The sequence below is a fragment of the Lolium perenne genome, chromosome 3 (assembly GCF_019359855.2).
Source record: "Lolium perenne isolate Kyuss_39 chromosome 3, Kyuss_2.0, whole genome shotgun sequence".
NCBI classification, from domain to species: domain Eukaryota; kingdom Viridiplantae; phylum Streptophyta; class Magnoliopsida; order Poales; family Poaceae; genus Lolium; species Lolium perenne.
Genome location: NC_067246.2, coordinates 246,772,276 through 246,832,129, shown reverse-complemented (window position 1 = coordinate 246,832,129; position 59,854 = coordinate 246,772,276). Strand labels below are relative to the sequence as shown.

Sequence of the window (59,854 nt, the reverse complement as noted above, 5' to 3'; positions counted from 1 at the left end):
GCTGCTTGAGACCCGTCTTCAAGGTACGAAATCCGGATCTTCACTTGTGCTGACAGTTGTTCAGGGTGCATAACATGTTCAATTCTGCCTTCAGAAGAAACTGCCAAGCATTCCTCGCTTGATGAACTATCCGCCAAGGTCAAGGTGCTTGAGGCGGAGAACGAGTCCCTCCAAAACTTCATGAAAGAATCTTCAAGCAAAGAGACTGAGGCGAGGAAGGAGCTCTCCGAGAAGCATGCTCGTGAGAAGGCGGAACTGATCGACAAGCTGGAGAAAAGCCAAGGTCGCGCGCTCTCCCTAATTGCCAAGAACAAAGCCCTGGAAGCGGAGGCGGAAACCATTGACAAACTTATCTTCCGTAAGCATGTTTCCGCGTCGTTGCTCCGACCACCTTTGCATATTTTCTCTGACGGAACTGATCCTCTTTCTTCCGCAGCGAGCCTTGGCTTTGAATGGACAAAGGATTCAAATCTGACGAGGACGGAGGCGTACGAAGAAGCACGGAAATCAATTGATGCGCTGTTTGGGGCTTGTCGCGGAATCGCCACAGCTCTGCGGCTAAAGAAGGCCAAAACCAGTGTCATCGACACGATGACCAAACTTATGCGATAGGTGCCGGAGTTCATGAAGGACTGGCAAAAATCTTCAGCGCGCGGAGCCGCCTCCTTAGTCCTGGCCACCTGCAAGGCTTTCTTCCCCACACTCAACCTGGCGCAAGCTGCACGCGGAGCCCCCGAGAGTTCCGACATGAGCGCCCTCCTCGCGGAAACTGAAGGCTATGAAGAGCTGTTTGTCAGGCGAGTGGATCACTCGTTCTGGTACAAGCAGCACAATCTGCCAGAAGGTTTTTCCGATGCGGAGGAGGAAGCGGGCGAGCCAGAGTATTATGGGGAAGGATCCGGGTCCAGCAGCGAGCACTCCGGAGAAAACTCTGGAGACGACGCTGAAGCCGGATCTGGTGGCAGTGACGACGGCTCCAGCTACCAGCAATCTGAAGAGGAGGACTCCGAGTAGAGTTCCTGTTTGAAACATTGAAAAAAAAAGTTGCATCATTTTGGCCCCAGCGAGGGTTTGTAATAAGACTAAATTCTTAAGTAGCTAGGAACGAAACGATAATGCATGGGGCGGAAACACTTATCCTGCTATCCGTTAAATATTATGTGCATGTTTCGTTTTATGTCAGAAAGCAAGTGCTGATTTCGTTATTTTCCGGCTTGCTCGCTTGACCTTCCACGAGCCGGAAAACCTTAGCCGGAAACGCTCGCCAGCGGCGACGAAGCCCAATGGCAGTCCGTCCATAACCGCGGAAACAAGCCCCCAGGCATAGGTGCCGGAGATCGCTACTAGGAATCCACGAGTTCGCAACAGATAACAACTTAATCAGAAAACTTAAGCTTACGTCCTAAAGGACGATTTTGAAAATCACAACTTTCATACACGCCTAGGCGGAAAAATCCAGCTCTGCGGTTTTAGTCGGAAAAAACATACACGATCTAAAATGAACAAGTAAAGGAGGTAAAGGACTCAAGGAGTGAACCAAAAGCTTTATTTCATTGATCATGTATAAGCTATTCTGAGTTTAGAACTCGGAAAATGTATGCTAAGTGTAGAAAGGACGTAGCTGTGCGATATTCCAAGGGCGATCTGTTTCATCGTAGATGTCATCCGGATCCTCACGCTTGCGTTTCCGGTGCAGTTAAGGTGTCTGTCCCTTAACTCGCGGAAATCAACAAGGTAGTACGACCCGTTATGAAGCACTTTGCTAACGACGAAGGGTCCTTCCCATGGAGATTGCAGCTTATGGTCTTTCACTGTCGAAGGCGGAGGACCAGGTCTCCTGCCATAAAGGAGCGTTTCCGGACTCGACGACCGTGATAACGTCGGAGTTTTTGCCGATAGATGGCGGATCTGCAGTGCGCTAAGTTCCGAGCTTCCTCGATCAGGTCCACGAGATAGCTGTCTGGCCTCGTCATTGTTTCTTCATTGTAGGCGGAAACTCGCGGTGAATCGTGGATGATGTCGGAGGAAGCACGGCCGGATCCGTATACCGGGAAAAAAGGGGTAAACCACTGTTGATCTGTTAGGGGTAGTTCGTAAACTCCACGTAACAGCCTCCAACTCATCAGCCCAAGCTCCAGCTGCTCGCCGCAGCGGTCCTTCGAGGCGTGGTTTAATTCCCGATAATATTAGGCCGTTAGCCCTTTCAACTCGACCATTGGACCGTGGATGAGCCACGATGCGAGGTCCGATCGTATCCCCATTGTTTCACAATAATCCCTCAATTCTCCTTGAGCGAAGTTCGTGCCATTATCTGTGATTATGCCGTGCGGGATGCCGAATCTCATCACGAGGCTGCAGACGAATTTTAGTGCCGTAGCACCGTCGGCTTTTCTCACCGGCTTAGCCTCGATCCATTTGCCGAACTTGTCAACAGCGACCAGGAGGTACTCAAAACCGCCAGAGATGATTTTTTAACTTACCAACCATATCAAGCCCCAGACCGCAAATGGCCAGGTGATAGGTATGGTCTTCAGCTCTTGGGCTGGAGCGTTTGGTTGAGTAGCGTAGTACCGACAACCTCGGCAGGTCTTGACTATTTTATCGGCGTCTTCTTTAGCTGTAAGCCAATAGAAACCTAACCGAAAAGCTTTTGCAACGAGTGATCCGGGAGCGGCGTGATGCCCGCAGCCCCTGCGTGGATCTCTCTCGAGGATTTCAATGCCATCTTGATTGGAGACGCATTTAAGAAATACCCCGCGCACTTCGTTTGTAGAGCTGTCTATCAACTATTGTGTAGGTTTTTGCTCGGCCGACGATTCGTCGTGCGAGGACCTCGTCCTCTCGGCAACTTCTCGATCGATGAGGTAGTCCAGGAAAGGCTGGGTCCAAGCCGGAATGATAGCCATCACTTCCCTAGCCGGAGACACCGCCACCTCTCGGGTTTTCCGGGTTAGCGCCCTTAATCGAGGGTATCCGGAGATGCTCCAGAAAATGCCAGGCGGAATTGGTTTCTGCCGGATCCGAGCTTGGATAGCATGTCTGCTGTGTTGTCATCTCTCCGACGTACTTGACTTCGTATCCGAGGAAGCTCTTGGCAATCTCGTCAACTTCGTCTCTGTAGGCCGCCATGACGGAATTTCGGCGTTCCAGTTCCGGCTACTTGCCGTGCCACCAGTCGGAATCTCCACGCATATGATGTGCTTGATCCCCATTTCCTTAGCGATGCGCAGACCGTGTAGTAGAGCCTCATATTCCGCCATGTTGTTGGTAGCTTCGAAGTGGATCTGCAGAACATACGCAATTCCTCTCCGGTAGGGGATTTCGTGGTGACTCCGGCTCCACGAGCCTTGATGCCGCTTGGATCCGTCGAAGTGCATGACCCATGTTTCGGTTCCGGCTCCGGACTTGCATCCGGAGCTTCGTCCAATCTGCAACGAAATCCGCGTAACCTGGGATTTTACCGCAGTCCTTGGCTTGTAAGCGATGTCGAAGGCGGATAATTCGATGCCCCATTTAGCCGTGCGTCTGTTGCGTCAGCGTTGTTGAGAATTGTTGACAGCGGAGCCTTGCTCACGATCACATCGGATGCTCTTGGAAATAATGCCTCAGCTTCCGGCTGCCTAGGAACACGCCATAAGCTAGCTTCGAAAGTGAGGATATCTCTGTTTGATTCCGTCGGCACCTCGCTGATGTAGTAGACAGGTCTCTGGACGTCATATTCATGACCTTCTTCCTTTCGCTCCACCACGATGACGAGGCCGACGACTTTGTTGGTAGCTGCCGAGATAAAGGAGCATTGGCTCGACTCTACCGGAGCTGCCAAAATAGGCGGGGAGGTGAGTATTTCCTTCAACCCTCGAAGAGCTGCATCAGCTGCGTCGTCCCAGACAAATTTGTCTGTTTTCTTCAGCAGCTTGTACAGAGGTAGTGCCTTCTCGCCAAGACGGCTAACAAACCTACTGATTGCTGCAACACAACCAGTTAGTCGTTGCACATCTTTGAGACAAGTTGGTCTTTTGATGCACAGGATTGCCTTGATCTTTTCCGGGTTAACCTCGATGCCTTTGAGAGACTATGAAGCCAAGGAGTTTTCCTGGCACGCCAAAGACGCACTTCAGCGGATTCAACATCATCTTGTACCTGCGGAGGTTGTCGAAGGTTTCGTGAGGTCGCTGATCAAGTCGGATCCTTTCCGGGTCATGACCGCGATGTCGTCGACGTAAGCGTGCACGTTCCGCCAATTTGGTCCTTCGTGCACCGCCGCATCGTACGCCGGTAGGTAGCACCCGCATTTTCAAACCAAAGGGCATAGTAACATAGCAAGAAGTACCGAACGGGGTAATGAATGAAGTCGCCTTTTGGTCGGATTCCTTCATCCGGATCTGATGATACCCGGAATACGCATCAAGAAAACACAAGTTCCGCCCCGCCGTCGAATCAATGACTTGGTCAATGCGCGGCAAGGGGAACGGATCCTTCGGGCAATGTTTGTTCAAGCCAGAGTAATCGATGCACATTCTTAGTATTTCAGTGTTCTTTTTGGGTACAAGGACGGGATTCGCGACCCAATCGGTGTGGATAACTTCTATTACAAAACCTGCTTCTAGTAACTTTGCTAGTTCCATTCCTATGGCGCGGCGCTTCTTGTCTCCAAAGCGTCGCATAGCTTGCTTCACTGGTTTGGCCCCCGGATTTCTGTTGAGGTAGTGCTCGGCGAGTTCCCTAGGTACTCCGGACATGTCAGAAGGTTGCCATGCGAAGATATCCATGTTAGCGCGGAGGAACTCGACGAGCGCGCTTTCCTATTTGGGGTCCATGTTGGCTCCGACTGAAACCTGCTTGGAAGAGTCACCTGGAATGAGGTCATGCTTATTGGTTTCTATCGCGGGCTTGAAGGAGGTTTTCTGCTCGGAGATTTGCTTCTTGGTGGTCTGCATCTCAGTCGGATCCACCGCGGCTCTGTAGCCTTTCAGCTCTTCTCCGGATATCACAGATTCTGCGAAGGCGGCTTCGCCTAACTCGCACTCATGAGCCTTTTTGTAGTCTCCGGATACGGTAATCATACCTTTAGGACCCGGAATCTTGAGCTTGTTGTAGATGTAGCACGCTCTTGCGTGGAACTTGTGGTAGGTGGGCCTGCCGAAGATGACGTGGTAGGAGCTCTTGAAGGGCACAACTTCAAACGTGATCTTCTCTTCGCGGAAATTATGAACATCGCCAAAAGCCACGGGAAGTGTGATGCTGCCGAGGGAGTTCGCCTTCTTACCCGGAACCACGCCATGAAACTCAGTGGTGCTGTGTTTGAGCTGTTCCTTGGTGAGGTTCATCCGCTCTAGAGTCTCCAGGTACATGATGTTCAGGCTAGCTCCGCCATCCATGAGGCACTTGGAGAAGTCATACCCGTCTATGCGGGGACTTACAACCAAGGCGTAGCACTCCTTTGGCACAATTGCGGGATGGTCCTTTCGATCAAATGTGCACGGGATTTCCGACCACCTGACGTACTGCGGCACAGCCGGAACTATGGCGTTCAGGATCCGGGTAGCTGACTTGGAGGCGCGTACTGTTGGGGTTCCGAGGAAAGTGTGGTAAGCCCCCACGCTCTTTTTGTCGAATGGGTTGGATTTTCCTGCGGATCCTGCCTTGGGATCCGGCGAGTTATCATCCTCATCCATCGCCTCGGAACTGTCATCCTCTTTGTCCTTGTTCTTGCCCTTGCCACCTTTTCCGCGAGGGCGGTGCTTCCGGGCGCGCTTGTATCCGGCCTCCGGGTCGTTCTTTAGATCATTGACCCACTTGCAGTTGCGGTTGGTATGAGTGGACTTCCCTGTAACCGGATCCAGATGGGCCAGGCAGGGCATGTCTCTGTACTCCTCATCGGTTAGCGGTGCGCGGGATCCGGCAGCGGTGACCTCGGAGGTATCTTTGACCGACTGCCGGCTCCGCCTCCGCGTCCGCGTCCTCTTCCGCCTCCTGGACCTCCGCGTTGAAACGCCATGGCGACCATCTCGGATCCGCCACTCTTCTGGTCATCAGGGTTCTTGCGCTTATGGCTGCTGCTGCCGCCATTGTCACGGTTCTTCTTTTGTTGGTGCAGGGGGATTGCTGTAGCTGCGAGATCACCGCCTGCGTCGTCATCGGCGGCAGTGTGGTCGCTAGCGATGGTGATCATGTCATCCAACGTCAGGTGATTTGCATTGACCATGCAGGTTAGCTTGTGTCGCAGCAATCCTCCTCGCTGCAAGCCCCCAATGAAGGCGTGCATTGCTGTGCGGTTATCAACGTTCTCGCACTCGTTTCTGCATGCCAACCAACGGGTGAGGAAATTTCTCGATGTTTCGCCCTTCTTCTGGATGCAAGCCTGTAGGTCGCTTGTTGTGGCAGGTCTCTTGTAGGTGCCCCTGAAGTGTTTCTCAAAAGCGTTCTTCAGGTCGAACCAGCAAAAGATGGAATTCTTCTCGAGGTCGCTGAGCCAGATCCGGGCTGGACCTACAAGGTACAACTGGAGCATGCGGCAGGCGATGTTAGGGGTTCCTCCGGCGAAGGTTACAGCATTGTAGTAATCCTCAATCCAGGTATCCGGCCTTTCGGTGCCATCATAATGCTTCAGATTTCCGGGTAGCTTGAGGTTCATCCTTGGCTTTGGTTCCTCTCGAATCATCCTGCCAAAGCACTTCGGACCAATGTAGTCGGTTCTGTACTCGTTAAGGCGGTCCCGCGCGTCGCGCGACCGTGGCGAGGAGACTTTGAGCGAGAGCGAGATCTCCGGCCATTGCCTCCGCCTCCACCTCCGCCGCCACCGCTAGGTGGTGGGGAGGGAGACCTGCGAGGTGGGCGGTCTGACTTCTTGCTTCCGCCATCTGAATCTCCTCGGCCTTCCTGGTGCTGACTCCGGCTCCTGTGGCTGCCTTCGCCTTGGCGCTGGCTGCCCTGGTCGTTCCGGCGAGGCTCCGGGTCACGGCTCCGACGAGGCTCCGGGTCCCGGCTCCGACGAGGTTCTGGATCGCGGTTCCGGCGAGGCTCTGGACCGCGGTCTTCATTCCGACTCCTCCTGGGCTCGGGCTCATGAACATTGTTCTGATTCCGGCGAGGTTCCGGCGAGCGCTCCCTGTTTCTGTTTCTTGGCAGCACGTTGTCGCGGATAACAAGCGCACCATGCCCTACGGGCCTGGTGTTTCCGGCTGGACTACGGCGGCGAGGGGGTCGCGGGTAACCGTTGGGTGGAGGTGAGGGGTTGCGGTATTTGTCTCTTCCGGAGTACATCGCGTCCTTTCCCTTCCTTGGATCCGACGGAGGCGTCTGTGACGGAACGGGGATCGGATTTGGGTACTCCCTGGCCCTTCTTCTGCGCTGCGAGGATCCGGTGTGCGATTCATCGTCCTTCTGCGCGGTAGATACACAGTTATCCGGATTGGATTCCAACCTGCGCGAAGTATCTGCCTTGGTCTGTTGCTGCATTGCTGAAGCGACAAGTGTGCGGAGATAGTTGATGTCAACTTCTTCGTCCTTCTTCTTCAGCAATTCCGCTGCTTTCTGCATGTTGTCCTTTGGAGTTTCCAGCGGCTGGTGATTTGCGGGCGTGTTGAAGGGTATCCTGCGAGGCGGAATTGCTTCTCTAACAATCCGATCGGCCTCCGCCTGCGCATAGGTCATCTTTACCTCCCACTCAGCCCTCATGTTCTTAACCTGCTCGAGTGTGGCAGCAATCTCGCGGTCCTGTCTCTCGAAGTTTTCCGTCCAGGCTGCATGATCTGCCCTTCCTATCCTTAACGCAGCTTCGGTATCGGCGAGCCTCTTGGCTGTGGCCAGCATTTCCTTTCTGGCGGTCTCTAGGGCCTCCAGATCTGCGGCGTCGCCCGGGGTTATAGGTGTGTTAAGAACTGCTCGCGCGGCCACCTCCTCTGCTGACAAGATTTCCTCCGAGGGAGAATCCCTTTGGGGTCGCACCCGAGACATTGGAGATCCTTGATGGGATGGTTGGGGGTCAGATTGGCTGACTTGGTCTCCGGATCCAGTTTGCCCCAGCGCTGCTACCGTTGCGAGAACCTGCTTGGGTTGGGCGGAGTCGACTTCAGGCTGATCGCCATATCCGTACTCCCTTATCTTGCGAACGAAGTCATCAGATTCCGTGGACGGGGTGTCGCCGGAAATTGGGCTCAGATTGCCCAAAATCGACTCTTCAACCGGAGCTTCGCTTTCTCCGACAAGCTGAGCCTGATCCGGATCCGCGTTGTGCTCCGGTGCCTCTACCTGCTCAGGACCAGCTCCGACTGCTTGAGGGGCGGTTCCGGCGGTGTGGGCCAAGAAGTGTACGAAGTGGCACCTCTGCTTTTCTAACACCTGGGAAACCGGGCGGATCCGCATTGGTCTTCCACCTTTGTTTCCTGCTCGGGCGGATTGGGTGGGCTTTGAAATTTCCAGATCCAAGGCGGAATCTTCTTTGGGAAGCTCCCGCATCTCGTATCGGATCTTCGCGACGAGCGTCCGGCTCTGCGGCGGTCGCGTCTGCGTTACTTACCAGTGGGTTTCCGTCGGAATCGACGGTTTCCCCGATGAAGATGTGAATGCCGCCAATTGGGACGATGGAGAGCTTGACGGGGTTTGTCCTAGCCGGAATCCAGCACTCATCCGGAGGGACGATCGGCAGATTCCCGGCGTAAAGGACGCGCCCCACAGCGATGGTGTCGTCGTAGCTTCCCATGGCGGAACCCTCCCGGTTCCGGCCTCCAGACGCCACAGGCCCCACGGTGGGCGCCAACTGTCGTTGCCTAATCGACGGTACCTCGGAGGAGGGATCCTCACGAGGGGGAGAAGTAGGGGCCATAGGGCGGAGTGCACACGGGACGGTGGTACGCGAGTTACCCAGCTTCGGAACACCTGCACGATGACAGGGCCTACTGCTGCTTGTCTGGAATTATCTGGGCGCTTTCGCGTTGTTACAATGAGTTGTGGTTGTGCCTCTAGGGCTCCCGGGATCCGGCTTATAAAGGCGCACGGATCTAGGGTTTACATGGAGAGTCCTAGCCGGATTACAGATAGCCTAGCTACGGTACAATATCTTGCCGTGCACGTCACGGATCCGCCTTCCATACACGTCGTACTGGATCCGGGTTCCTCATGGGCCTCCCTGGATCCGGGTCACTCCTAGGTCGGTGCGGATCCGGCCTGCTGATCCTGGGCTGGACTTCTTCCTTCATGATCAACAGCAACTGGGCCGCCCGATGGGCCACATGCCTCATCACCGTCTGTGGGCCACCCGGGCTTGCCGGATCTAGGCACTGTCGATGGTACACCCATGAAGTATACCCACAACAGGCTGGGGCGGGCGCGGGTGCCACACATAAGTGGATGTGTGGCGCCCTTCCGAGCGGCGCCACAGTTTCACCGTGTGGCGAGCCTGCCACGTCGGATCGGCGCACAGCTCAGCGTCGAGGACGCCACGTCGGCTGGGAGAGTGGCGCCGCAGGCACGGGCGCCACACAGTGAGGTGTGTCGCCGATGTGAGGGGCGCCACACAAAAGGGTTAGATGGGTGAAATAGTTTGGCCGGAGGGTCAGTATGTGCTATAGTTGTAGCAAAGGGTTATTTTTGTGTAAATCGCCTCAATCTCCATGATAAGATGCATGTTCCCAAAATCTCCATAATAATGTTCTTCGAACCTAAGGTTTAAGTACAGATTTTGTATATTAACTTTTAATAACAAATCGATATGTGATGCCTCTCGCTCCTGGTTGGCCGTTCTTGTTCGTGCTGACCCCGTTTTGTTGGTCATGGTGAGACGGTGGGATGCTTGCAAGGCCGTGGTGGCACGTGGTGGTGGGCGGCGAGTGTGGTGGAGCACGATGAAACTTTTGCGGCAGGGTTGCGAGGGTCGGGAGAAATCCTTGTCGGTTTTGCGGACATCGATGCAGTGACGTACGCATGCGCCACTCTTACCTCTTTAAGGGCGTTGGGTGAACCCATGTTTCCTTGTCCTTGCGTGTACGGGGGAAACGTAGGACCAGTTCGGGTAGCAGCGTCATCATCGTCATCGTCGCATCCTTTTGATTTGCTTGGTACGCGGGGCTTCAGAGTGCTAGGAGCGTGGTGGAAATTATCCGACGGGCGCAGCGGTTGCAAGGCATTCCCGTTTTCTTCGATCCGACATTTTCGACATTAGTTTCTTTTTTCTTTCTTTTATGTTTTCTTTTGGACATGCTTGTGTTGTTTGCTCCAGCAATGGTTCCAATGTTGTATCGGTTGTGTCCTATATTAGTATAGCGGGGCAATAGCCTGCTTTGAGGAGGATAACAAATCGATGAGTCTTTCAAGTTATATTTATTTGAGTCCGTACATAGAAATGTATTTCTCGCAAATGGATCTCATTCTATTTGGAATATATTTATTAGTCATGTGTTCAATTTTCTGCTGCTGGTATGTAGCATGTTATTGTCGTGCAATGTTAATCCCTACAGAAAAAATGCATTGTCATTCCCGCACGATGCCTGTATTTTTTTCTGCTGTCTTCTAGCATCAACAAAATACCGGTATGACATCAAATTTTGTTTTAACAAAGCCACAATTATCAGCCGAGTCGGTCATGGACTCATGGTCATACCTAACAAGTCACCTGGAGTCCTAGACTAGACAGATCATCAACTCATAATCGTCCAAAAGAGAAAAACCCCACACTCTTTAGGGACCTACCGCCGCCGGCGCAGAAACACCTCGTATCTTACGAAATCGCCGGACATGGCGACCACCGTCGGCACCGATCTCTCACGCGACCGCATCAGCAACCTCGCGGACAGTACCCTCGTGACCATCCTCTCCAGGCTCTGTATGGACGAAGCGGCGAGGTGTTCGATCCTCTCCTCTCGCTGGCGCCACCTCTTCCCGTGCACCCTGCTGAACTTCAGAGCCTTCACTAGAAGCGGCCGGAACGTCGTCAAGGCCGTCACCTCCATCCTCGCCGCCTACCCCGACAAGCCAGTACTCTCCTTGAGGACGGGCATGCTCTTCTTCCGCCCCCAGGACCAGACTGCCGTCGACGTCTGGCTCCGGGATCTGTCGAACCGCGGCATCGAAGAACTCTCCCTCTGGTTCGGATTCGACGAGAAGCGGCGGCCGATCCCGGAATCCCTCTTCGCCTGCAACTCCCTGAGGCGCCTCCACGTAATCAACGGCACCTTCCCTGACACCACCGAGGCCGCCGCCGCGTCCCTCGCCCGCCTCACAAAGATCGAGCTGTCCGACGTCAGAATCTCCCAGAACTCGATCAACTCCCTGCTCTCGCAGTGCACGGTGCTGGAGCACCTGACCATCAAATTCACCGGTAGGTTGGACAGCCTCCGTCTCCGGTCTCGGAGCCTCAAGGTCCTGAACAGCACCGGCGACTTCGAGAAGCTCGTCATCGATGACGCTCCCAACCTGGAGCGGGTGGTCGACAAGCTCATGAACCAAAGAAAGGTGCATATCGAGGTCGTGTACGCGCCAAAGCTGGAGTTCTTAGGCTACGTCGGCATGTCCAACGAGATTGGCATCGGAGACACCATCTCCAAGGTAATTCGAGCAGTCAGAAATTGGTCATTGCAATTGCTTGCTCTGCAAATACGTATTACTATTTACTAATCATTCGAATCAATGCATATCCAGGGGGAAATAATGCGTGTTGAGACTCTTATGCCAAGGATAAAGACACTTGCCGTCGAGATGAGCTACATGAAGGAGGGGTACACCACCTGGTTTATGCAGCTGCTCAGGCTGTTTCCTCACATGGAGACGCTCTACATCACGGTAAGTTATTCTGTCGGGTCAATTGAACTGTTTATATCTATCTCTATCTGGGCCACATGAATCCGTCTGCCCAAATTCGCATCAAATGTATCATGATTAAAATTCTTGTAGCAGAGAGACAGTTCGTACATGGTCGAATTCACTGCGCCTGGATCGTGGGAGATGCGTCGACCCATCCCTTGCATCATGAACCACCTAGAGAAGGTGGTGTTCGAAGTTTTCCGGGGGCATAAGTGGGAGATGGAGATGGCCAAGTTCTTTCACCGGAGGAGCGATTTCCTCAAGACCATGGAGTTCCACTGCATGGATGATAAGAGCAAAGAAGATTACGGTGGGCCTCCGAGTGAACAATGGGTCAGGAAGCAGAAGAAGCTCCTGTGCCTCGACGGCCGGGCCGCGGGAGACGCTCTTTTCCAGTTCTTCAAGAGACCGCTGGCGGAAGACCATCATGAACATTGCGACGATGAACGGTACCAAAGGTACTACTATCGTGACATGTATGATGTTTAATGGGATATGGTGTTTTTCTCCTGGGTGCATATGCTTCTTATATTTAAAATGTATTTTAAACATATTAAATAATGTTAAAATATTTTAAAGAAAATATTGAGCATACATCTATACATCTTACATGTTCACAAAGTCGTTTTATGGAAAACCGAATTATTATGTGTCTTGTGCAAAAAAGACAAAATTTAGTGCTAAAATAAGGCATTTTGATAGGCATTTGTTTGTCTTTTTTACACAGGCCATGAAAAAATATCAATTTGTAAGTGAGCATGTAGAATATGGAGATATATGAGAACAATTTTGTTCCCGGATTTTCTGAAATTTTGAAATTTGCTTTTTGAATAAAGGGAGCATCTACACCTGGGATTTAAAAGTGCATTTCCGGAGTCTTCTGTTACTACTATGTGGCAAGAGTTGGGGCGTTTAAGTTAACTTTGTAGATTTTTTTAAAAGGAATTACTAAGTTTCAGCTAGCTAGATGTAGCTTATGTCTCAGTCACGTGCTACATCGTTGGATTTTGTTTCTGCTTGAAGATTCGTGTTTACTGTTGTTTAGACACTTTATTTATGCCCGCATTGATAGATTCGTGTTTGCTATTGCTTGCACTTTATCTAGGCCTGCATTGATAGACACTGATGTAATTCGATTGAGACATAACTTAAATCTCAGTCGACTGAGCGTTAGAGACACCGATTAAAGCCCTCAACCGGCTAGGATATAGAGATGTTGATTACACAAACTTGAACAAGTTTAAAAGAAAAGGGCAAAGCTCTAGAGGAACTACAACGAAGACGTTCTGGAAATATGGAGAGTCCTCACATAATATTTTTAGATGATTCTAGAGAGGTAGTCTTCCACCGTCAAGAACCGATGAAGACGTTCAAACTCGAAAACACAATAGAAGATGCATGTGGATTCCGTTTTCGATGAACTTGGGCTTGTTGTAAAGCTAGCAACAAGCTCAAGAACCTCACACAGAGAAACACCAAGAAGTAATAGGGATATACAAAGTATGCAAAGAGTTGAGCTCCCTAAGACGATGTGATCAAGTTACCCAACCGAAATCCCCTCTTGATAGTGCGGCTATCTATCCTATAATCCGGTCTCCCAACAACCACCTTGAGACCGGTAAAAGAAAAACCTAGCAAGACCATACCTTTGCCTTACGCATTCCGCTTGATCTTGATGATAACTCTTCAAGCTCCACTCATGCTGGAATGTCTTACTTGATCATTGTTGCTTTGTGAAGACTCACAAATGCTCCCCATACACATGATGGGAAAGCTCCGTTGATGCACATCTTCACATGTCCATTATCACTAAATGGATAGCAAGCTTCAAGCATGTGATCCTCTTGAGATTCTCAACTTGAACTTGCCCAAGTCAACCTTGGTGACGATCACCACTTGCTATCATCCTCTCATGGGCTATATGAGATCTCACTTTTGATGCATGCCCATGGAAAGATATCTAAACCATATAGACAACACAAGGACACATGTATGATGGGTTAGTTCATGAAAAATAATTGACAAGGCTTACCATACCACATGACTTCATGTGTCACATTCTTCATGCTTCATGTGTTGACAAAATTTGAATCTATTCTTCACTCTTTGTATTGGTCAACCTTGTATCTTCTCATGCTCTATGATACTATCTTGAGGTGTATAAAGAAACTCTTCAGTTGTTTGCATGCTCTAAATCTTAGTCAACCATAGCTCAACTCATGAGCCTATCATGACACCGACTTAGATTCATATCTTGAGTTCTTCACTTTGAATCAAGCACTCAAGATCTTGTGCATTCATTGCTTAACACATAAGCTAGAGCATGGATAATATTGAGTTCCACATAAGAACTCCATCTTCATTTTTTTTCTTGATCATATCACATATATGTCTTCAAATCGATGATGATCTACAAGTAGTACCTATGGAATATTCCTTCATATAAACTCAATAAAAACATTAGTCCATAGGGGTTGTCATTAATTACCAAAACCACGCATAGGGGCAATATACCCTTACAGCCCCACCGTGGGCGGGCTTGGTGTAGCTTGACCGCGAAACTTCATCGCCTATCTCCGCTGATGTTGCCAGCGATCATGAGAAGTTGGACTTGGCCGCAAACGGTCCCGAAAAAAATCGGTGCCGAAATACGGTGCGATCCCTCCTTCCCAACGAGGAAGAGAAAGCTCCCGAACATCATCTTCGTTGAGTTCTCCAAATAGGCATATGCATGCAAACGATCAGGATCGCGAGGAACAAAATCGATGAGATCGGGTTGCGCTCGTTTACCTCCTTCCATGATGTTGCTTGTTGCCGACGACGATGTTGAACGTGACATCGAGATCAAGACCTTATCGCTTCCAATCCCCACGGTCGGTGCCAATTGACAAGGGATTAACTTGTCAATGCCTACGGATTGTAGACTTAGGGTTTCGTTAAAAGTAGAGGGCAAGTAGATCTCGAAGGTTTCAGCCGAAAATGTGCTCGACTAAAGATTATGGTGGTTCTGTTGACAATAGATTCGATCCCTTCTTTCTCCCTCGGCTCTTATTTATATAGGAGGTGGAGCCGAGGCTTTCCGTGTCGTACATGATAAAAATTACAAGAGGCTTATGGGCCTTTCCTATATTGCTATCATATTCCTATTACATCTCTACTTTCCTTATACAAAGTTCTATGGGCTTCCGAGCTTCTCGATCTTCGGGTCCATGGGCCTCTCGTCCTTTACAGATAACCCGGGTACCTTATACGGCATGCCCGCTAGGCATACCTATGTCTGTAGGCTTCAGAAAATAGAAGAAAAAGAAAAATAGTGGGACATAGAGAAATAAGGAGAAGATAAAATATTTGGTAAACCTTAATGGCTCAACCATTTGAGAAGGTAAACCATCTCAAGATCATAAAACATGTGCATTGCAAAAATAGAGAAGAGAGGTAGGTTTATAGCAACCATATAAGAATTTTGGCATGACCTATTTGAAATATATGTCAAGTGGTGGAAGGTTGGCATGTTAGCTTTTCCTTGGAACATCACAAGAGGAAAAGGATGAACCAAGAGAGAGGAAGAAGAAGAAGGCCAAGCAAGCAAACAAAAACAAAACCAAAAGCAAATGCAATTTGTATAAACCAAAAGGTGGTGATATGCATGAGTGCAACATGATGAGATGATAACAATGCAAGAAAAACAAAAATGGGCTAAGGTTTACTCTTGGGATGTTATAGCTCTCCAGATCGGGGAGAAGGGGTTGATCTACTTCCTCTGCTTCGCCATCATGGTGATGGTCATGGCGGAAAGTGTCAATCTATTCTCCTTTGCAGGTCTGCGGAGCGGTGGTGCTGGAAGATTGTGGTTGCTACCACTGGCTTTCTCTAGCGAGTTCATCAACGGGGGACCCAAGCCGGCTACTCTGCCTCGCCCCCTAATTTCATGGTCGATAGGCGGCCCTCGACCACGAGCTCAACCTGCTCTGGAGGCTCTCTTCAACCTCGCGTTGGAACTCGCCATCACATCTTCTCCAAGTGGTTTGTCCTCGGAGGTGTTGCGATGGCCAGCGCGATTGATTCTTCGTCGGTATAGAGAGCACATCGAGCTACCTCCTTTCCGATCTCGGTGCTCTGCGCCTAGAGGTCACCGCCTGGCGTCTTGTGGTGGAGATGGTGCCCGAGCACTGGACTGCGTTTCTCTTTTTGTTGCTAGGGTCCTTTCTGCATATTTTGTGGCATGTACTCCAAATTTTAGGTTTTTCAGGATAGTAGAAGCAAAAGGGTAACGATGTAAATTTTGTACCCATCGCTAGTAATGAATCTTACAGGCATTTTGAGGCCATCTTTGTTCAAAAAAAAGATCATCATACTAAAGAGAAAGGGAATTCAAGACGGACAGAGTTTTGTAAACATACTATTTGTATTTATACCCCCTGTCATCAAAATCCCAAAACTCTGGCCGGCGCAGAAACACCTCGTATCTTACGAAATCGCCGGACATGGCGACCACCGCCGGCACCGATCTCTCAGGCGACCGCATCAGCAACCTCGCGGACAGTATCCTCGTGACCATCCTCTCCAGGCTCTGTATGGACGAAGCGGCGAGGTGTTCGATCCTCTCCTCTCGCTGGCGCCACCTGTTCCCGTCCACCCTGCTCAACTTCAGAGCCTTCACTCGGAGCGGCCGGAACGTCGTCAAGGCCGTCACCTCCATCCTCGCCGCCTACCCCGACGAGCCCGTACTCTCCTTGAGGACGGGCATGCTCTTCTTCCGCCCCCAGGACAAGGCCGCCGTCGACGTCTGGCTCCAGGATCTGTCGAACCGCGGCATCGAAGAACTCTCCCTCTGGTTCGGCTTCGACGAGAAGCTGCGGCCGATCCCGGAATCCCTCTTCGCCTGCTCCTCCCTGAGACGCCTCCACGTGATCAACGGCACCTTCCCTGACACCACCGAGGCCGCCGCCGCGTCCCTCGCCAGCCTCACAAAGATCGAGCTGTCCGACGTCAGAATCTCCCAGAAGTCGATCAACTCCCTGCTCTCGCAGTGCACGGTGCTGGAGCACCTGACCATCAAATTCACCGGCAAGTTGCGCAAGCTCCGTCTCCGGTCTCGGAGCCTCAAGGTCCTGAACAGCACCGGCGACTTCGAGACGCTCGCCATCGATGACGCTCCAAACCTGGAGCGGGTCGTCGACAAGCTCATGAACCAAAGAGAGGTGGATATCGAGGTCGTGCACGCGCCCAAGCTGGAGTTCTTAGGCTGCCTCGGCATGTCCAACGAGATTGACGTCGGAGACACCATCTTCGCGGTAATTCGAGCAATCAGAAACTGTGACCATTGCAATTGCCTATACTCTGCAAATACGTATTACTAACCATTCGAATCAATGCACATTCAGGGAAAAGTAATGCGTGTTGAGACTCTTATGCCAAGCATAAAGACACTTGCCGTCGAGATGAGCTACATGAACAAGGGGTACACCATGTGGCTTATGCAGCTGCTCAAGCTGTTTCCTCACTTGGAGACGCTCTACATCAAGGTAACTTAATTATTCTGTCTGGCATATCTATATCTGGGACACATGAATCCGTCTGGCCAAATTCGCATCAAGTGTATCATGATTAAAATTCTTGTCACAGAGAGACAATTCGTATGTGGTCGAACACACCGCGAATGGGTCGTGGGAGATGCGGCGACCCATCCCTTGCATGATGAACCACCTAGAGAAGGTGGTGTTCGAAGTTTTCCGAGGACATAAGTGGGAGATGGAGATGGCCAAGTTCCTTCATGAGAGGTGTGATTTCCTTAAAACCATGGAGTTCCACTGCATGGACGATGCCAGCAGAAAAAATTACGGAGGGCCTCCAAGTGAAGAATGGGTCAGGAAGCGGAAGGAGCTCTTGTGCCTCGACAACCGAGCCGCCGGAGACACTCGTTTGCAGTTCTTCAATAGGCAGCTCGCGGAAAACCATCATGAACATTGCGACGATGAGCAGTACCAAAGGGACTACTATCGTGACATGTATGATGTTTAATGAATCCTGTGTTACTACTATGGGGCAAGAGTTGGGGCGTTTAAGTTTAAGTTAAGAGTGTGACTATTTTTTAATCAAATGATGTTATCAAAATTCAGTTGCAACTCATGTTGCAACTCATAACTAGCGCTTCCTCCTCATATAAACCCCACACACTCACCTCCATATTACAGTCTAGAAATGAGTGCCTCCAAGAATCTGCAACTCCGTACAAAGCATGTGTACTCATTCTTGTCATATTTCGGTGTTCCAAAACATCAACTGCTAGAGTATCTCTAGTCGCGTCCCCCAAACCGTCCCTCAAACATATCCGGATCGAGATTTTGGGAACGTGTTTTATTCGTGCCGCGTTTGGGAGACGTCGCTCCCCAGCCGCGTCCCCCAAACGCCGCCCCCAAAACTTTAAAATACCTTTTTTATTTTCTATATAGAATAAATGTGTAGGTTAAATAACGTTGCTAGCTTAGCTCACTTGGTTAGGGAAGTGGATGTACAACCCAACCATCCAGGTTCAAGTCCTCAGGGATGCGAATTTGGGTTGCGAATTTGGGTTCTTATTATTTAAAAACAAAAATCACTGTAGGGGCTTCTCTTACCGTATTCGTTTCAAAAAAAAATTCAAAACGGTGCAACATACACAAATTACATATAAAAACTTCGAAAAATATAAACAAATTTACACATAAAAATTTAAACTACTTCTTCTTTGATGGCCCCGCCTCGTCGTCCTCACGGTGGCGCTTCCTACTCGTCACCTCTTCCGAAGAGATGATGTCCTCCTCGTCATCGACGGAGCTCGCTGGCTGCGCCTTCCGCTTCGCTTTCGCCTCCGCCTTCGCCCGGGCAGCCGCCGCCTCCTCGGCCTCGGCCTCCTCCTCCTCGGCCTCCCATTCCTCGCCGCTGTCCAGCGGCGTGGAATCATCGCCGCTGCTGGGTGTCCGGACTCTGTCCCACCAATGGCGCCATCCTGGAGACTTGCCCTCCCTGTCGGTGTGTGATGGAAGCCCGGAGAGGTCGCTCATCATGAGAAGCTTGGATAAATGGCAGCCGGTTGAAGATCCGAAAGCGCCTACGTACGGGTCTTATTGAGCGCGGATGAACGGTGGCACAGATATCCAAGAGACCGGCAGTTGCTCTTCCGCAGAGTTCGCGATCCATTCCGAAGGTTCGCGCGTCGATCAATGCGGTTGCCAATACGACGGTTCCACTTCCCGACAACTGCATCGTCCCTAGGTAGGCGGCGGTTGAGCGTCCGTCCGTGAGTCGCTGATGCGTCGGTCCCGCCACGCCTCGCCTCGCATTTTGGTGTGGCCGGCGTGCCCCGAGCGTTCCCTTGTGTAGCGGGGACGGGCTCGGGCGCCGGACACCGTATCGGGCCACGCCAGACAAAAAGAGGATTTGGAGGACGCGGCTGGGAACGTTTTTTTGTCCGACGCGCCCCAAATCCCTTTGGGGGACGGTTTGGGGGACGCGACTAGAGATGCCCTTAGTAAAGATTGTTACTAATCTCCATAAGAAGACTCAGATTTTAGAAGGCACCGGTGTTTTCCGTAGTAAGGACCATCCTATCTCTTCTCTAGACGGTGCTTGGGGGGGGGGGGGGGTCATATATGCCAACCTAGTCGGTGTGTAGGAGTGTACGACACACCGCAAACCCTAGGTAGGTCTGCAGCGTTGGGCCAGCCATTTTCGCTTTTTCTGTTTTTTCGTATTTTTTCTTTCTTATTACTAGTGCTTCTATATTGTTTTTTCTTGATTTTTAAATCCGAACATTTTCTTAAAAGCAAAATTTTCAAGAATGTGGACATTTCATTTAAAAATCTGAAATTTGAAGATTTTTAGATTGAGCATTTTCGAATAGTGAACATTTTTTGAATTTGATATTTTCAAATTTTGAAAAAAAATAGATTGAACAACATTTTTCAAAAATCTTAATTTTTCAAAAAATTGAAGATTTTTAAGATTAAACATGTTTAAATTAAATAATTTTCAAATTTCAACTTTTTTAATAAATCACTTTAAAAATAAATTGTTCTCAAATTTGGAAAAATAAGAAAAACTGAAATAAAATAAATCCGAAAATAAACATAAAATAAAGGAAAAAGAATAAAACAAAGAACAAAAACAAATAGAAAGTAAATAGGTTGGGCTCTATACCCGATTAAGATGTGCGGTGCTTTTTTTTTTAGGGACGTGCGGTGTTCGGTAAGCACCGGCCTATCGGTGTACAGAATTCCCCGTGCTTAAGAGACAAAGAAAATTTGAGTACATGGGCTTCTAGGGGGCCGGATAATCATCTAAATGGGCCAGTAATGAGGGTTTCCTCGAGAAAACAGGATGGGCCGGGGAGGCGACGGACTGGTCTTTGCAGAAACAATTACTGTACTACTATTCTACTAACCCTTCGCAAACTCCCTAGTCGATCTACCGCCGCCGCCGCAACACCTCGGATCGCACGAAATCGCCGGACATGGCGACCACCGTTGGCCCCGATCTTCCACGCGACCGCATCAGCAACCTCCCGGAAAGCATCCTCGTCACCATCCTCTCCAGCCTCCGGATCGACGAAGCTGCGCGGTGTTCAATCCTCTGCTCTCGCTGGCGCCACCTCTTCCCGTCCACCCTGCTCGACTTCGAAGCATCCCCTAGCAGCCGCCGGATCAACCTCGTCAAGGCCGTCACCTCCATCCTCGCCGCCTACCCCGACGCGCCCATACGCTCCTTCAGGACGGGCTCCCTCTGCTTCGGCCCCGAGGACAAGGCGGCCCTCGACGGCTGGCTCCAGGATCTGTCGAACCGCGGGATCGAAGAACTCTTCCTCTGCTTCAAGTACACCGAGGAGGATAACCGGCGGCGGATCCCCAAGTCCCTCTTCGCCTGCTCCTCCCTGAAACGCCTGGACGCCTCTAACGGCGTCTTCCCTAGCACCACCGAGGCCGCCGCCGCGTCACTCGCCCGCCTCAAAGAGATCAACCTGTCCGACGTCAAGATCTCCGAGGACTCGCTCCAGTCCCTGATCTCGCAGTGCCCGGTGCTGGAGCGCCTGACGGTCAACTTTATGGGCAAGTTCGACCGCCTCCATCTCCGGTCTCGGAGCCTCAAGGTCCTGAGCAGCACCGGCAACTTCGAGGAGCTCTTCATCGACGACGCTCCCAACCTGGAGTACTTGCTTGGCAGGTTCATGCACCAAAGAAAGGTGCGCATCAAGGTCGTGCACGCGCCCAAGCTGGAGTTCTTAGCCCGCCTCGGCATGTCCAACACGATTGACATCGGAGAAACCAGCTTCATGGTAAACTTACTAATCGGGCAATCATAAGTCGACCATTCAAGTACTTATTAATCATTCAAATTGCTGAATATCCAGGAAGAATTAATCCATGTGAAGACCCTTATGCCAAGCGTAAAGACACTAAGCGTCAAGCTGAGCCACGATGAGAAGGGGTACATGGAGGAGGGGTACGTCGAATGGCTTATGCAACTGCTCAAGTTGTGCCCTTGCTTGGAGACGCTCTACATCAAAGTAAGTTGTTCTGCCTGGCCAAAACGAACACTGTTTATATCTATCTATGCAACACTAATCCATTAGGCATGTCTCCCCAAATTCCCGTTGAGTTTACCATGATTGAAATTCTTGTTTCAGTCAAGCAGTTGGTCACGGGCTTGTGATACCGCATCTGGGTCATGGGAGACGCAGAGATCCGTCCCTTGCATCGACAACCACCTACAGAAGGTGGTGATCGAAGTTTACCGGGGGCATGAGTGGCAGAGGGATATGGCCAAGTTCCTTCACGGGAGGAGCAGGTTCCTCAAGACCATGGAGTTCCACTGCATGGATGATGGCACTGGCACCAGAGAAGGTTTCGGCAAGCCTCCGAGTGAAGAATGGGTCAGGGAGCAGAAGGAGCTCCTTTGCCTTGACAGCCGGGCTGCAAGAGACACTCGTTTCCTCTTCTTCAAGCGTCAGCTGGTGGATAACCATCACGAAGTTTGCCACGATGAACGGTACCAGAGGGACTATTATCATGACCTGTATGATGTTTAATGAGTCGCATGCGGCATAGTTGGCGCGCTTAAATTACAACTTTGTAGTTAACATGCTTTAGTAATAGATATTTTTCAGAAGGCGAATTTGGTGTGGGTTTATTAGAGAGGCTTTTGTTTCGAAATTGAAAATTCGAGGCTGCCTGGGTCTTTTCTAGATGCCAAAGGGCAGGAAGCATATGCATACTTGTTTCTCAGAAAATTGTGTATGAGACCATTTTTATACTCAGATATTGACATCCAGGACATCAAGTAGAACAAATCATGAATCCTTCGTACCTGGTGCTTTACTGAAGTATTCTCCTATGCACTCCTTTTCTAGTACTTTGCTATGAGGTTGTATGCTTTTATTTCAGGACAAAACAGCCTTTAAAGTTCAAAGTGGGCATAACAGATAGCCCCAGACTCCATAGTAACATGTTTCAGGTCGTGCTAATTGTAAATGAGGTATGTCATACGAGCACCCTGCATCCGTGAACTTGATTTGACTGTCAGATATTCTCTTCAAAGAACCGAGAAGGCAAGCCACCGTCGTTCTCGATGTGGTACGTCTTGTCCTTGAAGGTTGCAATTCCTTCCTTCCCTGCAGAAGAAAGAAAACCGAGCTTTGAGACAACAAAGTACTTTCTGAATGAAATGCAATCAGCACTAACTTTCTGAATGCAGATAACTGTATGTAACTGAAGAAACTGAGTGGATGAATGAATCATCAGCGCTCACTTGATAACTGCTCTGCCTGATTGGGCTTGAGCCTCGCCGCGAACCCAAGACCGCTATAGTGGTAGATGACCGCCTTCTTGGCTTCCTCCGTGCTGCAGCAGAACAAGAAAACCTCGTTGATCAGGTGATCACATGTTGCAGGCCAAACAAAAGTCTCAACCAACCTTCCGAGGACGGAGGCGAGTAGTCGGGCGTCGTAGTCCGCCGAGTCGACATAGTCGGCGCGGCTGACGAAGACTATGTAGATGCCACAGTCGGAGGTATGCTCGTCGGCGCCAGGAGCCAAGGCTGGGGAAGGCGCGGCGGCAGGTGAGGGAAGGAAGACGTCGGAAGCGTCATCGCCGGCGCCTGCAGGGGCAATGGCGGAGAACACGGCGGTGGGCGAAGAAAGGAGGAGGAGAAGCAGCGACAGCAAAGTTGAGAGAGCGATCTCCATGGCTGCGTTCGAGAGTTCAGAGAAGGGATTCTGGGCTCTGGGAGTGGAATTCTTGCGCGGACCTAGGGATTATTTATGTGGCGACCATGGGTGATCCGCCAGTTACAAAACTCGGCCTTTACTTGGAGCATTTGGAAGTCGTAAATGCAAGCGTTTAAACTTACTCAGCTTACTTCAGGAGTATTACTATGCATACGGGTTTATGGGACGCACTTTGCTACAATAACGTCGTAGAGTGCTTGAAGAGACTCTTTCTCATCCGAAGTAACGCAGGCGGCAATGTACATTCCGTGCAAGTGTATGTGTTCCAAGACAAAACGCAAACAAGTTCGCCTCCTAATTTGACATCACTTTGCCCCTTCCAGCCCTTTCAAACTGGAAAGGGTTTACGGTATTCATAGAGGCCATTTCAATCCTTAGCGAGAGTTAGCAGTCCAAACCGGAATTTATGGATCATACATCACTCTGCCGACTCATGAGATCACAATCGGATGTTTTATTTCTTGTGGTTATTCAACATTCACATTCTAGCTAGTGGTTCTACCTGTGGTCATAACAAGGATATAGATCTTGGGTCCGAAATGATTCACACAATACTCTAGTACTCGTGATCCCAGATTTATGTTGATGGGATGATCAGACAGCATGTTAATTTAAACCATCCAAGGCAGAAAATAAATTTTACAATTCAGCCAGAACAGCATATGCTTAGTCTTTAGTGAGCGTTACATGTAGAGGAATAAAAGAGTGCAGGGAAAAGATAAGCACACCAATTCATCCTTTGTCTGTCTCGGTTATCAACTATGCAGCCTGTATACAATCAATAGTGGTGGCTGACAAAACTAGCAGACATATCAGCACCAAAGTATAAAATTTGCCAGTCTTGCACCAAAATGGAAGAGCATCTTAGAGCAACTCCATTGCACGACTACATAGCAGTTCACAGTCTCTTCCTCAACCTCCAAACAGCAGGACTAGACTGAGCTCACAGCTTCATCTTTCCGACTCCAAAAGAGAGCACTTGAACTGATTTATAGCTTCATCACAAACTCTTGGAGAAACATGGAAGTCTCAGTCTGCTTGTCTAATAGAGCAGTTGATTTACCCTGGTCAAGACCTATCGCCACACACACAAGCTGCATCTCTCTTCCAAATACATGTAACAGGTCGAGGCGCTATCCCAGCAAGTACGGAGCATCGGAATTAGTGGCGGTGTTATGTACAGTGGTATGTACAACTTCTGAGCAAGACATCAAATCTCGAAACCACCATTCAATTGCACAGATAATGATGGCCTTCCAATGTTGTTAAGGGGTGTTTCCAATGTGACTACTACTCCAGAACTACCAACTTGACCATTCCACTTAGATCGCCCAATCTGACATGTACAGGATCAGTTTAGAGACAAAACAGCAATCTAGTTTACTTACAAATGAACTACTACGATGTTACCAAAAAATCAAGCAGAGGCATTATTTTGATATGGAAAACTTACAGAAAGAGCAGTAAAAGCTGATGGATGTCTTGAGCAAGATACGCCACACATCACATTCAGTTCCTCCTTCAATGAATGGATAACCTCTGCTCGTACCCCAGGATCACTTCCTCCAAATGTAGGACATAAACTGTAGAACCAGATGCGTTAGATAAAAAAACATTAAGACAACAAAATTGCAATGATGTAACTACATATAGGATGAAAAATGACATTGACTATGGTAATTTGTCTCTTGAGGTTAAGGACAATAAAATAGAATTGAATACCCAGATGCCCACATTAACATATCTCTTAGGGCCAATGCCATCTAGCATAGGAAAGATATCTTGTGGTCCAGATTTCACCATCATTCACCCACAAAATTAGCATATAATTGTACTCTAGTGAGGAAAGAAACATAGCAGTAATACAAGGGTTGTGAATCAGCATCATCTCTACAGCTACAATAGGTGAACCAAACATTTACCAAAACTATTATCATCAGCAAGGAAAGGTCCCACCGCCATCACAAGAGCTAACATAGCTATTAGCTACTCTTTTTTCAAATGAAACGGCACACGCTTTTAGCATGTTATCAACAATCTTAATAGAGTGGAGAACTAGACCTATCGCAAAACAATTGGCATTCACATTTTACTCAATTAATTATAAAATGATAGGTCAAAAAGGAAGCAAGAAAAAGCTCCATGATTATTTAAATGTTTTTAGTTAATTACCTGACTTGTACGCTGGGCCTCACCATAAGACCAGATCTTTTCCATGCTAAGGCTTGTGTAACTCCGAGTGAAAGAGATTTGTCAGGCCATTGAAACATAGGAGTGAACCTTGTGCCGCGTTTGTTCTACAAAATAGACAAAAAGAAGAGTAAGATCAAAGAAAAACAACAAGCAAAATTAGTCTTGACCAATACTGAATGAACACAATAAAAGTTAATTAAGATTGAAGTTGGTTCATAATAACATACAAAGGTCATTGTAACAGAATAATCATACTCCCTCCAATAAATTTTTTAAGATACATGACTTTTCAGTTTCCTTTTGACAACGGTTTTCACCTATGGTATACAACAAATTTTGTAGAAGAACAAATGGCATGAAAGCATCTTGGAAGACAAATACAACACTATTATTTTTGCATGCCCAGCCTGTGTGCTTTCCCACATGTTAGTGGCCAAAGTTGCAAAACGTTTGACTATACACATATTTATGTGCCTTATATTTTGAAATAGTGGGAACACATACTAGATCCTGTATCAGACAAATAAAAAGTACTAGAATTAGTGGCCAAAGTTGCAAAACGTTTGACTATACACATATTTATGTGCCTTATATTTTGAAATAGTGGGAGCACATACTAGATCCTGTATCAGACAAATAAAAAGTACTAGAACAAGACTAGTCAGTCATGTGTGCAACTCCCTGTATGATAAAACGAACCCACTACAAAGAACATGAACTGACGGACAGCTTGTAGGCGAAGCTCACAACTCATTGGCATAGATGATTGCCTTACAGAACACACACAATCTTGTAGCAAAATTCTTAACTGCTAATGACAGGAACAAGTTGAAAGTACTGACCTTGCAAGAATAGCTCATCCTTGTTTCTCCTGGAAATTTCCCATGAGCTTGAAGCAACCCACCAAATAATGGAACAAAACCACTAGCTGTTATCCCCTCTCCAGCAACGTACGTTACTTGCCCATTAGGGAACTGTACATCCATGAAGGACTGTAATAAAAACAATTTCATTCTATTAGACAGACCCAACATTTGAACGAGCATCACTACTAAGATATATGTCTGTTGATAAATTTGGGAACAACGTTACAAGTTACACCGTCGTGAATAGCCAAGTTATTTAATAGACAGATAAGCCATTGCATTCCTTACCAGCACTGCTGACCACAAAAAAAATGCTAGCAGACTAATAGCGCATAAATATTGCTCCACTGGTAACTAAATTGAATAAATATCTAAATATTCAACTGCTGACTTTTTAAGCAAATAGCAAGGGAATGTGCAATTCCTGCATTTAAAGAACAGTGGCAGCACACATGCTTCGTCCCACAACTAAATTTAATCAATACCATTAGCACTAGACAATGGCGATATACATAATCAACTCACCCAACAATTAATAGCATATGAGAAAATTGTATTACCCAGACACCTCAATAAAAACAACATGTTCATACTTACGCAGGCTATTGGATTTAGACACATCATCGACATCATTAGCCATCTCCTCTGCTTCGACCAAATAGCTGGGCAGAGGGAATGTACTCCATTCTGCATATGAAACCCCTTTTCAGTAACGATTCAGGAAAAATAGTACAGATAATGAATGAATGGGTATAACATGTTGGGAGAAGGCAACAGAAAGGATGTAAGTACCTTGCGATCATAACCATACCACAGCAGGTGTTGCTTTGACAGATGAACAGGCAGTAGGAGGGTAGAGTCACGAACAAATAGCAAAGGCCCCAACTGAACAAGGTAGAGGGGTGAACTATCGTTTCCAGAAGTTGAACCGCTACGCGATGCCTCTAGCCTCCAGAGGTCTCCACGTGCAACAACAGAACTCTCAACGTCGTGGTTCCTGGTGCTGTATGTCGCTGACATATTTACGGTGCCCTGAATGTTAATCAAGAGAAGAGCCAAGTATTATGTTTTGCCATATTGGTATAATAGATGGCATGTGACGTGAAGTAGTAGGGACAATAAGATTCGCGTAATTCCAACAGATCTATTTCAACTAAATTTGAAGGTTTAGCTTACGTACATGGTAACATGATTGTAACTTTAATTGAGAAAAAGTAGTTGGCACAGAATCATGTTTACAAGTTGAGGTGACATATTAACCACAAAAGAGTTGAAACATGCGACGAGAATAGCCATACAAGCCAGTTACAGAGACATGTAAAGCAAGAACCAATGCGGAAGACAGAAAAACGCAATAACAACTCAGTACTTTGGGTAAGGAATGCGTGAAGTAAATAAGATGCCCATAATTCCAAGGAAATCAAACACATCTGAAGATTTAGCTCACTTACTCTAATCACGGTTGTAACTTTAATTGACTAGTAAAAAGTAGGTGCTAAAATATCACGCCTACACCCAAGTTGAGGTGCCATATCAAGCCCGGAATAGATGAAACATGTGACAAGAACAACTAGTTAGGCCAGAATTCAGTTAAAGTGACATGTAAAGCCCGAACCAATATGGAAGGCAGAGAACGGTAGCAGGGACAATAAGACGCCCATAATTCCAAGGAAATCGAACGCGTCTAAAAATCTGAAGGCTTAGCTCACGTACTCTAGCTACTATTGTGACTTATATCGACTAAAAAGCAGTTGCTACAAAATCATGTGTGCAAGTTGAGGTGCCATATAACCCCCGAAAGAGCAGAAACACTGGTGAGAGTAGCGAATTAGGCCAGAGCTCAGTTGAAGAGACATGTAAAACAAGCAACAACAATACGGGAGCAAAGAACAACTTCATCGCTAATAGAGCAACAATCTAGGAGTACTACTTTCGACGGGAGTTAACCTAAAGTAAGGCTGTGGGACGAAATTGAGCGCAAATCCATACATACATAGGATAAGCAGGAGCTGTGGATGATGGTGGTACCTTGGACTTCTTAAAGTTCCCGAGGGTTCCGATTTCGCAGCCGTATCCCTCGTCGTCCTCGTCCAAGTCGTCCCCGTTGGTAGAGCCGCTGACGCTCGACGCGGCGGCGCTTCCGGTGGCCGCGGCCGCGGCGGCGGCGGCGGCCTCGAGGGGGCACCTGTCGAGCGCGACGGCGTCGGCGGCGGGGGCGGGGGGAGAAGGCAGGTTGCTGCCGCGGGCGCCCCGGATCTGGGCGGGGCCGAGGAAGGGCACGGGCAGGCGGCGCACGGCGTGCTGCACGGCCCCGCCGACGGAGGTGCCGATCTCGACGCCCGCCTGGCCGAGCCTGCCGCCGATGTCGATGACGGAGGCGACGGCGACGGCGGCGGCGGGGAAGACGTCCTTGCCGCGGCGGGCGGCGCCGAAGGGTGCGGCGTGGAGGTCGAGGTCGAAGGGCATCGCCCGCTTGTGCGGGGCGGGCGGCCACGGGAACTGCGGCGGCGCGGCTTGGAGGAGGCCCGTGAAGCCCTGCGCGAGGCGGTCGGCGATGTCCTGGCCGTGGCGCTGCACGCCCTCCCACGCCTCGAAGGAGATCTCCATGGGGGAGGGTTCCGGCGGGATGGATTTGGATTTGGGTGGAGGTGGAGGAGGAGGCAAATGGAGGTGGGGAATGGGGAAAGGAGAGGGGAACGCCGACGCGTTGATTGTGTGATAATAATAGTGCTAGTGGTCGGGATTGGTGTGGGGGAAGGGGATAATGGGCTTGACCTGGTGGACGTGGATCCAGGGGCAGGACGGGATCACGGGCGCCGATTCGGCCGCGTGGCCTCGCTCCGCCGCTTCGGCTTACCGCGGCGGAGCGGATAAGAACGACCACGGCCGCGCCGCGACGAAACCGGGCACGCAAGCGCCAGCAACCGGGACCTGCTCCCGCTTCTCGGCTCGGTTTCACCCCTGTCTCCGGTTGGAAAGGGAAAAAAGTCTATCCGCTCGGTGAATTGTCTTGTCGGCGCGTACGTCTACGTCTCCGCTTAGTTTTGGTAGCTCGTGAAATTCGCGGCGATTTGCAAAAAATAACCCAAAAGTGAAAGAAAAGCACAGACCGACCCTCCAGCGAAACTATTTCACCCATCTAACCCTTTTGTGTGGCGCCCCGGCGCCACACACCCAGCCGACGTGGCGCCCTCGACGCTGCGCTGGCGCGCCGATCCGACGTGGCAGCTTGTGTGGCGCCCCTCCCATCGGCGCCACACATGCACTTGTAATTGCCCACAACATACTGTAAGACAAAGCGTCTGGGACTTAGCCGTTTTGAGGAGGCTGTTTGTGTGGCGCCGATGACACGGGCGCCACAGAGTGAGGTGTGGCGCCAATGCCACCGGCGCCACACAAACAGCCTCCTCAAAACGGCTAAGTCCCAGACTTCCGGAGCCCCTGGATGTGTTGGACATATAAGTTGCATCGTGTGGCACCGGCCTGAGGGGCGCCACACGTTAACTTGTGTTAAATACATGAAAATTCTTGCCTTAATTAAACAGTTTTCAACAGAACAATAGCAATTTCATACACATAGAACATACACATAGCACACATCATAGATCACATCTTAGCACATAGATTCAAACAACACGTAGCAATAGAGACATGGTTCGAAATGACATAGGATTCACAACACGATATTTAAGAAGATAGAGTTCACAACACTAGCAAATGCATCTATCCTCCGCGACGTCCCCTCCTTGAGGGCTGCTTCCGGACGGCCAACCTTTTCGTCCGCTGCCGTGGCTGTTGCTCCTGCTCCTGCTGCTCCTGATGCCCCTGCTCCTCCTCCTCCTCCTCCTCTGAAGATAACGGCTCGTCGTTCCTCATCTTTCTCAAAGTTGATCTCCGCGGCGGCGTCTCATCCTCCTCAATGACAACCTTCTTTCCTCGGTTGACATAATCGTCCGGAGTGTATCGTTTAGGAGCGTTGCCCCGTGGCTTCAACTTTTAAGCAGACCGTTTGGCTTTGTTCTTGCCTTGACTCAGGATGGTGTCGTCCGCAGGAATCTTCACAAACATGAACACATGACATTACAAAAAGTTGAAACTAGTAAGCACAGGTTTGAGTGGTAACAAAATAGTCCAAACCTCCGCTTCTTCAGAAGAGGATGTAGCCGCAATTTCGGTGTCGCGGCAACCTAGCAAGTTGGCTAACCGCCGCATCTTTCGTGCCGTGTTCTGCGTCATGGAAGTCATGGTTACAAAGGCACCCGAACACAGTAGCTCACATTGCCAATGTTGGTGACCATACCTTAATGAAATGCCGCATCGGTCCGATAGGCTTGTCATCTGTATGGCTCTGATCCCAAACATTCTCGCACTCCTCAGCTGTTTTTTGGATCTCGGATCGCTGCGACAAACATATTATACAAATTTTGAGCGATCACATGCCAATGTAGATGACGTACTAGCTAACGAGAGAATACATTACCACGAAGTTCAGCTCGGAAGCAATAGAAGTCGATCTTCCTCTGCGAGCAAAGGTGTCGTGCTGGCTTTGCGCAAGCTCATTGAACTCGATGGGGTCGTACAAGATGTCGTCATCATACGCGGGTTTCACTAGCTCGATACGCGTGCTTTCATGAAACCATTGGAGATAGTTGTTGAAAGCTGCCAAGTCGTGGGGGACAATCTCCACATCGCCAGCATTCCGTACCGCTTCCAAACAGTGTTGGAACGCTGTGACGTGGCCTCTATGATGGACAGGCCAATCTGTGATCTTCCTCTGCTGCTTCCTATCAAGCCTGGAAGAATCAACAAGTTACATACTATCTCTTCAATCAACAAGCTTTCATCCCATGATTCAAAAAGTTTACCTATGAAGCGCGTGGTCCGTGTCTTGCCACTGAGGTGGGCACTCCTGATACAGCCCAAACTGCCTCATCACTCTATGCGGCTGGTGGTACTCAACAAGCCACATGCATATGAGTGGGCAGCGCATACGCCAGAAACGCGCCTCCTCAAGGCACTTGGGGTTGAGGTCAGCCATCCCCGCGCCAATACGGTAGTACGTACCATATGGCTCCCAATCCACCTGCAACATACAAATATTTCGGAATTGGACTAAAATATGAAGACCCCATTGCAAAAGAGTGATGGATTAAAATCGGTTACCTGCTCAGCGGTAAGAGTATCCAACTCCTCAGTGTAGTGCCTGTACATGATCTTTGGGTCGCTCGTCATCTCCGAGACATTGTCCCAAAGATATGCCCAAGTCGGCTCCCGATCAAGGTTGTGCCGGTAATGAGGCCATGGTCTCGCTGTGAGTATCCTGGGCTGGCCAACTGATAGGCGGTCCCAGCTCCATACGGAAAGTAGGAGCAAGCATCCAACAATACCGCCGCTCCCAGTCCTGCTCCCAGTCCCGCGACAAGCTTCGTCCAACTGCTCCACATTTGGTTAGGACTTTGTCTAGCACACTACTATAGGAAAATAGTAAATAGAACAAATCATCACCTGCCGGTAGAGGTAGGCAAGTGCCGCTGTTCCCCAACTCCACCGGCGCTCCAACACCGTAAGCGCCTTGAGCCAACACCAATGGGCCAACTTCCCACCACTGTCAGCAAAGAGAGTCCTCGATAACATGTACCACAAGTACACTCGGGTGTACGTCCTGATAGTGTCACGCTCGGCCCCTTCCGGCAGGAGTTCTCCGAAGTTAGTCCGTATCCAAGCGAAAGGTGCGCCGGCGGGAGCTATCTCCTTTGGATTTGCTGGCGCCGGAGGAGCCATGCCAATAAGGTTCGCCATCTGCTCGCGCCACCCATCACAAGCTGTGTTCATACACAGTGGCTCGCCCTGAATAGGCAGTCCAAGTATCATTGAGACATCCTGAAGAGTAGGGGTCATCTCGCCGGCCCTCAAGTGGAAGGTGTGCGTCTCCGGCCTCCACCGGTCGACAAGGGCGGTGAGTGCCGCGGCGTTCATGTTCAGCCCCCCCCCCCCCCCCGGCTTACAAGCGTGATGAACGGGAGAAGACCGGTGGGCTGGATGAACTCCGTGTACCTCTCGTCATACGGCATATCTACCGTGCCATGGTACCGAATCTTCAAAGCGTGAAGATCCGTTCCCCTCTCCGTCATATGAACAGCCCGGTGATTCCTGTCATACTCTTGATCCAGGAGCCACACCATCCTACATGTTTACACAAATACAACATATTATGAGCAACACATACATGAGAATATATCCAAATAAGCCATCACAAATACGTACATATACATTCATATCTAGGGATAGAACACCATATGAGTTATTCCTTCACATACACATTCCTGAAATTTGATGCCTAGGGTTCCTCCACAAATCTAGGATACATACATATCTAGGGTTTCTACACATACATAGCCATTTCAAACATCTTTGGATACAATGCATACAATCTAGCAAAATTTAACATCTATGGTTCAAACACATGCATACAATCTATGGTTCCAACAAAACTATGGTTCAAATCTATGGTTCAAACACATGCATACAAATCTATGGTTCAAACACAACCAACATTTCCAATCTAGGCAAAATGGCCAAATCGAATTAAACCGGAGCAAATCTTGCATGAATCGAAGGGGAACGAAGGGGAATACCTTGAGGATTGTATGGGGATGGATTTGGCCGGCCAGATCTGTCCAATCCGTGGAGGATTTGGTGGGGGGCGGCGGAGAGACGGCCGACGGCGGCGGTTGGAGGAGAGAAAGAGAGGAGAGAAAGAGAGGGTCGGGCTGGGGGCGGGCTCGGGCGCCACACTTAAGTGGATGTGTGGCGCCCGTGGCATCGGCGCCACACATATTACTGTGGCGCCCGTGGCGTCGGCGCCACACATACAGGCTCGCCAAAACGGCTAAGTCCCAGACGTCCGGAGCCCCTGGATGTTTTCGACCGAAAATTCGATATAAGCTGGCATGTGTGGCGCCGATGGGAGGGGCGCCACACAAGCTGCCACGTCGGATCGGCGCGCCAGCGCAGCGTCGAGGGCGCCACGTCGGTTGGGTGTGTGGCGCCGGCAGGAGGGGCGCCACACAGGCATGTGTGGCGCCGTTGTGCGGGGCGCCACACAAAAGGGTTAGATGGGTGAAATAGTTTCGCCGGAGGGTCAGTCTGTGCTTTTCTTTCGCTTTTGGGTTATTTTTGTGCAAATCGCCGAAATTCGCGTCTCGGGGAGATATCAGTTTCGTATATTTTGGTTACATGTTTTGTAACCCAAGCAAGCCAAAAGAAGACTATTTGGTTGTCACTCTTAAGTGGCACTACACTAACATTTTTACAAGTGGTGAGGTTACCAGTATAAATATAATGCTCCTAGCTCATATGGATAGTACACGATATACTACATAGTTCACTTGTATCATTAACTAACACTTAGCAGCTCGCTTCCACGGTGCTCCCGGTGGCTTCTCCACGAATAGAGAAATTCGTCATCACCTCACAACACGGGTGGTCGAAGATGATCACTCGCTACTCGATCGGGTTGGTCTTCTTTGGTCTATCCGCTCCGTGAATTGTGTTGTCGGCGCGTACATATAGGTCTCCGGTTGGAGCATCTCAGCGGAGTCAGTAAACTCGGCAAAACGAAAAATAACTACTAATTTATAGGTTTAGTTTAGAAAATGGCGCTGATCAGTCACCGCAACCGAGTCAAAACCGCTGAAAAGTTTTTAGGCCGAGACTGAAAACCCAACTCGGCATGTATTTGTTGGGGCTGAAGGGCTAACTGAACACCAACCCTTACTCGTGGCGCGCTGAAAATTTCAGCTCGAGCTAACTGCTTCCGCCGGTACAGTCGCCGAAATCCAACTAAATTCGCCGGAATCCAACCAAATTCCGGCGAGCTCGCGACGGCGGGCGGCGGTGGGTGCTCCCTTGGCCGGCCGGGGAGAGCTCCAGGGAAGAAAAGAAATATGGGGAAAAGGAAACAAGCCTGACAGGTGGATCTATTTGGTATATTTAGGGAAAATGCTGTTTTATAGTTTTCGTTTACGGGCTCTGTTTTGCGCCAGCTATTTTTCGACCCGTAAACATGAGTTCGGTACACTGAACTCCAGGTTTTCAATTCGTATTTTTATGGGCTCTGCTACAGATGCTCTTAGCTTGGTAGCTCCTCAGAGTTTTTCCTCGTCTTGGACGTATTAGTTTTCTAGGGCGGTGCAATTGGTGCTCATAACTTTTGCTCGTATTTATGGAAAATGGCATCATGGATGTTGTACGCATTTTGCTGGACGATTTCGCAAACCTCAAAACCATTTTTCGGTTGCCCGTATACGCATTTTAAGGAGACGATTTATACTGTACGTATGTGCTAAGAGCATCTCTAGCAGAGCCCGTATAAAGTGGAACTGAAAAAACGGAGTTCGGTCTCCTAAATTTTTCCGTTTCAATGTTTTTAGTCGCCGCACAGAATAGAAACCGAAAACGCGAACTGAAAAACAGAAATCAAAAGTCGCGGAAAATTTTGTTGGGATGATCCTTGCGAAATGAAAGGGATTTTTGCTCTGATCGAACTACATTGGAACATAATTTACAATAGCAACCAAAGTACTTAACTAACCTAATCCACCGCGCTAATTTGACCCTAAAAACTACTAAATTAGCCCTGGGATTTGTCACCGGGGCTTTGCTAGTGGCGGAGGAGGGTTTTTTGGCTCGCCGGAGGCGCCTAGGCGAGGACGAGCGCGGCCACCTCCAACGCAGCCACTTCCGACGAGCTCCTGCAGGTGAGAGGCGGCCCGTCTTCCTCGTCGTCGTCGTTGCCGTCGCCTTGCGGCGGAAGAGCCGGCAGCGGCGGACTGCACGCGTCGCCCGGCGGCGCCTCGGCTTCCCCCTCGTCCGTCTCCGAGCGTGCAGATCGACGCGCGAACCTACGCGGCCACTTGCGGGCCTCGCGCTTCCAATCTCCGTCGGAGCGCGACCGCCTCGCGCGGCCCGCCTCCGACTGCACAACCGACGGACGCGGTGGCGACTTTTCGCCGCTGATTCGGCCCCTCCCCTACCGACGCGTCTTAAGCGGCCCATTTGCGGTGGGTGGGGTGGTGGCGGCGGAACGGAGATGCCGACGGCGGACTAATTCGTCGCCGGAGGTAGAGCGGCGGCAGGGGCGGCGGGGGAGTAGGGTTTTGGAACCCAACTCGGCCCTGCGCCCTGTATAAATACGGGACGGCCGCGCAGTTTCTCGGGGGGGGGGGGGGGGGGGAGGGGCGAACTCGTTATACGAGCCAGGCCGCGAGTTCGGGCTACATTCTGGACCAGTTTTACCCCAAACCCTATTATCATCGTAATTTTTTTTATTTCGGTCCATTTTTCGGGCTCTGCTAGAGATGCTTCAAACTTGGTCTAAAGCTCTCGGCCGTGTCCTTTTGCTCGTTTTGGGTTCCGGCTTGAGGCCCTGAGCTAAAAGTTTGTAGTCGTGGTCGTGTAGATAGCTGCCGTGTTTGGCTCGGAATCCCACCGGATCGGGTAGGCAATTTGGTACCTGTCACGCATAGTCCGTGCAAAGCTCCCAGCCTCGCCGGAATTAGGAGCGCGTATTCCCGTGTCTTGCCCCTTTCGCGCAGGTGACGCCATGGCCATGGCGGCATGGCGTGTACGTGCACGTACCCGTATGTTGCACCGCTTCCTTATTAGCTCTTGGTAGCTAATCACGGAGCAACTTTGTCCAGAAAGGACCTCTTTATAATTTGCTTTTGTTCCTGCACTTTTCTGTAAGATCGTGGATTGAATATCATCTTCCTTTTCCCAGCAAAAAAACTATCCATGAAACCATAAACTCCGTTGCTTCTTGATCAGCTCTCATTAAGTGCGGATGGGAAAGGAGCTACCGTGCGCGGTTAAGTGCGATCTAAGCAAAATCAGCAATGATCCTTTGGCTAAGGCGACGTCGACGCGGCGCTTCCTGTTTTGCGCTGCAGTTGGTCGAGAGAGAGAGACCCAGATAACCTAACCTAATGTCGACCGAAGATAATGGATCTTTATTCTGCGATGGACGTTGACGAGTTAGATGGCATGGCTACTTTGTTTTCTTGTAGAGCCAAATGAGCTTACAGGACGCGGCTCCTAACGCATAAACTAGGGTTCACGTCTGATGCCATCGACTACTAAACATATATTTAACGCGATCGTGATTACCTAACAAAGAGAAGGATAGAACGCAACCAAATTTATTAAAGTTCGGTCGCTTTCTCTCCCTCTAGTCACTGGCAATGCTGCTGCCAAATACGGGACCCAATACTCGCCGGCTACGGAACGGCATACATATTTTTTTGTCTATCTTTTGGACAATGTGTTGCATCATTTCGCGCGTTACTTTTTCCGTGAGATACTTTGGTCTACCATTTCCGGTGTGGCGTATTAAGCTTGTGGATTTCTAACCATTAGAAGACAAAATGGCATTAAAAGCTTGTTAGGCCGGAGTTGGAAGATCTTCTCCCCCCTCCGACGGAACAAGTGGTGTACCATCTTACTCCTCCGATCATCCTCTCGAGTTGCCTCAACAACATGAACAAATTGAAAAGAGACGAATGGCATGGTTCTAATGGAAGGGCACAACTACGATTTGCACTACAGGAATAGCGCAAGGCGCCAACGGCGGAAACACTCGGCGTAGCCACATTGGGTCGTCGGCGTTGGCGTTAGCGTAGCTTCTCAGCGAAGGTCCTCTTTTACGTGGTCTGTATACGCCGACGGCCACACCGTCCGCGTCTAGATCCTCGGCGCAGGCCACGCCGTCCGTTAAGTTCAAAATTTTCTCATTTTTTTTTATCAATTTTTAAAATTACACTCATCGTCAAACTTCCTAATTTGGTCACCCATCCTCACACTACTCCAACCCTAGCACGCTTAACATTTTTGTTCCTTTCAGTTGAGCTTCCATGAAGAAACCGAAACATTGCTGATAATATTATCATATCAATTCTATTAACCATTAGACCGTGATATCACAACTATTTATTATTTTGAAATTTAAACAATAATTTAAATAAACATCAGTGGTTAAGTAATAATAATCATGCAATTATTATTATTTTAAAAAAAATAAAAAATCCTGAATTTCCTGCAAAAACTAAAATCTTCCTACTTTCATATTTTCCATTTGAAATTTTGAGAATCTAAAAAATGCCAATCGGGTAAATCCCGATGAATTCGGATGTAAATTTTTTCCACGATCATTTCAATATATTATACATTTTTTCCTGGCGTCGTATGCAAAAGTTAATGCCATTTTACTGAGAAATAATTTTTTTGCCATAAAAGGTAAAAATTCAAATTTGTTAATTTCCCCTAATAGTACATGAATCTCAAACGATTTTTTTTATCATTTTCTGTCATTCAGTTGAAACTTAAAAAGGCGATCCACGGGGGGTGGGGGGTGCGTGGAGGTAAAAAAGTTGAAGGCTCCGCCGAGTGTAGCCGTCAACGTAGATTAAAAAAAAAGGAGGATACTATGCCGAGGGCAGCCCTCGGTGTAGCTCTGACATCGTGACAGCGTCGTCACACAGCCTGGCCATAGAGGGGCGCATGCCCAGGTGAAAGATCGAGATGTCGCCTAGAGGGGGGGGTGAATAGGCAATTACAAACTCTTGCGGATTTGTCTTGTAAGAATGCGGAATTAAACTATCGTTTAGTTTACAAGCACAAACCCTAAATATGCTAAGCTCAACTAGGTGTAACAATAGCAACTAGAGCTAAGCAAGATATGCACAAGATATATGTAGCACAAGTGATAGCAAGATATATGTACTTCAAGCACGATGGCTATCACAAGGAAAGAGAGCTCGGGTATAGAAATAACCGAGGCACGCGGAGACGAGGATGTATTCCCGTGTTCCCTTGCTTTGCAACAAGGTACGTCACGTTTGGAGGAGTGGAGGTCCCACGAAGGATTCCCCGCGCCACGAAGGCTCACCCTATTCTCCGAACCACACCCACGAAGGATTATGGCCCTTTCCTTATGGTTAGCTTTTCCTCCGCTCCGGAGATGGCAAGCTCCACAACCACTTCACAAGCTCCACGAAGGAGAAGTCCGGGCCTCTTCACAATCTTCTTGAAGAGATCACCGGAGCACCAATCACCAAGCCAACTAGGAGGTCACCCTCCAAGAGTAACAAGCTCACGGTCTCTCACTCGAACAAATCGTGGTGGAGAGCTCAACACTATGCAATGATGCAAAGCAAGAACACCGGAGGTGTTCAAGTCCTTCACACTCAAATCCCACCAAAGCAACGAATGCTAGGATGAGATTGGAGAGGAAGAACAAGGGGGAAAGTCAACCAAAGACTCCAAGATCTAGATCCCAAGAGTTTCCCTCACTTAGAGAAGAAATCGATCGGTGGAAGTGTAGATCTAGATCTCCTCTCTCAAATCCTCAAATATGAGCAAGAATGATTGGAGGAATCAAGTGACATAGGCATCCCAAATGGGCCTGCCGAAGATAGTACCCGGGGTTTATTGAAGGCCCACTACCCGAAGAATAAGAAGATTCGGAAGCCCAAGATATATTAAGGAAAGTTGAGTTGTAATAGGAAGTGTTATTTGTAATCTGGCGGGATGAGTTAGAAACCGTCCCGGACTCTGTAGCTTGTATAGCACGAATCCCTCGGCTCCACCTCCTATATAAAGGGGGAGTCGAGGGACGGAGAGATAATCGAATCATTGTTACAAACCCTAGTTTTCATAATCGTCGAGTACTTTTCGGCTGAAACCTTCGAGATCTACTTGCCCTCTACTTCCAACTAAACCCTAGCCTACAATCCATAGGCATTGACAAGTTGATACCTTGTCAATTGGCGCCGTCTGTGGGAACTAGAGGCGTAAGGATCTGATCTCGATGGCACGTTCAAGATCTTCGACATCGTCAACCGCAAGCAACACAATGGATCGAGGTAAACAGATCGCTGCTGGTCTTGTCAATTTTGTTCCTCACCCTCCCGTTTGGATGCATATGCGTATCTGGCGGAACCCATGGAGATGACGTTCGGAAGGTTTCACTTTCGCGTCGAGAAGGAGGGATCGTATCGTGTCGAGATTCCGATTTCGTCGGGATCGACGGCGGTCGATTACGATTTTTCAAGCTATACATCATCAACCGAGTCAGGAGATGAAGAAACTTCGTCGACACGCTACATCAGCACCAGAGCAAGAGAGAAACTCGCCAAGATCTTCAACGACATGTCGTTTGAGTCATCTGCGGACTCATATATAAGCGATGGCTCAAGCGCTGTCGACAGTTACGACTTCATCGACAAATCTATCACAGTGGGCGAGGTTTCCATCAATCTCAACGATGGTATCGCCAAACCCAACGTAGATCTGAATACAAAATATCATCAGATTTACGCCATTGAAGATCAAGAGGAAACGTCAGAGGCTTTCGACGATCTGGGAAATCCATACGTCGATCCCTCCAATCTGCGACAAGGTCTGGGCAATAAGTACGTCGGGTCGCAGCCACGAGACAGAGTTTCGCTTTCACAAGCGGCGTGGGACAGAGCCACGAGAGCTATGAACGGTTCAGAACCAATGGCCACCACAGCCACACCAGAGGAATTGCAAGCATATCAATATAGGCTCGCACGAGCTGCAAGAGAATTGGAGAAACAGACAGCCGAGTTAAACAGAAGAAAGGAGGCAGCTTCTGCATCTAGCAGAAGGAGGGCAGATCTAAGTCGACAACCTAGAACTTCGGGTGACAGCCACAGGGAGGCGCGGAACAGAGCAAGATCAAGGTTGCAACATATACCCGAAGCAGAAAGAGAGCACTTGGTCCAAAACCTCGACATGTCCTTCATGTCGATAGATACAAGAGGAAACATCATCCCCAAGACACCAGAGGCTGGGTATATGGCGACACTGATACGTCTCCGACGTATCGATAATTTCTTATGTTCCATGCCACATTATTGATGTTATCTACATGTTTTATGCACACTTTATGTCATATTCGTGCATTTTCTGGAACTAACCTATTAACAAGATGCCGAAGTGCCAGTTCCTGTTTTCTGCTGTTTTTGGTTTCAGAAATCCTAGTAAAGAAATATTCTCGGAATCGGACGAAATCAACGCCAAAGATCTTAGAATCCCCGGAAGCATCCAGAACACACCAGAGAGGTCAGAGGGGGGCCACAGGCCCACCAAACTATAGGCTGGCGCGGCCAGAGGGGGGGCCGCGCCGCCCTATGGTGTGGGCCCCCCAGAAGCCCTCCTGCGCCGCCTCTTCGCCTATAAAAGCCCTTTCGACCTAAAAACGCAGTACCAATTGACGAAACTCCAAAAAGACTCCAGGGGCGCCGCCACCGTCGCGAAACTCCAATTCGGGGGACAGAACTCTATTCCGGCACCCTGCCGGGACGGGGAAGTGCCCCCGGAAGGCTTCTCCATCGACACCGCTGCCATCTCCACCGCCATCTTCATCACCGCTGCTACTCCCATGAGGAGGGAGTAGTTCTCCATCGAGGCTCGGGGCTGTACCGGTAGCTATGTGGTTAATCTCTCTCCATGTACTTCAATACAATGATCTCATGAGCTGCTTTACATGATTGAGATTCATATGAGTTTTGTATCACAATTCATCTATGTGCTACTCTAGTGATGTTATTAAAGTAGTTCTATTCCTCCTGCACGTGTGTAAAGGTGACTAGTGTGTGCACCGTGTGGTTCTTGTCGTAGGCTATGATCATGATCTCTTGTAGATTGTGGAGTTAATTATCATTATGATGGTATTGATGTGATCTATCTGGTTATGTTGATCTATCTTACACTATAAGGTTACTTAAATATGAACAAATTGTGGAGCTTGTTAACTCCGGCATTGAGGGTTCGTGTAATCCTACGCAATGCGTTCATCATCCAACAAGAGTGTAGAGTATGCATTTATCTATTCTGTTATGTGATCAATGTTGAGAGTGTCCACTAGTGAAAGTGTAATCCCTAGGCCTTGTTCCTAAATATTGCTATCGCTGCTTGTTTACTGTTTTACTGTGTTACTACTGCTGCAATACTACCACCATCAACTACACGCCGGCAAGCTATTTTCTGGCACCGTTGCTACTGCTCATACTTATTTATACCACCTGTATTTCACTATCTCTTCGCCGAACTAGTGCACCTATTAGGTGTGTTGGGGACACAAGAGACTTCTTGCTTTGTGGTTGCAGGGTTGCATGAGAGGGATATCTTTGACCTCTTCCTCCCCGAGTTCGATAAACCTTGGGTGATCCACTTAAGGGAAAACTTGCTGTCGCTGTTCTACAAACCTCTGCTCTTGGAGGCCCAACACCTCTCTGAGAAAGGAGGAGGGGAACGTAGACATCAAGCTACTTTTCTCGGCGCCGTTGCAGTGAGGAAAGGTAAAAGGCACTCATACTTCGGTTCCAGGTAAAGTACTTTTCTGGCGCCATTGTGTTTGTGCTCGAAGCTATTTCCTTTAGATCCTGCAATTGCAACTTTTTGTTTCTTGTTTACACTAGTTAGGCATAATGGAAAACATCTGTGAGCTTTTTATTCTATTTCCTGAGTCAAGACATGAATGGTTTAATGCGAAAATTAAAAAACCCATGGAACATATTAGCATGAATACTTTGAATACAATTGTTGCTAATGATATGGAAAATTCTAAGCTTGGGGAAGCTGGTTTTGATGAGCATGATCTTTTTAGTCCCCCAAGCATTGAGGAGAAAATTTTCTTTGATGATACTTTGCCTCCTATTTATGATGATTATAATGATAGTAGCCTTTTGGTTCCACCTGTTATGGAGGATGAATTTGATTATGATTACAATATGCCTCCTATATTTGATGATGAGAATAATAATGATAGCTACTTTGTTGAATTTGCTCCCGCTATTACTAATAAAATTGATTATGCCTATGTGGAGAGTAATACTTTTATGCATGAGACTCATGATAAGAATGCTTTATGTGATAGTTATATTGTTGAGTTTGCTCATGATGCTACTGAAAGTTATTATGAGAGAGGAAAATATGGTTGTAGAAATTTTCATGTTACTAAAACACCTCTCTATGTGCTGAAATTTTTGAAGCTACACTTGTTTTATCTTCCTATGCTTGTTACTTTGCTCTTCATGAACTTGTTTATTTACAAGATTCCTATGCATAGGAAGCATGTTAGACTTAAATGTGTTTTGGATTTGCCTCTTGATGCTCTCTTTTGCTTCAAATACAATTTCTTGCGAGTGCATCATTAAAACTGCTGAGCCCATCTTAATGGCTATAAAGAAAGAACTTCTTGGGAGATAACCCATGTGTTATTTTGCTACAGTACTTTGTTTTATATTTGTGTCTTGGAAGTTGTTTACTACTGTAGCAACCTCTCCTTATCTTAGTTTTGTGTTTTGTTGTGCCAAGTAAAGCCGTTGATAGAAAAGTAAGTACTAGATTTGGATTACTGCGCAGTTCCAGATTTCTTTGCTGTCACGAATCTGGGTCCACCTCCCTGTAGGTAGCTCAGAAAATTAAGCCAATTTACGTGCATGATCCTCAGATATGTACGCAACTTTCATTCAATTTGAGCATTTTCATTGGAGCAAGTCTGGTGCCATTTTAAAATTCATCAATACGAACTGTTCTGTTTTGACAGATTCTGCCTTTTATTTCGCATTGCCTCTTTTGCTATGTTGGATGAATTTCTTTGATCCACTAATGTCCAGTAGCATTATGCAATGTCCAGAAGTGTTAAGAATGATTGTGTCACCTCTGAATATGTCAATTTATATTGTGCACTAACCCTCTAATGAGTTGTTTCGAGTTTGGTGTGGAGGAAGTTTTCAAGGATCAAGAGAGGAGTATGATGCAACATGATCAAGGAGAGTGAAAGCTCTAAGCTTGGGGATGCACCCGGTGGTTCACCCCTGCATATATCAAGAAGACTCAAGCGTCTAAGCTTGGGGATGCCCAAGGCATCCCCTTCTTCATCGACAACATTATCAGGTTCCTCCCCTGAAACTATATTTTTATTCCATCACATCTTATGTGCCTTTACTTGGAGCGTCTGTATGCTTTTATTTTTGTTTGTGTTTGAATAAATTGGATTACATCATGCTTGTGTGGGAGAGAGACACGCTCCGCTGGTTCGTATGAACACATGTGTTCTTAGCTCATAATATTCATGGCGAAGTTTCCTCTTCGTTAAATTGTTATATGGTTGGAATTGGAAAATGATACATGTAGTAATTGCTATTAATGTCTTGGGTAATGTGATACTTGGCAATTGTTGTGCTCATGTTTAAGCTCTTGCATCATATGCTTTGCACCCATTAATGAAGAAATACATAGAGCATGCTAAAATTTGGTTTGCATATTTGGTTTCTCTAAGGTCTAGATAATTTCTAGTATTGAGTTTGAACAACAAGGAAGACGGTGTAGAGTCTTATAATGTTTTCAATATGTCTTTTATGTGAGTTTTGCTGCACCAGTTCATCCTTGTGTTTGTTTCAAATAAGCCTTGCTAGCCTAAACCTTGTATCGAGAGGGAATACTTCTCATGCATCCAAAATACTTGAGCCAACCACTATGCCATTTGTGTCCACCATACCTACCTACTACATGGTATTTTTCCGCCATTCCAAAGTAAATTGCTTGAGTGCTACCTTTAAAATTCCATCATTCACCTTTGCAATATATAGCTCATGGGACAAATAGCTTAAAAACTATTGTGGTATTGAATATGTAATTATGCACTTTATCTCTTATTAAGTTGCTTGTTGTGCGATAACCATGTTCACTGGGGACGCCATCAACTATTCATTGTTGAATTTCATGTGAGTTGCTATGCATGTTCGTCTTGTCTGAAGTAAGAGCGATCTACCACCCTATGGTTAAGCATGCATTTTGTTAGAGAAGAACATTGGGCCGCTAACTAAAGCCATGATCCATGGTGGAAGTTTCAGTTTTGGACATATATCCTCAATCTCAAATGAGAAAATTATTAATTGTTGTTACATGCTTATGCATAAAAGAGGAGTCCATTATCTGTTGTCTATGTTGTCCCGGTATGGATGTCTAAGTTGAAGAATAATCAATAGCGAGAAATCCAATGCGAGCTTTCTCCTTAGACCTTTGTACAGGCGGCATAGAGGTACCCCATTGTGACACTTGGTTAAAACATGTGCATTGCGATGATCCGGTAGTCCAAGCTAATTAGGACAAGGTGCGGGCACTATTAGTACACTATGCATGAGGCTTGCAACTTGTAAGATATAATTTACATGATGCATATGCTTTATTACTACCGTTGACAAAATTGTTTCATGTTTTCAAAATCAAAGCTCTAGCACAAATATAGCAATCGATGCTTTTCCTCTATGGAGGACCATTCTTTTACTTTCAATGTTGAGTCAGTTCACCTATTTCTCTCCACCTCAAGAAGCAAACACTTGTGTGAACTGTGCATTGATTCCTACATACTTGCTTATTGCACCTATTATATTACTCTATGTTGACAATATCCATGAGATATACATGTTACAAGTTGAAAGCAACCGCTGAAACTTAATCTTCTTTTGTGTTGCTTCAATACCTTTACTTTGAACTATTGCTTTATGAGTTAACTCTTATGCAAGACTTATTGATGCTTGTCTTGAAGTACTATTCATGAAAAGTCTTTGCTTTATGATTCACTTGTTTACTCATGTCATATACATTGTTTTGATCGCTGCATTCACTACATATGCTTTACAAATAGTATGATCAAGGTTATGATGGCATGTCACTCCAGAAATTATCCGTGTTATCGTTTTACCTGCTCGGGACGAGCAGAACTAAGCTTGGGGATGCTGATACGTCTCCGACGTATCGATAATTTCTTATGTTCCATGCCACATTATTGATGTTATCTACATGTTTTATGCACACTTTATGTCATATTCGTGCATTTTCTGGAACTAACCTATTAACAAGATGCCGAAGTGCCAGTTCCTGTTTTCTGCTGTTTTTGGTTTCAGAAATCCTAGTAAAGAAATATTCTCGGAATCGGACGAAATCAACGCCAAAGATCTTAGAATCCCCGGAAGCATCCAGAACACACCAGAGAGGTCAGAGGGGGGCCACAGGCCCACCAAACTATAGGCTGGCGCGGCCAGAGGGGGGGCCGCGCCGCCCTATGGTGTGGGCCCCCCAGAAGCCCTCCTGCGCCGCCTCTTCGCCTATAAAAGCCCTTTCGACCTAAAAACGCAGTACCAATTGACGAAACTCCAAAAAGACTCCAGGGGCGCCACCACCGTCGCGAAACTCCAATTCGGGGGACAGAACTCTGTTCCGGCACCCTGCCGGGACGGGGAAGTGCCCCCGGAAGGCTTCTCCATCGACACCGCTGCCATCTCCACCGCCATCTTCATCACCGCTGCTACTCCCATGAGGAGGGAGTAGTTCTCCATCGAGGCTCGGGGCTGTACCGGTAGCTATGTGGTTAATCTCTCTCCATGTACTTCAATACAATGATCTCATGAGCTGCTTTACATGATTGAGATTCATATGAGTTTTGTATCACAATTCATCTATGTGCTACTCTAGTGATGTTATTAAAGTAGTTCTATTCCTCCTGCACGTGTGTAAAGGTGACTAGTGTGTGCACCGTGTGGTTCTTGTCGTAGGCTATGATCATGATCTCTTGTAGATTGTGGAGTTAATTATCATTATGATGGTATTGATGTGATCTATCTGGTTATGTTGATCTATCTTACACTATAAGGTTACTTAAATATGAACAAATTGTGGAGCTTGTTAACTCCGGCATTGAGGGTTCGTGTAATCCTACGCAATGCGTTCATCATCCAACAAGAGTGTAGAGTATGCATTTATCTATTCTGTTATGTGATCAATGTTGAGAGTGTCCACTAGTGAAAGTGTAATCCCTAGGCCTTGTTCCTAAATATTGCTATCGCTGCTTGTTTACTGTTTTACTGTGTTACTACTGCTGCAATACTACCACCATCAACTACACGCCGGCAAGCTATTTTCTGGCACCGTTGCTACTGCTCATACTTATTTATACCACCTGTATTTCACTATCTCTTCGTCGAACTAGTGCACCTATTAGGTGTGTTGGGGACACAAGAGACTTCTTGCTTTGTGGTTGCAGGGTTGCATGAGAGGGATATCTTTGACCTCTTCCTCCCTGAGTTCGATAAACCTTGGGTGATCCACTTAAGGGAAAACTTGCTGCTGTTCTACAAACCTCTGCTCTTGGAGGCCCAACACTGTCTACAGGAAAGGAGGGGGAACGTAGACATCAACACATGCTTTTATCCTCGCATCTAAACCACCTCCAGGTGATCCAAGGGAAACACTATACAATATGGCGGTAGCAGGAGTTGGAGCTATGGGGACAGCGTTTGTATCAACACCTCCCGAAGGAGCGGCAAGGCAAAATAGTCCACGACCTGCAGCAGCAACAGCGGTAGCACCTGAAGGACCAAGTGGAGCAAGAGACACAGCAGCACAAGCAAGGGTCGACAGAGCGCGGCAAAGCAGAAGGGATCATCGGCAATCTCCGGAGCTTAACGACGAAGATATGTGCGGCTTACCATGCTTCACGAGGAGAGTCCGAAAAACTCGAGTCCCCTCAGGATTCAAGTTACCCGATAATTTCAAGAAGTTCGACGGCCTTCAAGATCCAGAGGATTGGCTAGTTGACTATCTTGAGACAGTGAAGCTCACAGGAGGAACTAGGGCAACAGCTATGCAAAGCATCCAGGTGCACTTGAGTGGAGCCGCACGATCTTGGATAAAGAAACTCACTCCAGGATCCATCGACAGTTGGGAAAGTTTCGAGGATGTGTTCGTCAAGAACTTTAGATCCACGTGCAAAAAACCTGCGTCGTTAGAGGAGCTGAGAGCATGTCGACAAAAGCCAGACGAGCCAATGAGAAAATATATCCAAAGGTGGAATATCATCAAAAACTCGGCAGAAAATATATCTGACGAGAGAGCAATAGATGCGTTTGTCGCAGGAGTCAGGCGTGGAGATTTTGTCGAGGACTTGGGAAGGACCAATCCAAAGACAGTATCTGCGTTAATGGAGATAGCAAACAAATGGGTAGATGGAGAAGACGCTGTCCACAACAAACGGCACAGGTCGCCAGAGGAGGACCGTGGTCGAAATTATCAATCGAGGCGACGATTTCCTCGGCAGTACCAGAACTATGACACCCCAGGGCAAATTTCGGCAGGTTTTCGGACAAATACAGGAGGGAACAACAGAGAGGATTATCAGAGAAGCAGTGAACAGCGAGGCGATTACAGGGATGATTCTCGCAACAACAGGCAAAATAGCGGACCTAGGTTCCCAAGGCCTTTCGTGTCCCCCGAAGAGATGATGAATGGACCGTGTCAAATGCACTTTTTCCTTGACAGCAACGGTAAAAGACAGTCAGGGCATCTGCAGAAAGATTGTCGAAATTTTCAGGCAATGCTGCGTGATGCGTGTGGTTGGCACGTCCGTTGGGAACCCCAAGAGGAAGGTGTGATGCGCACAGCGGCAAGTTTCCCTCAGTAAGAAACCAAGGTTTAATCGGACCAGTAGGAGTCAAGAAGCACGTTGAAGGTTGATGGCGGCGAGATGTAGTGCGGCGCAACACCAGGGATTCCGGCGCCAACGTGGAACCTGCACAACACAACCAAAGTACTTTGCCCCAACGAAACAGTGAGGTTGTCAATCTCACCGGCTTGCTGTAACAAAGGATTAACCGTATTGTGTGGAAGATAATTGTTTGCAGAAAACAGTAGAACAAGTATTGCAGTAGAGTGTATTTCAGTAAAGAGAATTGGACCGGGGTCCACAGTTCACTAGAGGTGTCTCTCCCATAAGATAAACAGCATGTTGGGTGAACAAATTACAGTTGGGCAATTGACAAATAAAGAGAGCATGACAATGCACATACATATCATGATGAGTATAGTGAGATTTAATTGGGCATTACGACAAAGTACATAGACCGCCATCCAACTGCATCTATGCCTAAAAAGTCCACCTTCAGGTTATCATCCGAACCCCCTCCAGTATTAAGTTGCAGAGCAACAGACAATTGCATTAAGTATGGTGCGTAATGTAATCAACAACTACATCCTTAGACATAGCATCAATGTTTTATCCCTAGTGGCAACAGCACAACACAACCTTTGAACTTTACATCCGTCCCGGTGTCAATGCAGGCATGAACCCACTATCGAGCATAAGTACTCCCTCTTGGAGTTACAAGCATCTACTTGGCCAGAGCATCTACTAGTAACGGAAAGCATGCAAGATCATAAATAACACGTAGATATAACTTTGATAATCAACATAACAAGTATTCTCTATTCATCGGATCCCAACAAACGCAACATATAGAATTACAGATAGATGATCTTGATCATGTTAGGCAGCTCACAAGATCCGACAATGATAGCACAATGGGGAGAAGACAACCATCTAGCTACTGCTATGGACCCATAGTCCAGGGGTCGACTACTCACACATCACACCGGAGGCGACCATGGCGGCGTAGAGTCCTCCGGGAGATGATTCCCCTCTCCGGCAGGGTGCCGGAGGCGATCTCCTGGATCCCCGAGATGGGATCGGCGTTGGCGGCGTCTCTGGAAGGTTTTCCGTATCGTGGCTCTCGATGCATCGGGGGTTTCGTCACGGAGGCTATTTGTAGGCGAAAGGGCAGGTCAAGAGGCGGCACGGGGGCCCCACACCACAGGGCCGCGCGACCAAGGGGGGGGGCCGCGCCGCCCTAGGGTGTGGCCCCCTCGTGGCCCCTCTTCGTCTCTCCTTCGGACTTCTGGAAGCTTCGTGGAAAAATAGGCCCCTGGGCTTTGATTTCGTCCAATTCCGAGAATATTTCCTTACTAGGATTTCTGAAACCAAAAACAGCAGAAAACAGCAACTGGCACTTCGGCATCTTGTTAATAGGTTAGTTCCAGAAAATGCACGAATATGACATAAAGTGTGCATAAAACATGTAGATAACATCAATAATGTGGCATGGAACATAAGAAATTATCGATACGTCGGAGACGTATCAGCATCCCCAAGCTTAGTTCTGCTCGTCCTGAGCAGGTAAAACGATAACACAGATAATTTCTGGAGTGACATGCCATCATAATCTTGATCATACTATTTGTAAAGCATATGTAGTGAATGCAGCGATCAAAACAATATATATGACATGAGTAAACAAGTGAACCATAAAGCAAAGACTTTTCATGAATAGCACTTCAAGACAAGCATCAATTAAGTCTTGCATAAGAGTTAACTCATAAAGCAATAATTCAAAGTAAAGGTATTGAAGCAACACAAAGGAAGATTAAGTTTCAGCGGTTGCTTTCAACTTGTAACATGTATATCTCATGGATATTGTCAACATAGAGTAATATAATAAGTGCAATAAGCAAGTATGTAGGAATCAATGCACAGTTCACACAAGTGTTTGCTTCTTGAGGTGGAGAGAAATAGGTGAACTGACTCAACATTGAAAGTAAAAGAATGGTCCTCCATAGAGGAAAAGCATCGATTGCTATATTTGTGCTAGAGCTTTGATTTTGAAAACATGAAACAATTTTGTCAACGGTAGTAATAAAGCATATGCATCATGTAAATTATATCTTATAAGTTGCAAGCCTCATGCATAGTGTACCAATAGTGCCCGCACCTTGTCCTAATTAGCTTGGACTACCGGATCATCACAATGCATTGTTTTTACCAAGTGTCACAAAGGGGTACCTCTATGCCGCCTGTACAAAGGTCTAAGGAGAAAGCTCGCATTGGATTTCTCGCTATTGATTATTCTTCAACTTAGACATCCATACCGGGACAACATAGACAACAGATAATGGACTCCTCTTTTATGCATAAGCATATAACAACAATTAATAATTTTCTCATTTGAGATTGAGGATATATGTCCAAAACTGAAACTTCCACCATGGATCATGGCTTTAGTTAGCGGCCCAATGTTCTTCTCTAACATATGCATGCTTAACCATAAGGTGGTAGATCTCTCTTACTTCAGACAAGACAGACATGCATAGCAACTCACATGAAATTCAACAACGAAAAGTTGATGGCGTCCCCAGTAAACATGGTTATCGCACAACAAGCAACTTAATAAGAGATAAAGTGCATAATTACATATTCAATACCACAATAGTTTTTAAGCTATTTGTCCCATGAGCTATATATTGCAAAGGTGAATGATGGAATTTTAAAGGTAGCACTCAAGCAATTTACTTTGGAATGGCGGAAAATACCATGTAGTAGGTAGGTATGGTGGACACAAATGGCATAGTGGTTGGCTCAAGTATTTTGGATGCATGAGAAGTATTCCCTCTCGATACAAGGTTTAGGCTAGCAAGGCTTATTTGAAACAAACACAAGGATGAACCGGTGCAGCAAAACTCACATAAAAGACATATTGAAAACATTATAAGACTCTACACCGTCTTCCTTGTTGTTCAAACTCAATACTAGAAATTATCTAGACCTTAGAGAAACCAAATATGCAAACCAAATTTTAGCATGCTCTATGTATTTCTTCATTAATGGGTGCAAAGCATATGATGCAAGAGCTTAAACATGAGCACAACAATTGCCAAGTATCACATTACCCAAGACATTTATAGCAATTACTACATGTATCATTTTCCAATTCCAACCATATAACAATTTAACGAAGGAGAAACTTCGCCATGAATACTATGAGTAGAAACCAAGAACATACTTGTCCATATGCTACAGCAGAGCGTGTCTCTCTCCCATAAAGTGAATGCTAGGATCCATTTTATTCAAACAAAACAAAAAACAAAAACAAACCGACGCTCCAAGAAAAAGCACATAAGATGTGATGGAATAAAAATATAGTTTCAGGGGAGGAACCTGATAATGTTGTCGATGAAGAAGGGGATGCCTTGGGCATCCCCAAGCTTAGACGCTTGAGTCTTCTTGATATATGCAGGGGTGAACCACCGGGGCATCCCCAAGCTTAGAGCTTTCACTCTCCTTGATCATGTTGCATCATACTCCTCTCTTGATCCTTGAAAACTTCCTCCATACCAAACTCGAAACAACTCATTAGAGGGTTAGTGCACAATATAAATTGACATATTCAGAGGTGACACAATCATTCTTAACACTTCTGGACATTGCATAATGCTACTGGACATTAGTGGATCAAAGAAATTCATCCAACATAACAAAAGAGGCAATGCGAAATAAAAGGCAGAATCTGTCAAAACAGAACAGTTTGTATTGACGAATTTTAAAATGGTACCAGACTTGCTCAGATGAAAATGCTCAAATTGAATGAAAGTTGCGTACATATCTGAGGATCATGCACGTAAATTGGCTTAATTTTCTGAGCTACCTACAGGGAGGTGGACCCAGATTCGTGACAGCAAAGAAATCTGGAACTGTGCAGTAATCCAAATCTAGTACTTACTTTTCTATCAACGGCTTAACTTGGCACAACAAAACACAAAACTAAGATAAGGAGAGGTTGCTACAGTAGTAAACAACTTCCAAGACACAAAATAAAAACAAAGTACTGTAGGTAAAAACATGGGTTGTCTCCCATAAGCGCTTTTCTTTAACGCCTTTCAGCTAGGCGTAGAAAGTGTGTATCAAGTATTATCAAAGGGTGGTACATTCTCAGCGGGGTGCGGAGTGTTCTCAACTATGCATATTATCTTTTCTATGTGAGTTTCAGAGGCTCCCTTTTCATTAGTCTTGGGCTTGCTACTCTCATCAAACAAATCTTCAGGAACAATCCAATCAAAATTCTTTTCTAGTGCCTCACACATTCCCAAGAGCTTGCAAGGTATTGATGTTTTAATATCCCCCTCATAATTAACTTTATTAGTGTACTTTTGTCTATCCTTTTCCATCTTCTCAAGGGTACTGGCAAAGTTGGTATAAGAACCTAGCATATTATATTTAGTGAAAACTTTTCTAGCTTCTCTCGCTATTCCCCCAAATTCCTTAAGAAGGGTTTCTAATACAAAATCTTTCTTTTCTCCTTCTTCCATATCACTAAGTGTAAGAAACATATGTTGAATCACAGGATTAAGATTAACAAATCTAGCTTCTAATGCGTGTACTAAAGAAGCAACAGCAATTTCATAAGTGGGGGCAAGTTCTGCCAAGTGTCTATCTTCAAAATCTTCGACCGTACTAATATGAGTGAAAAAATCTTCTATATTGTCTTTCCCAAGGATAGATCCTCGACCTACCGGTACATCTTTTAGAACAAACTTAGAAGGAAACATTATGAAATAAGTAAAGTAAATGCAAGTAAACTAATTTTTTTGTGTTTTTGATATAGCAAACAAGATAGCAAGTAAAGTAAAACTAGCAACTAATTTTTTTGTATTTTGATTTAGTGCAGCAAACAAAGTAGTAAATAAAACTAAGCAAGACAAAAACAAAGTAAAGAGATTGAGAAGTGGAGACTCCCCTTGCAGCGTGTCTTGATCTCCCCGGCAACGGCGCCAGAAATTTGCTTGATGCGTGTGGTTGGCACGTCCGTTGGGAACCCCAAGAGGAAGGTGTGATGCGCACAGCGGCAAGTTTCCCTCAGTAAGAAACCAAGGTTTAATCGGACCAGTAGGAGTCAAGAAGCACGTTGAAGGTTGATGGCGGCGAGATGTAGTGCGGCGCAACACCAGGGATTCCGGCGCCAACGTGGAACCTGCACAACACAACCAAAGTACTTTGCCCCAACGAAACAGTGAGGTTGTCAATCTCACCGGCTTGCTGTAACAAAGGATTAACCGTATTGTGTGGAAGATAATTGTTTGCAGAAAACAGTAGAACAAGTATTGCAGTAGAGTGTATTTCAGTAAAGAGAATTGGACCGGGGTCCACAGTTCACTAGAGGTGTCTCTCCCATAAGATAAACAGCATGTTGGGTGAACAAATTACAGTTGGGCAATTGACAAATAAAGAGAGCATGACAATGCACATACATATCATGATGAGTATAGTGAGATTTAATTGGGCATTACGACAAAGTACATAGACCGCCATCCAACTGCATCTATGCCTAAAAAGTCCACCTTCAAAGTTATCATCCGAACCCCCTCCGGTATTAAGTTGCAGAGCAACAGACAATTGCATTAAGTATGGTGCGTAATGTAATCAACAACTACATCCTTAGACATAGCATCAATGTTTTATCCCTAGTGGCAACAAAGACAACACAACCTTAGAACTTTACATCACTTTGTCCCTGTGTCAATGCAGGCATGAACCCACTATCGAGCATAAGTACTCCCTCTTGGAGTTACAAGCATCTACTTGGCCAGAGCATCTACTAGTAACGGAAAGCATGCAAGATCATAAATAACACGTAGATATAACTTTGATAATCAACATAACAAGTATTCTCTATTCATCGGATCCCAACAAACGCAACATATAGAATTACAGATAGATGATCTTGATCATGTTAGGCAGCTCACAAGATCCGACAATGATAGCACAATGGGGAGAAGACAACCATCTAGCTACTGCTATGGACCCATAGTCCAGGGGTAGACTACTCACACATCACACTGGAGGCGACCATGGCGGCGTAGAGTCCTCCGGGAGATGATTCCCCTCTCCGGCAGGGTGCCGGAGGTGATCTCCTGGATCCCCCGAGATGGGATCGGCGTTGGCGGCGTCTCTGGAAGGTTTTCCGTATCGTGGCTCTCGGTACTGGGGGTTTCGTCACGGAGGCTATTTGTAGGCAGAAGGGCAGGTCAAGAGGCGGCACGGGGGCCCCACACCACAGGGCCGCGCGGCCAAGGGGGGGGGCCGCGCCGCCCTAGGGTGTGGCCCCCTCGTGGCCCCTCTTCGTCTCTCCTTCGGACTTCTGGAAGCTTCGTGGAAAAATAGGCCCCTGGGCTTTGATTTCGTCCAATTCCGAGAATATTTCCTTACTAGGATTTCTGAAACCAAAAACAGCAGAAAAACAAAGAATCGGCACTTCGGCATCTTGTTAATAGGTTAGTTCCAGAAAATGCACGAATATGACATAAAGTGTGCATAAAACATGTAGATAACATCAATAATGTGGCATGGAACATAAGAAATTATCGATACGTCGGAGACGTATCACTGCGGTATGCAGAGAACGCTACTGCGCGGGCGACTCAGAGAAATCCTCGAGAACCCAGGAGCGAGATTCACTTGCCACCTCCTCCCGCGATTACAGACGACAATCGGCATCAGCTCAGAATAGCGGCAGCACCTCCACCACCACCTTATGTTGATCCTAACTCCAACGGAGCAGTGTCAATGATTCAGAAGGGAAGGCCGTCCAACAGAGCTCAGAAAGTAATCTCACGACAGGTGTTTATGGCAGAAAAAATGCCTCCACCAACAGTTGAGTACCTCAATTGGTCAGGACAAGATATTGGCTTCGCCATAGCAGATCATCCGCAGCAAGTTCCTCGACCAGGGCAGTCAGCACTTATTCTGCCAGCAGTTATCGCGGGATTTGATGTCTCTCGAGTGTTCATAGACGGCGGCAGCAGCCTAAACCTTATGTATGCAGATACATTGAGGAAGATGAACATATCCTTAGCAAACTTAAAACCAACAGACACAAGGTTCCACGGCATCACGCCGGAGAAACCAAGTTATCCATTGGGGAAGATCAATCTCGACGTTCAGTTTGGGACCCGAGAAAATTATAGAATCGAGAGGCTCGAATTCGAAGTCGTAGATTTTCCGTCGCAATACCACGCTCTGTTGGGACGACCAGCATATGCTAGATTTATGGCGGTGCCACACTATACATACCTGTTGTGGAGGTTGCCTGGACCAAAAGGACCAATCACAGTCAAAGGAAGCTTTGCCTTAGCCGATAAGTGCGACAAGGATTTTCACCGGCTGTCAGAAACTTTCGGGATGCAAGCTGAGTACTTGGCGTCAAAAAGCATGACTGATTACGACGTACTGCCAGACGCTGGAAGGCCAAACAAAGAATTAACTTTCAATACCGAGAAAAATTCAAAAGAGGTGCAGATTCACCCGATAGACCCGAAAAAGACGACATCTATCGCAAACGACATGGATATCGCATAGGAAAGCGCGCTCGTCGAGTTCCTCCGTGAGAACTGGAAAATCTTCGCATGGTGTCCAGCTGACATGCCAGGAGTACCCAGGGAACTTGCCGAGCACCACCTAAACTTGGATCCAGATGGCGAGACCAATCAAACAACCTTTGCGGCGTTTTCGGAACCAAACCGCAAAGCCATGCTTTATCGAAATTAATCGACTACGAGAAGCTGGTTTTATCAAAGAGATATTCACAGAAGCCACATGGGTAGCAAACCCTGTGCTGGTGCCGAAGAAAAACACTAAGGTCCTTCGCATGTGCGTCGACTTTACGTGTCTCAATAAACACTGTCCAAAGGATCACTTTCCCCTCCCGAGGATCGATCAAATTATCGACTCCACGGCTGGATGTGAACGTCTTTTCTTCCTGGATGCATATTCTGGTTATAACCAGATCAGATTGAAAGAAGAAGATGAAGTAAAGACCGCGTTTATTACACCTTACGGCGTGTTTTGCTACAGAACAATGCCCTTCGGTCTAAAAAATGCGGGAGCAACATATCAGAGAATGATGCAGAAGTGTTTGGCGACACAGATCGGGAAAAACGTGCAAGTATACATTGACGATGTCGTCATAACGTCAAAAAAGGGGACAACACTGATCGAGGATCTCAAGGAAACTTTTGACAACCTCGACAAATTCTGCCTGAAGCTGAACCCGACGAAGTGTTCTTTTGGCGTCCCAGCAGGAAAACTTCTGGGGTTTCTAGTCTCAGCAAGAGGGATTGAAGCAAATCCCGATAAAATACAAGCTATCGTAACAATGAGGAAGCCAACAAAGTTGAAAGAAATACAACAGCTAACGGGGCGAGTCGCAGCTTTGAGCAGATTCGTCGCTAGGCTGGGAGAAAAAGCGTTACCATTCTACGCTCTGATAAAGCAAGGAGATAAATTCCAGTGGAACGAAGAAGCCGACAGAGCTTTCGAGGATTTGAAGCGCACAATCTCGACACCACCAATTTTGGTGGCGCCAAAGGAAAAGGAACCTCTCCTGCTGTATATCGCAGCCACGCCCCAAGTGGTGAGCACGGTGCTAGTTGTCGAAAGGGAAGAAGAAGGAAAACTCCACGGCGTCCAGAGGCCAGTATACTTCGTCAGCGAAGTTTTATCACCCTCAAAACAAAGGTACCCTCAGTACCAAAAGCTAGCATATGGAGTGTTCACAACAGCACGAAAATTGCGCCACTATTTTTCGGCACACCCGATCATAGTGGTCAATGAAGCTCCCTTGTCAAATATATTGAACAATCCAGAAGCTACGGGTCGTGTCTCCCTTTGGGGAATAGAACTTTCCCCTCGGGACATCACGTATGAAAAAAGAAAAGCAATCAAGTCGCAAATCGCCGGACTTCATCGCAGAGTGGATGGAGTTGCAAAACACAGGACCTCCAGACTTGTCGAGAACCTGGACCATGAACTTTGACGGGTCCAAAAGACTAGAAGGAGCTGGCGCAGGAGTAGTACTCATATCACCTGAAGGCGACAAGTTGAAGTATATCCTTCGGATGACGTTCCCTAACGCATCTAACAATGAAGCAGAATATGAAGCTCTCATACATGGGATGAAGATGGCGAAAGCTTGCGGTGCAACTCGATTAAAGATATTTGGCGACTCACAATTGGTAGCCCAGCAAGTCATGAACCAATGTGATGCAGTCAATGATAGCATGATGGCATACAAGGAGGTGTATAACAAGCTTGAAAAATTGTTTGATGGATGCGAAGTAAATCATATTAGCAGATTGAGCAACGACGAAGCCGACGTTCTTGCAAACATCGGGTCGCAATGCCTTGCAGTTCCGCCGGGCGTATTTTGGGAAGAGATAACAGAGAGGTCTACAAAATCAACAAAATCAAAAAAGAAGGAGAAGAAACCCTCGGGGGCTGCCAAGGAAGAGAAAGAAGAAGAAGAAGATCAGGACCTGGTCATGGTGATACAGATACCATGGATGCAGACGTACATATCATACATCCTCAGGAAAGAAATACCCGACGATCCAGTTGAGGCAAGGCGAGTAATCCGACGCTCCAAAGCTTTCACGGTGGTCAAAGGAGAATTGTACAAGCAAAGTATTTCAGGCGTCTTGCAAAGGTGTGTCACACCCGAAGAAGGAAGAATAATTCTGAAGGATGTACACGAAGGAATATGTGGCCACCACGCAAGTAGTCGAGCTATTGCAGCCAAGGTATTTCGGGCAGGATTCTACTGGCTAACAGCAATCGAGGACGCCAAGGAAATAGTAAGAACTTGTGACGCGTGTCAAAGATTTGCCGCAAAACCTCACTCTCCAGCAGCAGAATTAACACCAATACCATTGTCGTGGCCTTTTGCCCAATGGGGACTCGATATGGTGGGCAAGTTACACAAATCCTGGCCAGGAGGAAAGGAGTACATGCTAGTAGCTGTCGACAAATTTACAAAGTGGGTAGAAGCGAAGCCGATAAATTCACCAGACGGAGCATCTGCAGTAAAATTCATAAAAGGCCTCGTCTTCAGATTTGGAGTGCCCCATAGCATTGTCACAGACAATGGTAGTAACTTCACATCCCACGAGTTTAAAGATTATTGCGAAGAAGTGGGTATAAAGTTACACTTTGCGTCAGTTGCGCACCCGCAGACCAATGGCCAAGTCGAGAAAGCTAACGGAATCATCTGCAACGGCATTAAGAAATGCTTATTAGCGCCTCTGGAGAAAGCTCGACACACCTGGCCAGAGGAGCTGCCCAGTGTACTATGGAGCATACGAACAACACCAAACACAGCAACACAGGAAACTCCGTTCTTCTTGGTTCATGGAGCAGAAGCAGTACTACCAATCGAGATAGAGCATAACTCTCCAAGAGTCGCAGAATATGATGAAGAGATGTCGAGAAAGGCGCTAGAAGATGACGTCGATGCACTTGATGAAGCTAGAGATGAAGTATTGTCTCGGGTAACCAAATACCAACAGGACTTGAAGAATTATCACAGCCGACGTTTGCGGCCAAGATCCTTTCAAGTGGGAGACCTAGTTCTTCGGCTCACGCAAAAAAGTCATGAAAAACTCGAGTCACCGTGGCTAGGCCCCTACATTGTCACGGAGGTAATCGGAGGAGGAGCATACAGGATAAAGGACAAGAAGACAGGGGTGGAGGAGCAAAACCCCTGGAACGTGGCGCAACTCAGGCGGTTCTACGCCTAGAGTCGAAATATAGTCCTTGTAAAACTTCAATGTACTGAAACGCCCGCGAGTTTTCAGACGCACTCTTTTCCTTTTTCGGGGCACCGAGTGGGGCCGGAAAAGGTTTTTAATGAGGCGGGCTCGCGGTGCTGCAATATAATAAAGATAGTGTCAATATAATTTTTCTTTCTCGACATACTCAAAGTTTCTGACTCGACGAAATTCAATATAGTTCCTCAAAAAAGAAAAGCCTTGCCTTGGTATTAAAATACCTCGTGAGTCAATAAACATACAAAATAGTACTCAATAAAGAAGCTCGGGGGCTGATGTTCGCCATAAATACATATTAAATAAATGCTTTGGTTCAAAACCTCGCAATATACAAATACAGCAAATAGCCACCGAAACACTCGGGGGCTAGGCAAATATAGAAATATGATGATTGTTTTACAATATAATCACAATCATGGGTCAAAAAGAAGAGTTATCTACCAAAGGAAAAAATTAGTCATGATTCAGAATGTCATCAAGGGTAATTATGTTTTCTTCGGGAGCAGCGCCAAGAAAATCAGCATAATGACCATCTGCAAAAAAGTCGGCATCCATCCGAAGAAGGTCTTCAATCATTTCTTCGGCTATAGGCGAAACCTTCGTGTTGATCCGGTCGACACCAACTCTTCGGCGCTTTACCTTCTCATGAACTTTCGCAACAACTTGGGTCAGGTCAAGATTTGAGTGGTAGATCTGAAGCATGATAAGAGCAAATCTGGCGCCAGCTATCAATTGAGCCCTGACAAAATCATGGATACTGCGGGCATCCTTGAATTTCTCCATTAATTCAGGAAGAGTTTTTGGTTGGACGTTCCGAGGAAACATGGAGTTATAAACCATGGACAAGGTCTTGGTACAGAAGTCAAGCAAATCGCGAGTTTGAGAGGTGCGATCCTGAAATCTGACAATCTGGCGGGTCCTCTCTGGGGTAGCCCAAAACAAAGAACCATGATCAAGGGAAAGGTTAACAAGGAGGTTCGTCCTAGTATTCACCCTCTCTTCTTCGGCAACAGCATCAGTAAAAGAACCTATTAAAAGCAACGGAGTCGAAAACTTTAAGAGATGAAGCATGAAGACGAAAAATATCGGAGGATGGAACAAGCATACCCGACATATCCGCACTGGCTTCATTCATTAACTCGAGCATGAAATTTTCTCGAGTAGTCGCCTTTTCAGCCTCGGAAGTAGCGATCTCCTTAGCAGCCACGGCCTCGCGAGCTTGCTGAAGTGCAACTTTTTCGGCTTCAGATGACTTACGAGATTTCTCCATCATCACAAGTGTTTGCTTCTTCGCATACCGAAGTTCTTTGTCGAAGTTCATCCAATTCTCGCGACAAAGAATCTTCGACAGGTGTAGCATCAGCAAGAGTTCTCCTTGAGTGAGAAGAAG

At 47.4% G+C, this 59,854-nt stretch overlaps 5 protein-coding genes across 6 annotated transcripts; 3 read left to right on the top strand and 2 right to left on the bottom strand.

Annotated features, from left to right (window-relative positions):
- The first annotated feature begins 10,696 nt into the window (after positions 1–10,696).
- On the top strand, positions 10,697–12,502 carry LOC127344609 (F-box/FBD/LRR-repeat protein At5g56420-like). Of its 2 annotated transcripts, none has more exons than XM_051370921.2 (3): positions 10,697–11,541; positions 11,635–11,775; positions 11,890–12,502. In XM_051370921.2, the coding sequence occupies exons 1-3, from the start codon at positions 10,732–10,734 to the stop codon at positions 12,283–12,285; spliced, it is 1,347 nt and encodes a 448-aa protein (XP_051226881.1). In that variant the 5' UTR covers positions 10,697–10,731; the 3' UTR covers positions 12,286–12,502. The 2 variants fall into 2 exon arrangements, with proteins under 2 accessions (XP_051226881.1, XP_051226879.1); XM_051370919.2 differs by having other exon boundaries at positions 11,887–12,502.
- Positions 12,503–16,245: 3,743 nt separating this feature from the next.
- LOC127344610 (F-box/FBD/LRR-repeat protein At1g13570-like) lies at positions 16,246–17,828 on the top strand. The gene is made up of 3 exons (XM_051370922.2): positions 16,246–17,090; positions 17,181–17,321; positions 17,422–17,828. The coding sequence occupies exons 1-3, from the start codon at positions 16,281–16,283 to the stop codon at positions 17,815–17,817; spliced, it is 1,347 nt and encodes a 448-aa protein (XP_051226882.1). The 5' UTR covers positions 16,246–16,280; the 3' UTR covers positions 17,818–17,828.
- A 2,393-nt stretch (positions 17,829–20,221) lies between these two features.
- Positions 20,222–22,148, top strand: LOC127344607 (F-box/LRR-repeat protein At4g14103). Its single transcript, XM_051370917.1, has 3 exons — positions 20,222–21,106; positions 21,182–21,337; positions 21,458–22,148. The coding sequence occupies exons 1-3, from the start codon at positions 20,288–20,290 to the stop codon at positions 21,857–21,859; spliced, it is 1,377 nt and encodes a 458-aa protein (XP_051226877.1). The 5' UTR covers positions 20,222–20,287; the 3' UTR covers positions 21,860–22,148.
- Positions 21,945–23,525, bottom strand: LOC127344608 (uncharacterized). Its single transcript, XM_051370918.2, has 3 exons — positions 22,743–23,525; positions 22,579–22,670; positions 21,945–22,441 (listed from the first exon to the last, which is right to left on the bottom strand). Exons 1-3 carry the CDS (start codon positions 23,012–23,014, stop codon positions 22,350–22,352), a joined length of 456 nt encoding a protein of 151 aa, XP_051226878.1. The 5' UTR covers positions 23,015–23,525; the 3' UTR covers positions 21,945–22,349.
- A 137-nt stretch (positions 23,526–23,662) lies between these two features.
- On the bottom strand, positions 23,663–28,817 carry LOC127344606 (uncharacterized). The gene is made up of 7 exons (XM_051370916.2): positions 28,144–28,817; positions 26,908–27,147; positions 26,713–26,802; positions 26,092–26,241; positions 25,229–25,353; positions 24,510–24,639; positions 23,663–24,392 (listed from the first exon to the last, which is right to left on the bottom strand). Exons 1-7 carry the CDS (start codon positions 28,720–28,722, stop codon positions 24,267–24,269), a joined length of 1,440 nt encoding a protein of 479 aa, XP_051226876.1. The 5' UTR covers positions 28,723–28,817; the 3' UTR covers positions 23,663–24,266.
- Positions 28,818–59,854: the final 31,037 nt, after the last annotated feature.

What these genes read in the sequence shown, in the direction of transcription:
- LOC127344607 (XM_051370917.1), top strand. Translation starts at nt 20,288, where the DNA reads ATGGCGACCACCGTTGGCCCCGATCTTCCACGCGACCGCATCAGCAAC. An exon ending in TCGGAGAAACCAGCTTCATG is followed by an intron (nt 21,107 to 21,181) that starts GTAAACTTACTA and finishes CTGAATATCCAG; the next exon opens with GAAGAATTAATCCATGTGAA. An exon ending in TGGAGACGCTCTACATCAAA is followed by an intron (nt 21,338 to 21,457) that starts GTAAGTTGTTCT and finishes TTCTTGTTTCAG; the next exon opens with TCAAGCAGTTGGTCACGGGC.
- LOC127344609 (XM_051370919.2), top strand. Translation starts at nt 10,732, where the DNA reads ATGGCGACCACCGTCGGCACCGATCTCTCACGCGACCGCATCAGCAAC. An exon ending in TCGGAGACACCATCTCCAAG is followed by an intron (nt 11,542 to 11,634) that starts GTAATTCGAGCA and finishes ATGCATATCCAG; the next exon opens with GGGGAAATAATGCGTGTTGA. An exon ending in TGGAGACGCTCTACATCACG is followed by an intron (nt 11,776 to 11,886) that starts GTAAGTTATTCT and finishes AAATTCTTGTAG; the next exon opens with CAGAGAGACAGTTCGTACAT.
- LOC127344606 (XM_051370916.2), bottom strand. Translation starts at nt 28,722, where the DNA reads ATGGAGATCTCCTTCGAGGCGTGGGAGGGCGTGCAGCGCCACGGCCAG. An exon ending in GTCTAAATCCAATAGCCTGC is followed by an intron (nt 26,242 to 26,712) that starts GTAAGTATGAAC and finishes TTTTTATTACAG; the next exon opens with TCCTTCATGGATGTACAGTT. An exon ending in CAGCTTTTACTGCTCTTTCT is followed by an intron (nt 24,393 to 24,509) that starts GTAAGTTTTCCA and finishes TGTACATGTCAG; the next exon opens with ATTGGGCGATCTAAGTGGAA.
- LOC127344608 (XM_051370918.2), bottom strand. Translation starts at nt 23,014, where the DNA reads ATGGAGATCGCTCTCTCAACTTTGCTGTCGCTGCTTCTCCTCCTCCTT. An exon ending in CTCGCCTCCGTCCTCGGAAG is followed by an intron (nt 22,671 to 22,742) that starts GTTGGTTGAGAC and finishes GTTCTGCTGCAG; the next exon opens with CACGGAGGAAGCCAAGAAGG. An exon ending in TCAGGCAGAGCAGTTATCAA is followed by an intron (nt 22,442 to 22,578) that starts GTGAGCGCTGAT and finishes TTTCTTCTGCAG; the next exon opens with GGAAGGAAGGAATTGCAACC.
- LOC127344610 (XM_051370922.2), top strand. Translation starts at nt 16,281, where the DNA reads ATGGCGACCACCGCCGGCACCGATCTCTCAGGCGACCGCATCAGCAAC. An exon ending in TCGGAGACACCATCTTCGCG is followed by an intron (nt 17,091 to 17,180) that starts GTAATTCGAGCA and finishes ATGCACATTCAG; the next exon opens with GGAAAAGTAATGCGTGTTGA. An exon ending in TGGAGACGCTCTACATCAAG is followed by an intron (nt 17,322 to 17,421) that starts GTAACTTAATTA and finishes TTCTTGTCACAG; the next exon opens with AGAGACAATTCGTATGTGGT.